The sequence below is a fragment of the Brassica rapa genome, chromosome A10 (genome assembly GCF_000309985.2).
Source record: "Brassica rapa cultivar Chiifu-401-42 chromosome A10, CAAS_Brap_v3.01, whole genome shotgun sequence".
NCBI classification, from domain to species: domain Eukaryota; kingdom Viridiplantae; phylum Streptophyta; class Magnoliopsida; order Brassicales; family Brassicaceae; genus Brassica; species Brassica rapa.
Genome location: NC_024804.2, coordinates 5,755,946 through 5,828,034, shown reverse-complemented (window position 1 = coordinate 5,828,034; position 72,089 = coordinate 5,755,946). Strand labels below are relative to the sequence as shown.

The following is a 72,089-nucleotide window of genomic DNA, read 5'->3' as shown; positions in this document are numbered from 1 at the left end:
GAGCCAAGCTCGGTCGCTACGTAGCGACCGAGCATCCGTCTCGCTCGGTCACTACGTAGCGACCGAGCTCGAGCCAAAGCTCGGTCGCTACATAGCGACCGAGCGATCGTCCCGCTCGGTCGCTACGTAGCGACCGAGCTCAGCCAAGCTCGGTCGCTACGTAGCGACCGAGCGATCATCCCGCTCGGTCGCTACGTAGCGACCGAGCTCGAGCCAAAGCTCGGTCGCTACGTAGCGACCGAGCGATCGTCCCGCTCGGTCGCTACGTAGCGACCGAGCTAGAGCCAAAGCTCGGTCGCTACGTAGCGACCGAGCGATCGTCCCGCTCGGTCGCTACGTAGCGACCGAGCTCGAGCCAAAGCTCGGTCGCTACGTAGCGACCGAGCGATCGTCCCGCTCGGTCGCTACGTAGCGACCGAGCTCAGCCAAGCTCGGTCGCTACGTAGTGACCGAGCGCTCGTCCCGCTCGGTCGCTACGAAGCGACCGGGCTCGAGCCAAAGTTCGGTCGCTGTGTAGCGATTGAACGTTTCCGAACGTCAATACGACACCAGTTCTTGCATTCTCGTCAAAACCTTCGAATGCTATCTCCCGAAGACCGTAGCAAGCTCAGTCCATGTTTCCCGCCATTCTAATTCATCGATCAAACTTCGCGGATTAGAAACCGCGGAAAACTCGTAGTAAACGTGTCGAGTCGGAAGACGGCCCAAAGGGACCTAAAACACGACTCGAGGCCCATCCTACGATTTTCCTAATCAAAAGCCCGTAAACCACAGCCTGGTTTACGCTTGGTCTACAAGGAAGGATAAATGTCAAGTTTCCGCGGATAAATACGGAAGTTTTGAAGATAATTGTGAAGATCGGGAAAAATGGAATATCTCCATTTTTATGCTATGACGGCTTAAGGGCAGAAGAGTAAAAGCGTAAACCGACCTTGGAGCTAGTATATAAGGAGTCCTAGGCGAGGAGCAAGAGGGAGAACTTTTTAGATTCGGAATTCTCTGCACTTAGAAACTTTAGGCTTATTCTCGACAAGTTCGGTTTCTATGACTGGCACTCAATTACTAGACGAACTCGCCCAGGCAGTTCGATCTCTTGTCCAGCTCTATCAATTGAACTACGTTCGGCTTGATCCTCGAAAGGGGTACGTAGGCAGCCTTTAACAAGGTTCAGTCCGAAATCAATCTAAGCCTTTTAGATATCTTTTTCGTCCTTTGTTATCGAGCTGCGACTCAACTAGGATTAGGGTTTTATGTTGCTAGAACTAGGTAACTCGCTGACGGCCCCTGCGGCCAAAGCCTTTGTATTCTCTTGTAATGATCGCAACGCTCTTACGCGGACTCGAAATAAGATCTACTGTTTTCTCTAAACTCGTTTGTTATCTTTTCATGATTTCCGCATATATTCGATCACTTGTCGTTGGCTCTCGCAGAGATCCGGGACCTCTGGGAAATTAGGGTTTTCCTAGTTTCCTTATTTAAACGGAAATCGACAGTGCGAATTTCGGTTCCCACAGTTTGGCGCTAGAAGGAGGGGGGGCTACGGATTACTCTTACTCATGGCCACAAAACGCTTGATCGAAACGATGTTTGGATATATGAAAGACAAACTCGCAGCACTGACTGCTCCTATGGCCAACGCTTACGCAAACGCCGTAGTTTTCAACAAAATCGAAAACTTAGTCGCGACCTTCCGCCACAGGAAGAGCACTAAAACAAGCTCGCGATTCCTCCCTGTACACAAGAAGGGAAACAATAAATCTTATCAAAACCCCGTAAACAAATCTCGATGCATAAGGGTTTTACCAAAACACGTTTTCCGAAAACATTTCGGAAGGATAAAACTTGTTCTCCCAAAAAAACAGCTGAAAAACCCCTACGTTAATCGCGGAAAAAGGAAACACAACAAAACGATTACACAGCTCGGTCGCTACGTAGCGACCGAGCACGCACACTGCTCGGTCGCTACGTAGCGACCGAGCACGCACACGGCTCGGTCGCTACGTAGCGACCGAGCACGCACGTTGCTCGGTCGCTACGTAGCGACCGAGCACACACGCTGCTCGGTCGCTACGTAGGGACCGAGCACACACGCTGCTCGGTCGCTACGTAGCGACCAGCACATACGCTGCTCGGTCGCTACGTAGCGACCGAGCACACACGCTGCTCGGTCGCTACGTAGCGACCGAGCACACACGCTGCTCGGTCGCTACGTAGCGACCGAGCACTCACACGGCTCGGTCGCTACGTAGCGACCGAGCACGCACGCTGCTCGGTCGCTACGTAGCGACCGAGCACACACGCTGCTCGGTCGCTACGTAGTGACCGAGCACGAACACGTTGCTCGGTCGCTACGTAGCGACCGAGCACGCACACTGCTCGGTCGCTACGTAGCGACCGAGCACGCACACTGCTCGGTCGCTACGTAGCGACCGAGCACGTACACGCTGCTCGGTCGCTACGTAGCGACCGAGCACACACACTGCTCGGTCGCTACGTAGTGACCGAGCTCAAGCCAACTCTCCACTCGCTACATAGCGACCTGTAAGGCCTCAGAAAGGTCCTCCTTTGGTTTCTCTTTTGAATCCTCGTCGAAACGCTTTTCGTTTCGTCTCAATCGGAGTTTCCGTTGAGATTTTACGACGAACACAAGTGGGATTCTTCTCGGCTTGCTTCCACTCGCTACGTAGCGACCTGTCAGACTGTCAGTCGCTACGTAGCGACCTGTAAGGCCTCAGAAAGGTCCTTCTTTGGGTTCTCTTTTGAATCCTCGTCGAAACGCTTTTCGTTTCGTCTCAATCGGAGTTTCCGTTGAGATTTTACGACGAAAACAAGTGGGACTCGTCTCGGCTTGCTTCCACTCGCTACGTAGCGACCTGTCAGACTGTCAGTCGCTACGTAGCGACCTGTAAGGCCTCAGAAAGGTCCTCTTTGGGTTCTCTTTTGAATCCTCGTCGAAACGCTTTTCGTTTCGTCTCAATCGGAGTTTCCGTTGAGATTTTACGACGAAAACAAGTAGGACTCTTCTCGGCTTGCTTCCACTCGCTACGTAGCGACCTGTCAGACTGTCAGTCGCTACGTAGCGACCTGTAAGGCCTCAAAGGTCTTCCTTTGGGTTCTCTTTGAATCCTCGTCGAAACGCTTTTCGTTTCGTCTCAATCGGAGTTTCCGTTGAGATTTTACGACGAAAACAAGTGGGACTCGTTTCGGCTTGCTTCCACTCGCTACGTAGCGACCTGTCAGACTGTCAGTCGCTACTTAGCGACCTGTAAGGCCTCAGAAAGGTCCTCCTTTGGGTTGTCTTTTGAATCCTCGTCGAAACGCTTTTCGTTTCGTCTCAATCGGAGTTTCCGTTGAGATTTTACGACGAAAACAAGTAGGACGCTTCTCGGCTTGCTTCCATTCGCTACTTAGCGACCTGTCAGACTGTCAGTCGCTACGTAGCGACCTGTAAGTCCTCAAAGGGTTCTTCCTTTGCGTTCTCCTTTGAATCCTCTTCAAAATGCTTTTCGTTTCGTTTCAATCGGAGTTTCCGTTGAGATTTTACGACGAAAACAAGTGGGACTCGTCTCGGCTCCCTTCCACTCGCTATAGCGACCGAGATGACATCCTCACTCGCTATAGCAACCTGTCAGGCCTCAAAGGGGTCCTCCTTTGCGTTCTCCTTTGAATTCTCATCGAAACGCTTTTGGTTTCGTCTCAATCGGAGTTTCCGTTAAGATTTTACGACAAAAACAAGTAAACCTCATCCTAAACTCCTTGGCTTGTTTCTGCTCACCCTACCTCCATCTTTGCGTTCACTTTCGAATCTCGATCGAAACGTCTCTTGTTTCGCCTCGATTGAAGTTACCATTGAGACTTTACGATATAAAAAAAAACCGCAAAGACCTATTTTCTCGCATGGATTCAGATTAATCGTATAAAACGGCAATGGTTAACTTAACACCTTAGCCGCCTTAACTATACGATTACGTTGGACCTTTTTACAAAAATCGACGTCTTATCTAAGGAGAAGATAACAGTCAAGTTCGGAAGATAAATGTCAAGTTTCAAAGGGTAAACACCAATATCGGAAATGGCGAACATACACGAGAATAGGAAACGGAAATGAGCACGCAAAACTGAGAAGGGACAAAACTGCATCTTCGAGAGAACTAAGGTATTTCCGACTTGAAATTTTTGAAATCAGACTTGGAATTTTCGTAGGAAATTACTTTGAGGCTGCCATAGAACTTTAGGGAACGTAAAACCTAGGCGGATAGTCTAGCGAACTAAGTTTTAAGCGATTTTTCCTGTCTCGATATATTGTCCCATAATTGTTCATCCAAATCTTGCAAACCGATCTAAACTCTCCGAAAGTCGAGAAATGATCGCCACGCATATCAAGCTCGCTTCCTAAAGAGAGAAAAAGTTAGAGACATGAACGTCGTCTTAAAACCGATTCGTTTCTGGCAATTTTCTCGGAACCGACATATCCCAAGTCGTCAACGTGGAAACAACCAAATCACAGTCCAAGCGTCGTCTATAAATCGTCCCGAATTATCGATCATTCCAAACATCAGGAGAGGAAACGTACACAACCCTTCAAAGTATCGGTTCAACCGTTTTTCTTTCGTAAAAAAAAAAAGGGGGAGTAGGTACGTATACTATACTCGTATACTCCCAAACTTCAAAAAACTTCTGCAAATCGTCAAGAATAGGCAAACGACAATCTTAATATTCGTCTAAACGCTAGCAACATATCCAGACGATCATGAACATAATCTCAAAAACTATACATCATTTCTTGTCGCAATCATGCGTACAGAAAACTTGTACCAATATCAAACTGAAACTCGACGATTAGCCAAAGTATTGAAGCCTTTTCCGGCTTCAGAAAGCCAGTTTCGTTTTAAACTTAGCGGCGAGAAATCTTCAATCACCAAAGCATTTCTTTCAGTTTCCGTTGTACCAAGTAAGTCACGGAAAAGTATCGAAAACATTTGCGACGAAGAAAACTCGAGAATATATGTAGCATCGTGCACATTAAAAGAAGCACTTTCCTCCCGATGGTTAGCTAGATCCACTTCTGGTTGACCAATTCTTTCAAGAAACAAATGTGTCATGAGAATCCTCTCGAAAAACCTATGAAAAACGTTCCGCGACTAGATCGTATTGAAATAAACTTCGGTAATACTCCATGGGTAACGCCAAGCAACCTTCACCTAAGATCAAAATCACAGCGGGAACGTTTCTCGTAGAACCCGCAGAAACAATGCTACTTTGACATATGTATACATATCACTGATTTACGACCTTCGTAAAATCGGTTATATGATATGATAAATTATCGTATAGCCCACAATCGGAAATCATATGATAAATTCTTCATAACGAAACTAAGTCCTAACAACCAAACGGTTAACGGAAAATCTAAACTTTTCGAAAATTGACCAAGTTCAATACGCTCCACAATTCACTTTAAGCCCGCAACGTTTTAACCACAATACGCGGCATGTAAGGAAAAATTCGTAACAAAGCTTCTAGAGCTATACGAAACATCCTAAAAAATGCACGAAATACATCTCGGAAGGCCAACTCTTCACAAAGCACCATGAAGGAAAACACTTGTTCCCATGGACAAATTTACACGACACCTCAGTCATAATTCCTCGATCGCAAACAAAACTATTAGCATCCGAACAGGAACAACAATTTTTGGCTGCGAACATTCTTAGTCAAACCAGAATGTTTCTCAAACACAGGGCTAATACTAAACCCTCGCAACATCGCGAAATATCTTCAAAGCCCGCGAACATTTCAAGCACGAAACGTGGCATACGAAAGAATAACAAATCTTCAGCATCGCGAGACGTCGCGGACGCCTGAAGATTAGTTCTTCGACGAAATTTCCTTCCTCGATAAAAACACCTTCATGGAAGACCAGACAGTCATACGCACTAACATCTTCTCAAAACATATTCTTCGCGAAGACTCAAAATAGTAATTTTTACCATTAAGTTTGTTGCTGATCACAACAAACTCTTAACGTCCTAAACAGACTTAGCCATCTCGTAGAAGATGACTCTCTTACATCCGACACAAGGATAATAGCGCTATAAAAGAAATCCGAAATTTTGGTCCAGCACTTCCGGTCTCCGGAGAGATGCTCGATTCCAACCATACAAGTCGTATAAGCCGAGAACCTATCGCGGACTTTAAATCGGTATGGAATCAGGATGAAACTGAAACGGGATACGTAAGTCGAATTAGTCATCGCACCCTCTAAAACCAGGAGTAAACCTAGGTCTTGCCCTAAACCCAGCGCACTGGTCTCTAACATCTCTAGGCATAGTATCAAACACCCTGATACGAGATCCCAAAATTTGTCTCTTTGCCAATATTCGAACGTCTTCAGAAAATCCCGCAAGTTTACACACTGCGGAAAACTCTCGAAACAGATTATGGATATGGCAATTCACACAGAGTTAGATTACGAGACGACAACTCGTAGTCTTCCCTCTACACCCATACAAAATGCCATCGGCAGCAACACGCCTTATAACCGCTACATAAAAACTAGACCATAAAGGTCCTACTGGAAAACTAGTCATAAGAACCTTAACTCCAAGATGAACTACGAAAGGCTTGATCCCTTCAACAAGGGTACGTAGGCAGCCGTCATAAGGCGCAGCCCCAATCTTATCGCGTTTTCTACTTTTAGGAGAGCGAGAAGATCACTTACCACAGACCTTTTCAACCATTAATTCCGCCTAACTCACCTACCTTGCCTAACTTGCCAAGCCACTCGCTAGAACCTCACGCTAGAAGCTCATGATTCTAACGAGCTGGGGGGCTAACTGTTGGGGTCAAAATCGGTCACGACGGAATCAATGTCTGAAAGTCCGTAAAAATCAGCATAACCGTTTTTACGAAAAGTAATCTTCGTAAAGATATCTTTACGAAGAGCCTTGCAGTAAAATATCGTCCAAATCTCAATCGAACCACTAAATACCGATTGTCCGAAGGCAACGGACATGTATCCAAATCGGCCGCGGACAAGCTCGAGTATGGAAATCAGACCGCGGACAAGCCAAGCTCGATCGATACGCGGCAACCAAGCATGCACACAGCTCGGTCGCTACGTAGCGACCGAGCTCGAGCCAAGCTCGGTCGCTACGTAGCGACCGAGCATCCGTCTCGCTCGGTCGCTACGTAGCGACCGAGCGATCGTCCCGCTCGGTCGCTACGTAGCGACCGAGCGATCATCCCGCTCGGTCGCTACGTAGCGACCGAGCTCGAGCCAAAGCTCGGTCGCTACGTAGCGACCGAGCGATCGTCCCGCTCGGTCGCTACGTAGCGACCGAGCTAGAGCCAAAGCTCGGTCGCTACGTAGCGACCGAGCGATCGTCCCGCTCGGTCGCTACGTAGCGACCGAGCTCGAGCCAAAGCTCGGTCGCTACGTAGCGACCGAGCGATCGTCCCGCTCGGTCGCTACGTAGCGACCGAGCTCAGCCAAGCTCGGTCGCTACGTAGTGACCGAGCGCTCGTCCCGCTCGGTCGCTACGAAGCGACCGGGCTCGAGCCAAAGTTCGGTCGCTGTGTAGCGATTGAACGTTTCCGAACGTCAATACGACACCAGTTCTTGCATTCTCGTCAAAACCTTCGAATGCTATCTCCCGAAGACCGTAGCAAGCTCAGTCCATGTTTTCCGCCATTCTAATTCATCGATCAAACTTCGCGGATTAGAAACCGCGGAAAACTCGTAGTAAACGTGTCGAGTCGGAAGACGGCCCAAAGGGACCTAAAACACGACTCGAGGCCCATCCTACGATTTTCCTAATCAAAAGCCCGTAAACCACATCCTGGTTTACGCTTGGTCTACAAGGAAGGATAAATGTCAAGTTTCCGCGGATAAATACGGAAGTTTTGAAGATAATTGTGAAGATCGGGAAAAATGGAATATCTCCATTTTTATGCTATGACGGCTTAAGGGCAGAAGAGTAAAAGCGTAAACCGACCTTGGAGCTAGTATATAAGGAGTCCTAGGCGAGGAACAAGAGGGAGAACTCTTTAGATTCGGAATTCTCTGCACTTAGAAACTTTAGGCTTATTCTCGACAAGTTCGGTTTCTATGACTGGCACTCAATTACTAGACGAACTCGCCCAGGCAGTTCGATCTCTTGTCCAGCTCTATCAATTGAACTACGTTCGGCTTGATCCTCGAAAGGGGTACGTAGGCAGCCTTTAACAAGGTTCAGTCCGAAATCAATCTAAGCCTTTTAGATATCTTTTTCGTCCTTTGTTATCGAGCTGCGACTCAACTAGGATTAGGGTTTTATGTTGCTAGAACTAGGTAACTCGCTGACGGCCCCTGCGGCCAAAGCCTTTGTATTCTCTTGTAATGATCACAACGCTCTTACGCGGACTCGAAATAAGATCTACTGTTTTCTCTAAACTCGTTTGTTATCTTTTCATGATTTCCGCATATATTCGATCACTTGTCGTTGGCTCTCGCAGAGATCCGGGACCTCTGGGAAATTAGGGTTTTCCTAGTTTCCTTATTTAAACGGAAATCGACAGTGCGAATTTCGGTTCCCACAGCAACATATGACAACCTTCGAAGATCTAACAATGATCGTAGAAAAATAATCTTGGATAACGAAAGAGATGGAGTGAAATCCGAGAATCAAAATTCGCCTATCCGCCTCTCTCCATGGTCTCACCATCCTTCCTCTCGCACCTTGATCTGTCGCCAAAACTTTATCACCTGGCGAGTTTTCCTGATCATCCTTGGCATCTCTTGATCGTCCCTGGCTAGTCCTAAACGCTAAAAAGTTTTCGACCAGATGCTTATTCATTTTCGTAAATCCAATGATATTAAGATTGAAACATGGATCAGAAAAACCGTAAGATTGGCAGAAACCTAAACGTGGCCAGGAAAGCAGAGAAGTCCAGGAAGAATCAATATTCTTGCTATTCGAAATGGGTAGACATACATGAAAATCGTAAGGGAAAATGAGCAAGCAAAACGAAGAAGAGGCTAGCCCGAATCTTCGAGAAAACTAAGGTATTTCCAACTTGAAATTTTTGAAATTAGACTTGGAATTTTCGTAGGAAATTACTAAGAAATAAAAATGCTTTTGAGACTGTCATAGAACTTTAGGGAACCTAAAACCTAAGTGGATAGTCTAGAGAACTAAGTCTTAGGCGATTTTTCCTGTCTCGATATATCGTTCCATAACTGTTCAACCAGATCTTGCAAACCGATCTAAACTCTCTGAAAATCGAGAAACGATCGCTACGCATATCCAGCTCGCTTCCTAAAGAGAGAAAACTATAGACATGAATATTGTCATAAAACTGATTCGTTTCTAGTGGTTTTCTCAAAACCGACATATTCCAAGTCGTCAACTTGGAAACAACCAAATCACAGTCCCAGCGTCGTTTTTAAATCGACCCGGATTGTCGATCATTCTAAACCTCTGAAGAAGAAACGTACACAACCCTTCAAAGTATCGGTTCAACTGTTTTCTTTCGTAAAAAAAGGGGAGTAGGTACGTATACTATACTCGTATACTCCCAAACTGCAAAAAATTTTGCAAATCATCAAGAAAACGCTTTCGTCAAAGCAAATCGTCCAAATAGGCAAACAACAATCGAAAATTTGTCTAAATGCTAGCAACATATCCAGATGATGACTATGGATTTCACCCATTTTTATCCATAGTTTATAGGTGTTTTTACTAATATTTATATTATTATAGAGTGTATTTATTATATTTATAAGATCAGGAATGTTTTGGAGATAAGTGATGATTTTGGATTTTGGAGATATTTGGAGCAAGCACCCGAGATGACCATCGAGATCGACAATCGTCGATATTGGAGAGATAGAATCGATCGATACACAAGTCATGGTGTTACTATTTTACAAGATTGCCCCTGACGTGTTATACCCTAATTATATAAGCTTTGCCGCCGTGTTAGAGGCAAAGTGTGCTTTCTTTGTGTTTCGTTGTTTTATTGATAGATAGGAGAGAAGATCCAAAGTTATAATTTGTGATTGGAACTCCATTGATATCTATTTCATCCATTCTATGATCTTTTTATACCTAACCATTGTTATGAATTGCTTAGACATGTCTGAGTAGTTCTCTTGTTAGATTGTAGGGTTTAAATAGGTTAGGAGGGATTAGCCCCAACTATAAATTTCTGAGTTGTGATAATCATCTTTAGAATTGTTCATTAATGCATGTGTCTAGATTAGCTACCTAGAACTTGCCCTAGGATTGATTGATAAAAGCCATAGCTAATTCTCATCCTGAAAACATTCTAATAGAGCTATGTTTCTTGCTATGAGCAAGGTGATAGCTGATCTAATAAGCTTAGTAAGCATTCATTCAACCCGCGCATAAAGCTTGACTAGAGCGTGTCGATCGATATCATACTTGAATAATCGATCGACAGTGCAAAAGGTGTATTGATCGATATGCTCATTGGAATATCGATCGACACTTTCTATAGGTCAATATAACGAGAGTTGAGATCATAGATCTAGTTAATAGTCAACAAGTCAATGCTCACAAAGGCCAAAAGACTTGTTGATAAAATAGTTGAGCTTTACATTATCATGCATGCAACGCATTAGGCATCTATAGGATTATAATTCCAACTTTCCTGAATAAAAACCCTAAGTCTAGCTATTTCCTTTTTAAGCACCAAAACCCCAAAAATTGCTATTGAACAAATACTTGTTCGCGGGTCGGTCTCTACGCAGCGACCGGCTTGTTTGCGGATCGGTCGTTACGTGGCAACCTTGTTTGCATCCTTTTCCAAAGTTTTATGAACGTTTTCTTTAGTTCCGATGAATGAACCAAGATTAATGCAATGTTTTACCGCAAGACTTTTCGTAAAAGTAATCTTCTACGAATAATACTTTTCGTAAAAACGTTCATGTTAATTTTTACGGATATTTGGATGTTAACTTCGTTGTGTCTGTTTTTGACCCCAACAGTTAGCCCCCAGACCGTTAGAATCATGGAATGCATCGAAATTCTAGCGTGCGGTTTGGCGAGTTTAGGCAAGATAGGCGTATTGGACGAAATTCACATCCAAGAAATCCGCAATCAGATAGTAACTTTAAATGTCTATAAGAAAGAAGGTAACTTTCCTCATAACTTTGAGAGAGAATTTTCCTTTCCCTTTCCTTTTCTTTTCTTTAAGTTTGAAAGATGTCTAGCGGAAAAAAGGCTTCGAAAAGAGGCGTTTCCCGCTGTTCGTCATCCGAAGAGGTTTGTGACAAAATCCTCATCCCAAAGGCTGAGTTTACGCCCTACTCTATAGATCCTGCTGATGGTGAGGCGTATTGGATAGCGAGATGTGGTGCGATTGCTCCCCCTAATGAGAAGTCGTTTCCTGTCATGAGTCATCGTTCGGTCTAAAGAGGCATGCAGAGCAGAAGTGTTGGGAAAAAATATTCCATGAAGAGATTACTCCAGCTTCCGTCTTCTAGGTCCCTGCCCCTAGGGTCCGGGTCCTGCCTCTGGGTCCCAGGTCCATGCCCCCAGGTCTGGGTCCTGCCTCCGGTCACGGGTCCATGTCCCCGAGTCTGGGATCTTCTTCCGTCTTCCAGGCCAAGTGATTTCTCCTACCTTATGATAAATGGAAATCTTCCATTTATAAGGTAACCAGCTTAGAGAAGAAGGAATCTTCCTAAATCCAAGAGAAAGAGGAAGTATTCCAATATGATAAGCCGCCCTTGAGAAGAATGAAAAGATTCTATTATCTAAGGATATATAGAATATTTTCGAACCCTAAGAGAAAGGCACGACCTCTATTATAAATATAGGTTTCTAAGCCTAAAGAGAGGAGGAGGACGTCCATCGAGGAGAGAAAACATTCAGCTCCAGAGTAAGGAATTCGACAAGCCGCCAAGGCTATATTCCACCCCGAGAAGATCTTCTCCTTCGAGAGGCCTATGACAGGCTGATCCCGGCGATTACTACCATGAAGATGACGTCTTATGCTCTCTGGAGCACGCCTACAACTCCACATACTGGCTCAGACCACGATCTTTAGCACACCGACAGGGACACTCCATGCTCATCAAAGCATATCGAAGCTCCATGCTCCCTGCAGCATATCGCCTACTCCACCACCTGTTTGGCCATGTGCCCCATAGAACAGATGACTCCTATCACCTACAAGGCCACGTGCCCATTCAGGATATGTGCCTCCATCAGAGCTATGTGCTCCTTAGGCCATATGCCCATTAGGCTACGCTCCCACTTAGGCTCCCCGCCTCCACCAATGCATGAACTACGAACGGCTTGATTCCTCATTGAAGGGTACGTAGGCAATCCCTCCTGAAGGATGCAGCTATAAATCCCAAACATCTTCCTCGGTTCCTCAAGGACCAACCTTGGTAACCGGAACCCTCAAATACAGATCAGGAGGCACCCAGGGACCGACCCTGGAATCGGGACCATCAATTGCATACCCAGAAGACCCTTTGGCCTTCACCATAGACAAGCAGTCCCTGCCTAACGACCAATCTCCTCCGCTATTACTAACGCACCGATGACATATACTGGCCCATATCTAGATGGCAGTCTCCTAAGAGCAACACCCCCCGGGTTCATCAACTATCAAGGCGGGAGAATACACTATGATGAGATGTCTCCTTCTCCCTATCATTCCATATAATTGAGCACGGATCGCTTGTATACAAAAATTCCCAACAGTTTGGTGTTAGAAGGAGGGGCAGTCATATACTACGTGATGATGTGATAGGAAGGAGGAACATTAAGTGTATCCTCTCAAAAATCTCTCAACCCCAATCACCTGGGGGCAAGAAATGACTTACTCTCATTAGATCTAAAGCTCGCGCGACTCCCGGTCCCAGCCTGGAATCACCCTTCAACAACATCTGGTTCCCCTCGGCTCCAGGGGCAGTCTCCACCAACATCAGGATCAGTGGATAGCAAGCCCTAGACACCACCGATGCGTCCAGGCTCATAATTCCGCCTCATAGGAGAAAGATGCAAGGTTCTCAAGCGGGACACAACATTTTCCGGCCAGGTTTACAACTTGGACGAATTTTAAAGACATGAGGAGTCATAAGAAGAGCTCCTGGAAATACTGCAGGTGTACCATGCAACCACTAAGAGGCAACCGGAGAACCACCTTTCTCTTTAGGCTTTAGAATCTAAATGGTAGTGGAATCCAAGATAAGACTGATAGCTGGGTGGATAGAACACCTTTTAGTACTCATCAAATTCGATCAGAGTTGTTCCGCGAAGGGATCCCTGCCAAGCGCCGGGAACACTGCTTCTCTGCCTCCTGCAAAGGAGCCGAAGAAAAACGCAAACTCTACATTAGGACGTGCTGGCCTTCTGATTCTTGGATTCAATTAGAGAAAAGGAGAGGAAAAGAAGCCGGAGAACACACGTTCCAGCTATTATTCACCTCTGGGTTTTGGGTTCCAGCTACTATTCATCTCTGGGTTCTGGGTTCCAACTTCCAGGTCCCAGATCCCAGGTCTTGGATCCCAGGTCCCGGATCCCAGGTCACACATCTCCGGCTACCCACCTTACATGGAGGTGAAATCCAATGGCTCCACGAAAATGCAAGCTCCGACCACCTTACTACCGCTTTTCCCGGCAACAAACCTTGATATACCTCTAAAGGAGATTAAGGTCTTTTACCCCCTACAAACAGCTGGGGAGACTAAGGATCTGTGCCTCTCCAAGTCTCCAAGGCTGCACCCCTCGACAAGTTGTAAGAAATGAATATTCCCAGTGAAGGAGTCAAGAATACACCAGTCTACAAGGAATTGGGTCCAAGGCAGGTACCTTCCTGAACTTCTACGAAAGAGATAACTGAGAGAAAAGAGGGGGCAAACGAGTTAACACTCAACCCAAGGGGCAAACATGCGTCAACAAATCTTGTTGGCTTTGCCACTAAAGGGAGGATTCAAGACAAAGCGACAGGTCATTTAGTGACATCCAAGAAACGCTGAGAGTGGCTCACCCAAGAGGGAGCAGAGAGCAGACATAAGAAGTTACTAAACGACATCGACAAAAAGAGAATATCTACAGATCCTCATGTGCCAGAGCACTAGTTCCAAGGAGCCTCCAGGTTCACAAGGATAAATCTACTAACGACTGAGCTCTTCCGAAACGTCGATACGACGCGAATCCATGCATTCTCATCTACCATTTAATGCTATCTCCCGAAAACCATAGCGAGCCCATTTCATGTTTCTCGTCATTTGAAGTCATCAATCGAACTTTACGATAAAAACCGCGGAAAAGTTCGTTTTTATCGAAAGAAGTCGTAATAAACATTTCGAGTCATAAAACGGCCTCAAGAGATCTAAGACATGACTCGAAGCCCACTTACGATTTCTTAACCAAAAGCCCGTAAACCGTATGACGGTTTATGCTTGGTTCGCAAGGAAAGATAAATGTCAAGTTTCCGCGGATAAATACGTTTTGGAAGATAATTACGAAGATCAAGAAAATGGAATATCTCCATTTTTAGGCTATGACGGCTTAAGGGCAGAAGGGGAAAAGCGTAAGCCGACCTAAGAGGGAGTATATACGGAGTCCTAGGCGAGAGGCATGGAGAGGGATTTTTCTCAGCACTTAGAGTAATTAGGCAACTTTTCGTTTTTGTTATTTCGAGCTGCGACTCAATTAGGTTTAACCGTCTTAAGGTTGTTAGAACTAGGAATCTCGCCGACAGCTCTCGAGCCCAGACTTATACCTTGTTGTGAATGCTCATACGCGAATTCGGAATAAAACTTCTCTTTGCTTTGCTCCCTTTTTACGATTTTTTAAACTTTATCGTCGTTATCTCGTGTTCGGATTGCTTAGAAGTGTTGGGAAAAAATATTCCATGAAGAGATTACTCCAGCTTTCATCTTCTAGGTCCCTGCCCCTAGGGTCCGGGTCCTGCCTCTGGGTCCCAGGTCCATGCCCCCAGGTCTGGGTCCTGCCTCCGGTCACGGGTCCATGTCCCCGAGTCTGGGATCTTCTTCCGTCTTCCAGGCCAAGTGATTTCTCCTACCTTATGATAAATGGAAATCTTCCATTTATAAGGTAACCAGCTTAGAGAAGAAGGAATCTTCCTAAATCCAAGAGAAAGAGGAAGTATTCCAATATGATAAGCCGCCCTTGAGAAGAATGGAAAGATTCTATTATCTAAGGATATATAGAATATTTTCGAACCCTAAGAGAAAGGCACGACCTCCATTATAAATATAGGTTTCTAAGCCTAAAGAGAGGAGGAGGACGTCCATCGAGGAGAGAAAACATTCAGCTCCAGAGTAAGGAATTCGACAAGCCGCCAAGGCTATATTCCACCCCGAGAAGATCTTCTCCTTCGAGAGGCCTATGACAGGCTGATCCCGGCGATTACTACCATGAAGATGACGTCTTATGCTCTCTGGAGTACGCCTACAACTCCACATACTGGCTCAGACCACGATCTCCAGCACACCGACAGGGACACTCCATGCTCATCAAAGCATATCGAAGCTCCATGCTCCCTGCAGCATATCGCCTACTCCACCACCTGTTTGGCCATGTGCCCCATAGAACATATGACTCCTATCACCTACAAGGCCACGTGCCCATCCAGGCTATGTGCCTCCATCAGAGCTATGTGCTCCTTAGGCCATATGCCCATTAGGCTACGCTCCCACTTAGGCTCCCCGCCTCCACCAATACATGAACTACGAACGGCTTGATTCCTCATTGAAGGGTACGTAGGCAATCCCTCCTGAAGGATGCAGCTATAAATCTCAAACATCTTCCTCGGTTCCTCAAGGACCAACCTTGGTAACCGGAACCCTCAACTACAGATCAGGAGGCACCCAGGGACCGACCCTGGAATCGGGACCATCAATTGCATACCCAGAAGACCCTTTGGCCTTCACCATAGACAAGCAGTCCCTGCCTAACGACCAATATCCTCCGCTATTACTAACGCACCGATGACATATACTGGCCCATATCTAGATGGCAGTCTCCTAAGAGCAACACCCCCTGGGTTCATCAACTATCAAGGCGGGAGAATACACTATGACGAGATGTCTCCTTCTCCCTATCATTCCGTATAATTGAGCACGGATCGCTTGTACACAAAAATTCCCAACAGTTTGGTGTTAGAAGGAGGGGCAGTCATATACTACGTGATGATGTGATAGGAAGGAGGAACATTAAGTGTATCCTCTCAAAAATCTCTCAACCCCAATCACCTGGGAGCAAGAAACGACTTACTCTCATTAGATCTAAAGCTCGCGCGACTTCCGGTCCCAGCCTGGAATCGCCCTTCAACAACATCTGGTTCCCCTCGGCTCCAGGGGCAGTCTCCACCAACATCAGGATCAGTGGATAGCAAGCCCTAGACACCACCGATGCGTCCAGGCTCATAATTCCGCCTCATAGGAGAAAGATGCAAAGTTCTCAAGCAGGACACAACATTTTCCGGCCAGGTTTACAACTTGGACGAATTTTAAAGACATGAGGAGTCATAAGAAGAGCTCTTGGAAATACTGCAGGTGTACCATGCAACCACTAAGAGGCAACCGGAGAACCACCTTTCTCTTTAGGCTTTAGAATCTAAGTGGTAGTGGAATCCAAGATAAGACTGATAGCTGGGTGGATAGAACACCTTTTAGTACTCATCAAATTCGATCAGAGTTGTTCCGCGAAGGGATCCCTGCCAAACGCCGGGAACACTGCTTCTCTGCCTCCTGCAAAGGAGCCGAAGAAAAACGCAAACTCTACATTAGGACGTGCTGGCCTTCTGATTCTTGGATTCAATTAGAGGAAAGGAGAGTAAAAGAAGCCGGAGAACACACGTTCCAGCTATTATTCACCTCTGGGTTTCGGGTTCCAGCTACTATTCATCTATGGGTTCTGGGTTCCAACTTCCAGGTCCCAGATCCCAGGTCTTGGATCCCAGGTCCCGGATCCCAGGTCACACATCTCCGGCTACCCACCTTACATGGAGGTGAAATCCAATGGCTCCACGAAAATGCAAGCTCCGACCACCTTACTACCGCTTTTCCCGGCAACAAACCTTGATATACCTCTAAAGGAGATTAAGGTATTTTACCCCCTACAAACACCTGGGGAAACTCAGGATATGTGCCTCTCCAAGTCTCCAAGGCTGCACCTCTCGACAAGTTGTAAGAAATGAATATTCCCAGTGAATGAGTCAAGAATACACCAGTCTACAAGGAAGTGGGTCCAAGGCAGGTACCTTCCTGAACTTCTACGAAAGAGATAACTGAGAGAAAGGAGGGGGCAAACGAGTTAACACTTAAGGCAAACGAGTTAACACTTAACCCAAGGGGCAAACATGCGTCAACAAATCTTGTTGGCTTTCCCACTAAAGGGAGGATTCAAGACAAAGTGACAGGTCATTTAGTGACATCCAAGAAACGCTGAGAGTGGCTCACCCAAGAGGGAGCAGAGAGCAGACATAAGAAGTTACTAAACGACATCGACAAAAAGAGAATATCTACAGATCCTCAAGGAGCCTCCAGGTTCACAAGGATAAATCTACTAACGACTGAGCTCTTCCGAAACGTCGATACGACGCGAATCCATGCATTCTCGTCTACCATTTAATGCTATCTCCCGAAAACCGTAGCGAGCCCATTTCATGTTTCTCGTCATTTGAAGTCATCAATCGAACTTTACGATAAAAACCAAGGAAAAGTTTGTTTTTATCGAAAGAAGTCGTAATAAACGTTTCGAGTCATAAAACGGCCTCAAGAAATCTAAGACATGACTCGAAGCCCACTTACGATTTCTTAACCAAAAGCCCATAAACCGTATGACGGTTTATGCTTGGTTCGCAAGGAAAGATAAATGTCAAGTTTCCGCGGATAAATACGTTTTGGAAGATAATTACGAAGATCAGGAAAATGGAATATCTCCATTTTTAGGCTATGACGGCTTAAGGGCAGAAAGGGAAAAGCGTAAGCCAACCTAAGAGGGAGTATATAAGGAGTCCTAGGCGAGAGGCATGGAGAGGGATTTTTCTCAGCACTTAGAGTAATTAGGCAACTTTTCGTTTTTGTTATTTCGAGCTGCGACTCAATTAGGTTTAGCCGTCTTAGGGTTGTTAGAACTAGGAATCTCGCCGACAGCTCTCGAGCCCAGGCTTATACCTTGTTGTAAATGCTCATACGCGAATTCGGAATAAAACTTCTCTTTGCTCCCTTTTTACGATTTTTTAAACGTTATCGTCGTTATCTCGTGTTCTGATTGCTTAGCGTGTGGTATTAGCAGATATCCGGGACCTCTAGGAAACTAGGGTTCTCCTACTTTCCTAATTCAAACGGAAATCGACAGTGCGAATTTCGGTTCCCACACTTGTTAAATTATGTACTTATGATTATTTCTCACCATAACTCCGACTAGATATACACTGGGACAGTGTAATTTAAGTTTGGGGGATGTTTACTGATATTAGTGTGTTCATGAGTCTTATTAAAATATTTTCAAAAGAGTTTTATTAAGTCAATAAGGGGATAATAAACTTATTAGATTTTTCCTTGTTATCTGACCACTCTTTAGCACCATTCTAGACTTATTGATTGCAGATAGTACTAAAGATACTAAAGATGATCAACTTGTCAACTATCCACACTTGCTGAGATTGTTTGAAGGAACCAAAGCTGACGTCCAACACTAAACCTGACACAACTGCTTGTCTTGGGGCTTGGTATACATGGGATCGGATTCTTCAAACAAGTCTGGAAGGTAAAGCCTTGTGTAGATTTATCACATTTTCTCTCTCTATTTCGACCGTAGATTTATAGGTAGAGATATTTATTTTCAAAAAAAAAAACAAAAAAGAAAGAAAAAGAAAAAATATATATATATAATTGGTGTTAGTTAGGTGGAATCCGAACAGGACTTCGTGGCTACAACCATTAAGGCTTGCTTCATAAGGATTCCAACAAAAAGAATTCGAACGGGACTTGGTGGCGGCAATCATCAAGGTTCGATTCAAATGAATTCTTGGATATAGGTCAAAAAGAATTGAACAGGACTTGGTGGCAACCACCATTAAGTTTTGATTCATGGAAGCCTGTCCAATCTTGATAAATGATCTTGCAATAAGAGCAGACTTTGACTAAAGAGAGAAATTAGTAGAGAGAAAAGATAGGAACTAACTTTTACCTGCAGATCCAGATACTTGTTTGAAATCCTTGCATCATGTGATCGATACTCTCAAGGTAAAGCCTGCACTTTTATTTATGTTAAGAAATGAGGTTGGTAGAGGGGAATGTCAGACATGATAATACGTCCCTAGATTGCTTCTCTGGATAGTATGGGATAGATTCTTGCTAGAACGAATCAAAGACTCAAGCTCTACAAGGTTGTGGATCGAATGGTGACACAAGAGGCTGCGGAAAGGCTTCCTGATACTCCTAAGTGACTAGATCGGATATGACACACCGAGATAGACACTCTTGGGCTGTTGGATATTACACACCAACAAGAACACTCAACAACTCGTAAACAAGCAGTAGAGAGAACAAGAGAAAGGTTTATGAGAAAGATAATTGATAATCATAAGGGTTTCAAAGCACACTTAAATAAGAGAAGTTGGAACAGGCTCCAAGCTTCTCGAAAACTATCAAGAGAGTAAAGGCACACGGCATCTCTTGGAAATAGAAACACAATGATAAGTTTTTGAAAACAAAAGCATAACATGAAATACATAATATAACATAAGGTTGATCCGGGATAAAGGTTGGATCGAGATCATCAACTAAGAGATTTGAGAAGCAAATCTATGGCCTCGTTAAAAACCTATCTTTGGAAAACTCAATGGGACAAAACCAAAGATAGGGAAAAAGAGCACACATAGATTGCTTGCTTAGTTGATGATCAGCTTGATGGTGAAGTAGCTTGAATGGTGATAAGTATGTCTTGGTTGATCAAGCTTCTACCAAGACATTCCTCTTGCTTCCATGACATCTTAACCAATCCTCCAATAGCTTGCGTGAGCTTCCTTGATCTTGATCGAGTTATAGGTCCTTTAGACAAGGCTAGGACATCTTCATCAGCCGGCTTATCTAGATCCTCATCATCTCCATTAGCTAGTTGGTCCATAATCACATCACATGATTTGCTAAGTTGTTAGCTAGGTGAATTTGGTTGCTAAGATAGGATATGGTATAATGTGCTTTTGTGATTAGGACTTCTTAGATGTGGATTGCAATATTGTAGAGGTGATGATTCTAAGTTTTAAATCATATCAGTCCCTGCAATTTTCAAACCTCTTTCAGAGTGACTACCCGTTTGATTTGCTTGAGGACAAGCAAAAGGGTAAGTCTAGGGGAATTGATAGACCATGGATTTTACTCACTTTTAACCATGGTCTATAAGTGTTTTAATATATATTTACTATTATATAGAGTCTATTTAGAGTATTTATAGGTTCAGGTACGTTCTGGAGAAATATGGTGATTTTGGAGTCTTTTGACGTGCAGAACTGCACAGACGTGTCAGATGTCTAACTTTAGATGGATACCTTCCGACCGTTAGATTGAGCTCATCTTTTGACACAAGATAGATCTGTGAGTTAGCTTTCCAATACCACCAGTTTGAGGTCAATCAGAAATTTATAGCAGAAGTTATTCTTGTTTTACTGACGAGTGGTCAGTCTGCCTCGCGAGAGAAAGCTGTCGAGAACATAAAGGAGTGTCGATCGATGCAGCATTGTGCATATCGATCGACAGGGATCCCAGAATGTGGGCCGAGCATATTTGAAAATCGACTGAAGCCCAGAAGTAACCCCAAATTACCAGAATACTCTTGGATCACCAAAAACCCTATTTATGTTATTTCTAAGCCATTGTTGACGGCTACGCATTATTTTATTGATTGTTCTTAATTAGGAGAGAAGAGAGGAACTCCTTGAGAGTCCTCTTGGAACTCCATTGGTTTTATCATTGATATCTATTATATTATTATTCAGACTATGATTTATATTATTGCTTCCATGTCTGAGTAATTCTCTTGTTAGGTTTAGGGATTTCATGAGCTTAATGTCAAACTGATAATCAATTAGGATTGCTAGGTTATCTATAAACCTCTACACCAGGGTGATTTGTAATACTAGGATCTGGAGTAGTTAGAAAAGTACGACAGTGTGACTAATTGCTTGAACCTAGAATCATAGGACAATTGAGAGGCACGAAAGTACCATCAATTAACGGAACCCGAGCTCTGCTGGATAAGATACCTAGGCGCATACGATATTTGGTCTAGGAATCTAGTTGAACATAATCGATTAGGTCGTTAATGCTTGTCTGAGGTAGTATCGATTGACGCTCAGGCCATAGCATCGATCGATGCTCACTCCTTGTTCGCGTGCGACAGCCGAGACAAAGACTTAAGCATCTGATTAGTAATTGCATGTGAAGGCTGAATTACTTGCTTATTAAAATCGAGTTCTATAATTGAATCTATAAACCTTTAGCATCCTTGAATTGTAGTTTTGAATCTCTTGATTGATAAATCCCTAGATCTAGCAACCATCCTTGCATCAAACAGCTTCCTGCCAAGCTGAACAATAGTCTTGTTCAACTTGTTTACTGTTTACTGCTTTGCAATCTATATTTACTTCTTTATAAACTATTAGCCTAGCTTAATCATAAACTATTACATCTAATTGGTTTCCTAGCTCCCTGTGAATTCGATCTCTAACTACTACAACTCGACCTCTTATTTAAAAGAGTATAAATCACTCCTTAGGATAATTTGAGTGATATCACGTGCATTGACTAAATCTAATCAAATTTGTATTTTCTATGCATTATTTTCCCACATTTTCTTTATTTGTCTTTTACTACAAAACATTATAAATTTGTAGTCCTTTTGATAAATAAAATCAGTTCATTTTGGTTGTTTATTTTCGATTCTTCTTTTCTCTAAGTGAGAGAGAGAGTTCTTAGCTAGTTCATCGGTTTGAACCGGCTTGTTGATTTTGTGGTCAGCCAATCATCTTTGTGTGTCGTTTGGTGGTTAGCCATCACACTACATTCGTTATTAGGTGGTTAGCCTTAGATCATGGGTATATCAAGAGCCATTATGCATCTCTTGACGATCCTTTCAATCCATCTCAGTTCCAAAAGTGCCATTTGCTTCTCAGATCATATCCAACACCCAGCTAAAGTGATCCTTCCCGATTTAGGGCGTATCAAGTGGTAACAGAGCCACTTTGGCTGGTTTGTTTTCATTCTTCTTTTCATCTTCTCATCTCTTCATCATTTTCTTTTCTTATTTATTTTTGGATCCGGGCTGTTCCCTTACTCGGAGTCCGATGAAGCTTACGTGCAACGTAGCTTACTCCCTTGTGATCGCCATTAAAAGAAAATTGATAAAAAAAAAAAGTTTGCTTTGGGTAAAAGTTTTGGCTTGAATCACTTCTGAAGAGAAATCCAGGGGGAGTGGTGGAAGAGAAACTCTGCTGGCTGAAGAGAAACACAGCCTTAGGACAGTTAAGGCGGATCCATATCAAAATTCTCTTCATCTTTCTTTCTCTTTTCTTTTTCCCACAAAAGTTTGTTTTGGGTTTTGATTGCTGAAGTTTGACTGCCTATCATCTTTTAAACCAGTGGAAAGAACTCTGAATGATCGCATAAAAATCGTGAGCTACAAACTTTGAGAGTGTGAGGATTTTTATTTGCTAACTCTTTTGTTAAGTGTTTTCAGGATGTTTGGACTTCTCAAGAAATTAAAACCAGAACAAGACGTTTACTTTCCTTTTAAAACCGTGTTAGAAAAAGAGCAAATAATTTAAAAAAAAAAGAAACAGTTTGCTTCTAATGGGTTTGACTTTGTGCAGAAACAAAGAAAGAGACAAAACAAGTTCGATGATGATGAGAAGTGGGTCAGAACTGGTGATCGTCCCTTCACCAAAGCCAAGAGAAGCAACCGTGATGTGCCTGATCAGAACGAGCTTCAGACTTATGCCAGCTTGGAAAAGAAGTTGCATAAGGCGATTCATGTTGTCTAGCAACTCAAAAAGAAGGGAAACACCAACACTTCTTATGCAACAAAACAACAAAGTAATTCTTCTTCTCTTTCAAATTCTGATTTGAAAACTAATGTGTTGTCTTCTGGTAAAAGGAAGGCTGTGAAAACCACAAGCAAGGCTCTTTCTACCAGGTGCTTCAAATGCCATAGGGTCGGTCATTATGCCAACAAGTGCCAAAAACACATATCGGTGGTGACTTTGGAGAAAGTTGAAACCGAGCCAGAAAAGGAAGACCTTTTCCCAATTTTCGATGACTATGCACATGAACCGAAGGAAGGGTCATGTGGAGAGCAAAATTGTGGTCATCAAGAAGGATCTTCTTCCATTCACAAACCGGACCGAACTCAAGGTGAGCAACATTCTAATTATGGTTCTTTTGCTTATAATCCTTTTCCTTTTATTGTTTCAGATTTGAGGACAAATCTTTTTGAAGAGGAAGGGAATGATGTGCCCCGGTTCGTGGATCAGTCCATTGGAGCCAACCAGCATGGAGATCAGGACGTTCTGAACAATTTGACCGAGGTTCATTCATCCGACAGTACCGGACACACTGACCGAGCCGTCCCGCGTGGGTCCGATTGGAGCTTCGGCTGGAACCACGTCCCGACGACCAAACCAACCAAACCACAGCCCGTCTTCCCCGACCAACTCGACATCTAAGACCCACAGTCGAGCCAGACTTAGCTTGGGTCGTGAAGAAACCAAAGACGGACATGCATTCTTATCCGGCGGACCATTCGGACAATCCCGCAAGCGTCCTTATCTTTACCCCGTGCATCCATCTGGTTCGGATGAACCTGGACATCTTGACTAGTCTTCTCCATTTTCTGTGCCTTGACCAGATCTAGTCTTCTCCATTTTTTGATCCTTGACCAGATCTAGTCTTCTCCATTTTCCGTGCCTTGACCAGATCTAGTCTTTTCGATTTTTCGTGCCTTGACCAGATCTAGTTAAATTTGTATTTTCTATGCATTATTTTTCCACATTTTCTTTAATTGTCTTTGACTACAAAACATTATAAATATGTAGTCCTTTTGATGAATAAAATCAGTTCATTTTGGTTGTTTATTTTCGATTCTTCTTTTCTCTGAGTGAGAGAGAGAGTTCTTAGCTAGTTCATCGGTTTGAACCATCAGCCAATCATCTTTGTGTGTCGTTTGGTGGTTAGCCAACACACTACATTCGTTCGGTGATGCTCCGGTCCAGCATTTAAAGCAACATCTATTCCAATAGGAATTGGAGCCCTATGTCTATAATTAATTTGGTTTGATGCATTGCAGACTCGACCTTTTTGATCTCCTAGAACTATTTTTCCATTATTGAAATAGGTAAGAACATACTTACCTGCTTCCGGCAGGATGGCGTCGATCGATATTGGTAGCGGAGTGTCGATCGACTTTTCTGTCGACCCGTCGCTCGATGTTGTTGTCTGAGCGTCGATCAATTTTTATGTCGATCCGTCGCTCGATGTTGTTTTCTGAGCGTCGATCAATTTTGGGCCAAAATTCATGTCTTCCATCCTAAGTACATGTGTCAGCAGGGAAAGAGGGAAAACTTTAGCAGATTCAGTAACAAAATCTAGACTATATTCTAAACTTAATCTAATGGTAATAAGAAAGAGTCTCCGGCAACAGCGCCAAATTTGATATCACTCAAATTACTCTAAGGAGCGAATTACTCTCTCAAATAAGAGGTTCAGATGTAGTACTTAGGGATCGAATCCACAGAGACTCTAGGATTACACAATAGATTTATTGTCTTTGAATTAAAGCTAGATTAATAGGTAAATAAGTTTTAAAGCAGTAAATGAATTGGTGAGAAAGGTGATTTGAGGTTGTTAACAGTTGGGAGATATGCTAGACTTAGGTATATTCTGAGGTATAATAAGTAAATAACTTAATTTGGGTTTCAGGAGTTTATTAATATTAATTGTTTTCGAATTCAAACTTAGATATAATCAATTAGATTATCTAATCTGAATCTCGGATTTCAACTCTCGTATGTTAATCGCGAAAAAATGTCGATCGATGATTCGTAAAGAATATCGATCGATAAACCTTTCAAAATATCGATCGACAGAACTATCGTTGCGTCCATCGATGCTTCTTCCAGAAAGCTTTACGGAAATGTTTGATTTATATTCTCTAACTTATTAGACCAACTCTCGTTTGTATCTAGTCAGTTAGATCATACTAGTTTATTTTTAGGTATTGATTTAAGCAATGGGTTGATCTTAATTAATCCTAAGATCTAAGATTCAGAGTTTATCAACCCTAAGCTTAGTAGTAAGAACAACTAGATGAAGAACTAATTAAATTACCCTAACAACAACTAAAGCTAGAAATACATACATCAGCCTTATGAGAATCCTAAATCTAACAGTGAGATTACTCAGACATATTCATAAGAAACATGGTTATGATGGTATGAATAATATTGCAATAGATAAATAAAAACAGTATAGAGTAAAGAAACAAAGGGAGTTCAAGATCTTTCCTCTCTCAAGGTGTACATATATATCTCTCCAATCCTAATCTCTCTCTCTCTCTCTAGAATAGTATGAAACATAGCCGTCAACAATGGCTTAGAAACAGTAAAATAGAGTTTCAGGTCGTCCAGGAGTATATTGGTAATATGTGGTGACTTCTGGGTCTAAATTGGTCACGAAACAGGCTTGGCCTGTTTTTTCTGGAATCACCGTCGATCGACATTATGGGTGCACTGTCGATCGACATTCCTTCATCTCCTCGACAGCCTCATCTCGCGAGGCAGACTGACCACTCTTCAGTAGAATGGGCGTAACCTCTGCTACAGGATTCTGATTGACCTCAAACTAGTGGCATTGGAAAGCTAATTCAAAGCTACATCGTGTTCAAAATATGGGCTCAATCTAAAGGTGGGAAGGTCTCCATCCATAGATAAACATCTGATGTAGCTGTGCAGCTCTGCTGTCAAAAGACTCCAAAATCACCATATTTCTCCAGAACGTACCTGAACCTGTAAACACTCAAAATAGACTCTATATAGTAGTAAATATATATTAAAACACTTATATACCATGGCTAAAAGTGGGTAAAATCCATGACCTATCAACTCCCCCAGACTTACCCTTTTGCTTGTCCTTAAGCAAAACACACATGGCAGTCTTATGAAAGATGTTTCAAAACAGCAGAGACTCACATGATTTAAAACTTAGAATCATCACCTCAGCAATATCGCAATCCACATCTAAGAAGTCATAATCACAAAAGCACATTATACCATATCCTAGCTTAGCAACCAAATTCACTTAGCTAACAACTTAGCAAATCCTGTCTGACATTCCCCTCTACCAACCTCATTTCTTAACATAAAAAAAGTGCAGGCTTTACCTTGGGAGTATTGATCACAGGATGCAAGGATTTTCAAACAAGTATCTGGATCTGCAGGTAAAAGTTAGTTTCTATCTTTTCTCTCTCCTAATTTCTCTCTTTAGTTAAAGTCTACTTCCATTACACGATCATTGACCAAGATTGGACAGGCTTCCATGAATCAAGCCTTAATGGTGGTTGCCACCAAGTCATGTTCACTTCTTTTTTACCTATATCCAAGATTGGACAGGCGAGTTAGCGGAAACTTCCAATTGAATTTTGCTTCAGGCGAGAGAACCACTCGAGTGCTGCTCCTCCGAGGTTTCGACGAAGAGGCGGCATTCGCCGGCATCTCTTTTGTTTTCTCTAAAATTGGCTCTCCCATCGCGATCTGGAAAGCGTGTAGGTGTGACTCTGGGTCGTTTGTACAGTCGTAAGGTGTTAGCTTGACCTTTCCAGGATTCGAAACCCTAGTTTCGGTGATGCGCGTAGTGAAGGGTGTTTTTCGAGACTCCTCGAGCAGTAGATCGATCTCGGGTGCGGTGTTGATAGTGTGATGGATATGAGATTTCACCGCTCTAACCTCTGCTACCGTTTTCATGAGACGATCCCGAAGATCTCGAATCTCGTATTTTTCGATAGCATATTTCCGACCTTGTCGGCGTTTGCCGCGAGTGTTCCGAGTTTGCTCCTCGGCCAGTTCTTCATGTTTGTCCTAGAAGATGGCTTCTTCTTCTTCGGTCATAGGGTTGTCGAACTGGGAGTCATCTTGAGACGTGCGGCTCCTAGTTCGACGCAGATGCACGTCTTCGTCTTCGTCTGTAGGCTCGGACTGACTGCTAGAATACACGTCGATTTGTTGGATTTCTCCTTCTTCTTTATCTTCCGCGACAGGGGGAAGATCTTCCGGGTTTTTTTGTGTTAGCGCGAGAGTGATTTCGTTGGGATTTTGCCTAGACGGTTTTCCTTGCGAGCTGCCTAACCGGTCCAAAGGAGTCGCAAAATCAAGTCTTCTTCCACGGATTTGGGTTGTTCTGCGCGGAAGAACGGCCCTGGTTCTTGTTGTTATGTACTCGACCTGTTCAGCGAGAGAACTCATGACATTCTTATGTTCTGTTGACTTATTTTCGAAAGTCGATAACATCTTATGGACTTCCTTGAACACTGCGGTGTTAGCGTTAACCACAGTAACGAGTATTTTCAACATCGTCGTCGGCAGCGGTGCCGTTACAGGTTTGGACTTAAGGTGAAACCCGGCTCCAACATTGTGGTTTAATCAATGACAAATGGTTTACATTACAACTACTATGGAAAAAATAGTATAATACACAATACGATATATTGTGTATACTGTGTTTTCTAGCACTAACTGTAACCGTATATGAAAATGAGCTAGCGCAACACCCAAAATTATCCAAACATCGCACTCGTCATAATAACCATCTTATCTATATACTCTGTAGTGACTACTCACCGTCCCTTACTTGTGGTTAAAATGAGACGTGCCAGTCTCTCCCAAGTACCGTTACTCTCACATGGAAATTGCCTTCTTCCCCTTTACTCTTTTGTTTTTTTTTTTTTGTGTTTTTTTTTAAATTGTGTACTAGGATTGATGTTGGAGGGAATCTTTCATTAATGCGAGTGATGTAACCTTGAATGGTTCACAAAATTTCTTCCTTTCTGTCATCTAATTATCTCCTGAATTTCTTCTCATAACCTCTCCTTTAAATCTGATGATGCGTTTGAGCAACCTCTCATCACTACACTGAGAAACCAAAGTAAAAGATTCACAAGAGTGAGCTACACAGAGATAGTAACGATGGATGATCATGAAAGCCCTCTTTTGTCCAAGGAGCCATCATCGTCATCATCATCATCCGTGGTGGCTTCCTCGTTTAAATGGATTCTGAAAGTTTTAATGTCCGTGATTTTCGTTGCATGGATTGTTTTCCTTTTTGTGTACCCTGGGAAACTCGGCGATGGAATTCTTACAAATTGGAGAGCTGTTTCTTCCAACACTCTCTTCGGCACCACAGGTTTTTACATTTCTTCTAATTTTCCGACAAAAAAAAGTTTTAAAATTGTAACTAATATTCATTTGCAAAAAAATATTTGCAGGAAGCATGTTCTTGATTTTCAGTGGTCCGATTCTTGTTATCTCCGTTTTAGCTTCTCTCTATCTGATCATCTCCGGAGAAGAGAAGGTGTTCGCTAAGTACGTGTGGTCCACATTCATTAGTTTAGTGTGATCCCTAGTTGATTTTGAGACAACGCCCATCATATATGATTGCTATAAACTCTGAAGAACTTAAAAGGAAAATGTTTTCAGCATACACAAACATTTTTTTTTTGAACTAATTTTTAGTATACACAAACATTTCAGAGTGATAATATATATTTATATATTATTTGAAATTGATATTGTATATTTGCATAAGAGCTTAAATTGCTTTGAAACAATGTAAGAAAAGAACAGTTCAAAAAAAAAACAATGTAAGAAAAGAGTTTATTCATATATAACAATAACAACGTAAGAAAGAGTTAAAAAGTGTAACCAAGTGGTCTTGGGTAGTTGTAAATGACACATAGCTGTGATTAGTTTTTGGGTTCGATTTTTCTTGGCCACCGAAATGCCTTAAGTGGTAAGGAAACATAGATCCTGCGGATTTCGTAGTGGTTAGTCTTTGGGTCTAGAAAATCTTTGGGATCACACTACAGTTATCAAAAAAAAAAAAAGAGTTCGAAAGTGAAGTTAACACTTATAAATAAATATACAGTAAGTCATTTTGGATACTGATCAATTTTATTAATTCCATATTTATTTCGGTGTTTATTGAAGGAAGAAGATATCGAAATTCCCAAGGTTCAGGCTGTGGACATTTCCTGTTCTTGTGGATGGGCCATTTGGAGTTGTTTCTGCAGCTGAGTTTCTTGTAATTATGATCTTCTCTGTGTTTTTCCTCTGGGCTATCTATGCATATACCATGAGGGATCTTGACCTTCTTGATCTCTTCCATGTGCTTCCCGAGGATAGAAGGTTCTTAAAGCTCATTTTCTTTGTTTCTTCCGTTCTTTATATACATATATTTTTTTTGCTTCTCATTCCAATTATGGTGTGACTTCAGTATGCTTCTGTTGGAGATAACGGGTCTGCGTTTCGGGATGATTGGACTCTTGTGTATGGTGTTTTTGTTTCTTCCAATCTCGAGAGGCTCCATTCTCCTCCGTCTTGTCGATATCCCTTTCGAGCATGCTACAAAGTATCACGTTTGGCTTGGTCATATCACCATGGCTTTCTTCTCCTTTCATGGCCTTTGTTATGTTGTTGCGTGGACCGTTCAAGGTCGACTTTTAGAGCTTGTAAGTCTCTTCCTTATTTAGTTTTTTTTTCTTTTTACTTATCTCTGTTGTGAATCTCACATATAATCCTATTATCAAGCTTCATTAGTATTTACTCTATCCCTGTCTCTCAGTTATTTGAGTGGAAAGCTATTGGAATCGCAGTGTTACCTGGAGTTATCAGTCTTGTAGCGGGTTTACTTATGTGGGTTACATCGTTACAGTACGTGAGGAAGCATTACTTTGAGCTTTTCTTCTACACCCATCAACTCTATATTGTCTTCGTTGTCTTCTTGGCGCTTCACGTGGGTGACTACTTATTCAGCATAGTTGCTGGAGGAATTTTCCTTTTCATTCTCGACCGTTTCTTGAGGTTCTGCCAATCCAGAAGGACTGTAGATGTAATCTCTGCAAAGAGTTTTCCCTGCGGGACTCTGGAGCTCGTCCTTTCGAAACCACCGAGTAACAATTCTGTTTCCCCTACCTCTAATCTAAAGCATTTACTGACTTTTTTTTTTTTAAATGTCCAACTCTAGATATGCGATACAATGCACTGAGTTTTGTCTTTCTCCAAGTAAGGGAACTATCATGGCTACAATGGCATCCCTTCAGTGTTTCATCAAGCCCTCTAGATGGGAAGCATCATGTTGCCGTTCTCATAAAGGTTCTTGGTGGATGGACTGCAAAGCTTAGGGACCAGTTGTCAAAGCTATATGAGGCAGAGAACCAAGATCAGCTCCTTTCTCCTCTGTCATATCCCAAAATCACAACTTGCGTGGAGGGCCCTTATGGCCATGAATCTCCATACCACCTGGCGTAATGAGTTATAAATTTGCTTTGTATATTTGAAATTTGTTTCAATACAAATAAAGCTCGTATTTTGGATTGCAGGTACGAGAATCTGGTCTTAGTAGCAGGAGGAATTGGGATTTCGCCATTTTTCGCCATCTTAAGTGATATCCTACAAAGAAAAAGAGATGGGAAAGCTTGTCTACCAAAGAAGGTTTTAGTTATCTGGGCAATCAAAAACTCAGACGAGCTCTCTCTCCTCTCATCGATCGACATTCCTTCCCTTTGCCCTTCTTTCTCTCAGAAAATAAACCTTGAGATTAACATCTATGTCACAAGACAATCCGAGCCTCTCTTGGTAAGTTTTCCATAAAACATTTTGTGCTTAAAGCCTTAATTTGTTGAATATTGTATTGTTTCACTGTCATACAGGAAGATGGAATGGTTCACAAGATGGTGAATCCTTCTGTGAAGCCAAGGAGCAACGGGTGTCCCATGTCGGTATTAGTTGGTACAGGGGATAATATATGGGCTGGACTCTATCTGGTATCATCCACCATCGGGTTTGTTTTAATGATCACATTGTTGGACATCTTTTACATAAACAAATTCAACATAACGGCGTGGTGGTACAAGGGACTTCTTTTCGTGGTTTGTATGGTTGCAAGTGTGTTGATTTTTGGAGGTCTTGTTGTTGTTTTCTGGAATCTTTGGGGTGAAAAAGCCGGTGATGTAGAACCAAATGGCCACGACAAGGTGACTACGAATGGAGAAGAACTACATAATCCATCTGCGGAACTTAAAGGCCTTAACACAGAAGACGATATTCAGAGTTTCATCACTACTCGTTATGGCACGAGACCTGATTTTAAAGGTACGATTATAACTAGAGTTGACCGATCCGTTTTCATTACCCAGTACTCTCCGGATGGGTTCAATTCGATTCAGCTATACCGGCCTGTTCTAGTGCAAAACAAAATTATAAATGTTTTTCTGTTGTTTTGTCTTTGAAAACACATTTTAATTTGCAGAGATATTTGAGTCATTGAATGAGAAATGGGGAAGTGTTGATGTTGGAGTTATTGTATGCGGACCGGCCAGTCTTCAGTCTACCGTTGCCAAAGAGATACGTTCACATAGCATCTGGCGATCCACGAATCATCCACTTTTCCACTTCAACAGCCACAGCTTCGACTTGTAACTTTGCTAAAAGGCTGAAGAGAATTATGTAATCAATCTGTGGAATGTAAAAGAAAAAAGTATGCATATGTATGTAATAGCAGTCTGTATGTATGAAGGATACAGCTAGGGGAATATGTGACTTTCTATTTTCATGTATAATTATGCAAATATATGAGCTTCTTATATTGTACTATATGTGGGAAGTAAATCATGCAATCAATAATTTTATAGAACAAGGTGTTAGCTTTAGGATAACAGTGGCAATTTATATGAGTACATCTTTAAGATAGTTTGCCCAAGTTGGGTATTTTGCTTCTTGGACCCGGGGGCCAGAGAGTCACGTGTCAAATCTGGGGGATTTATAGATTGTATCTTTTAAAATCCATAAGTCTAAAGATTCAGTTTCCAGTTCCAGAAGAGTTGTAGTTTTTGTCTTTGAGAACCCGAAAGTTCCCAGGTGTTTAAGGCGTGGTCTCGGAGGACAACTTATAGATGTTTTTCTTAAGAAACATTTACGCCAGAGGTCACTTTGGTTTAAGGTTTATAGTTGATGTTTTAGAGTTTAGGATTAACTTTTTTAGGATTAAGGGTTTAGAGTTTACTTTTTATGGTTTAGGATTTAGTGTTGATAGTTTAGGGTTTAGGATTTAGAGTTGAAGTTTAGGATTTAGAGTGAATCAATTGCTCCAATACTTCTCTTTTTCAAAACAAAATCTCACATACTCCTTATCTATAATTCATTTCATTTTCCTTTATTTTTAATTCGAAATCTGATAAAAAATCTAATATACCCAATATAAATCTACTTATTTATACAACATGCCACTAAACCTAATTTTATCTCTTATCTCTACAGATCTAGATTTCATTTACATTCTTCATATTCTTTCTCTCTTCTCTTTTTCTCTCTTATCTTTCATTCTTCGATCCAAACTTTTTTGTCTTTAATTTTTTTCTTCTTCAGGTGTTCTACTTTTCCTTTTGTTCTTCTTCGAATCTCTTCTTCTTCGAATCCATTCGTCTTCGAATCTTATATGTTTCTCCTCTTTTTTTATTTGTTGTTCTTTGTTTGCAATTTTAGGATTCTCTTCGAATCTCATATGTTTTCCTCTTTCTTCTCTCTCTGTTTCTCTCTTTCTCTCTCTCGCACTACAAATCTGGCTTGCTGCAAGAATATATGAGAAATGTGAAAGTAAAACTTCAACCCAGAAACAAAGTTTTACCAAGTTATACAATCGTTAAAGTACAACTTTGTAAAACTTGGTTAAACTAGGTTCAAAGTATTACAAAGTTGTACTTCGACAATGGTACAACTTAGTAAAACTTTGTACTAGTTTTATCAACTCGTGTAATCGTTGGTAAAACTGTATAACTAGGTTATAATTTTACCAAGTTGTAACTTGACAAATGTATAACTTGGTAAAACTAAAACCTAGTTATACCATCTTCGAGGTATAACTTGGTAAAACTATGACATAGTTATACCAAGTTTGTACTTCGGCAGTGGGTAACTTGGTTCAACTTGGTTTTTAGTTTTACTAAAATTCAAAATTCAAATTTTGAATCTGATACCCAAAATTCAAAATTTAAATTTTCAATTGAGGAGGGAAAACGTATGGGCAAAATTAGAAACATTTTATTTCACTAAGAGTAGAGAGTATGCATGATTTCGTAAAAGTATGTTAGATCACTTTTTGCCTCATTAAGAGCATCTGAGCATCTCTCTCGTTTAGAGTTGATGATTTAGGGTTTAGAGTTGAAGGTTTAGGGTTTAGGGTTTAGAGTTGATGTTTCAGGGTTTAAGGTTTAGAGTTCATGTTTCAGGGTTTAGGGTTCGTATTTCAAAAGAAAATAGGGTTTAGGATTGATGATTTAGGGTTATGGTTCGTATTTCAAAAAAGAAATAAGGTTTAGGATTAATGGTTTAGGGTTTAGAGTTGAGTTTTAGGGTTTAGGGTTTGAATTTCGAAATAGTATAATTCGAACAAAAATAAAAAAAAAATATTTTTTTTATCTTTTTAGATTTTTATTTATTTAAATATTTATTTATTATATATATAAAGAACAAGAGTATAAGAGTCTTTTGCCACTTAATGAATAAAGTATTTTTGAAAATATCTCTTTAGTGATGGTAAAAATGAAAAGTGGTAGCATGAAAGTGGTAAACATATAATATTTCTCTGATTTTATAAACTAATAAAAAGAACTATATCTATGTGTTTGGCTAAATTAAGTGAAATATAAAGAATTTTTTATTTAGTAAATTAATTATATGGAGTGAAAAATTATGTGACAACAAATTTAATAATTTTTTATTATTTTGCATTAAATTATTATTTTTTTCACAAAAACATGTCTTTAAATTATGTTTTTGGCTACGTAATTTTCCATCGATTGAAATTGAAATAAAAAAAAGTTTTAGTAAAAATAACTAAACCAAACGTTTAACCATATGAAAAACCCAACAATTTTTTTATTTTTGATTTTAGAATTGGCACAAATTTAATGTTAATTAACTAATAAATAAAAATCTACACTATAATTATTATGGTAATATAATTAATGATATGATGTATTGTTAAGTTAATATAATTAATGAAATTGTTAAACTGGTGAAATATAAAAAGATAATTAATGTAATTATATTAATGAAATTACTAAAATAAGCCTATATTTCTTTATTTATACTGCTATATATGTTTATAAAAAAAATTCATTTATACTGCTATCTATATTTTCAAACAATAGCAAAATATACTTCAGTTTTAATAATATAGATAGATGGGTTCAAAGTTAGTTCTAGGCCTGGGCATTTCGGGTATCGGTTCGGTTCGGATATTTTGGGTTTCGGGTAGTTCGGATAGGGGCTAAAGTATCCATTTAGTACTTGACCTATTTTCGGTTCGGTTTGGTTCGGATAGTTTCGAGTTCGGTTCGGTTCGAATAGTAAATGTAGGAACCGGAAAATATCCAGAAAAAGTTTGGTTCTCATTTGGATCCGGTTCGGGTTCGGATAGTTCGGATAATTTGGATAAAATATTGGTTATTTAGGGTAAAATATCAAATAATTAGGATGATTTAGATAAAAATTTAGGATATTTCAGATTACTTTGGATATTTCGGATAAAACTATCCGGATAGTTTCGGATACTTTTGGGTAGTTTGGATACTTTATAATAATTTAGTTATCTTCAACTATTTTCAGATACTTTTAATAGAATTTTAAATTAAAAATATATATTTAGTTATGTTATATGTATATATAATTAATATTTTTATATATTCGGGTATCCGTTCGGTTCTCGGTTCGGTTCCGGTTTGGTTATTTCGGATATAAAAATATAGGAACCGTTCGGATATTTGAGGGTATCGGTCCGGGTCCGGTTCCGGTTTCGGATACTTCGGTTCGGTTTCGGTTTGGTTCTTCGGTTCCGGTTATTTTGCCCAGGCCTAGTTAGTTTACATGGTTTTATAAAACTAATGAGAAATGAGTACTCGGGATATTATTGATAAAGATATGGTTAGTAAATAGTGAAATCGTAATTAGTGATGAATACTTAATTTGACATATATTTTTTAAATACAACAATTACTATAAATATACTTCTTACGAAACATGTCCATATATTATACAATACAATAATTTATGTCATATAATTGAAGATAAGTTATTTCAATCAAATATGTCCACATTGAGAACCGATACCGATTGTGAGTTGTTTTGCTCCTTGTCATTAACCTAAAGATTTGATAGAAATCTCATCTTCCGTCAAGCTTCACATGGCTTTTCGAGTTGTCTCTTCTCCGCCTCTGCCATTCCAGTCGACGACTAGTGAACTTTATTGTTCTGTCTCCTGGTGTATGAAGCTTTGGTATCTATATTGCATGTATTATTCTCTGTAGGAGGAGACACACGCCGGAGGTATCTTCCAAGTTTGAAGTCATCACCTCGTTCAAAGGAGCTCTGTTGTGGTCAACATGCATTGTTTAGTTTCTTGGTTTCTTTTGATCTGGTCCTTGCTCTTTCTAGTCTAGATTGATAAAGTTAAAGATTGTGTTATCTCTGTTGATCTTTGTCTCCAATATGTGGGCTGTTGTTTCCGGGGACCTTTCGTTTGGTTCGTCGGACTGTTCTTACTAGGATTAGTGGTAATCACCGGTCTATGTATCTTGTTTTTGTTAATCTTAATGAAAACAGTGTTTAAAAAAAAGAGAACCGATACCAGTAGTAGTTAATTGTAAATGTGATTCGACAAAACAAAGAAGAAATAATACTTTTTCCATTCTAAAAAATAACTTCACTTTTATGAACGTAAAACCATATAAAATCAATATATGGTAAATAAAACTATGAAAAGTTGAAATATTTTGACAATTCTTCAGGTAATAATTAAATCGAGGACAATTCTCTAGTAATAGTGATTAAAAGATGCCATATACTATTGAATTCATATAACTATAGAATCCATAGAAAAAAATCCTAATATATTATGTCATATAAGTATATTTAGTTGTTCGCTGACCCTATATTATGTTATATACCTATTTTTATTATGTCACATACGTATTTTTATAATGTGGCTATCAGTTTCGCATATATACTCTTAGTCATTCAATTTTTTTTGCCATTAAAAACACTAGGAAACAACCCCACGCGTAAACGCGCAGAAAGAGAAGACGTTTATTTTTTTTTTTTTTGTATTTTAATGTTTTAGCTTAAGTAATTTGGATAATTGGTCAATCATTCCCCAAAAAATATAACTATTAAATTCGTAAGGATTTTAAAAATGGTCTAATATACTTATATAAAAAAGAGTAGTAAACTATAAATGTGTATGTAAATGAGCAAATATTATGTTATGTGCTTACTGATACCACTTAAATTACCCTAAGGAGTGTTACTCTCATCAAAAGAGGTTCAGATGTAGTATTTAGGGATTGAATCCACAAGGAGATAGGAAACAATTAAATCTAGTGTTTATTAATTCTAAAGGTTGTAATGTTTTAAATAAAATAGCAATAGTAACTAGTGAGTAAATGATAAATGTAACTTATATTGGAAATGATATTAGATGCAGGGCCACTATTCAGGTGTTGGAGATTATAATTCCTATAGATACCTAACTGTTGCATGCATGATATATTAGAGCTCATTCGCTTAACTCAGTGATCAGCTGTCGTATGTACCACTGGTTAACATACTAGATCTTGTGTCTCACCGGTTAGATGCAGACACAAGAGAGTGTCGATCGATAGTCTATTAAGACGTCGACCGATACACTTTTGCCAACATCGATCGATTGTCAGTTGAGGACATCGATCGACGGGTTCTAGCCAGGCCTATGCGCGAGTATGAAAATGCTCTACTAAGATTCTAAATTGGCGGTTAGCCCTCTCTAGCAATCCTAATATGATAGATATATTTCAGGATGGGATAACAAGGATGCTTGAATATGCAATCCTATGATCAAGTTCTAGTTAGCTAGGCTAAAACAAGCAATGAATACAAATCTATCATGAATATCACAACAAGGCAGATCTATAGTTTGTGGCTAATCCCACAAACCTATTTGAACCCTGGATCTAACAGTTGAACTACTCAGACATAGCAAAGCAATTCATATCAATAGATAAATAAAAACTCATAGAATAGATGATAAGAAAATGAAAACAAGGAGTTCCAATCACAAGTGATCTTCTCTCCAAATGAAACTTGTAACAAAACTAGGTCTAGAAAAGAAAAACTCACTCTGCCGTCAAACACTTAGGCAGTGTATATTCTACTAGGTTAAAAACTCGTCAGGGCATTTTGGTAATTTGGCTTGGCCTTGGTCTTTAAGTCTGCTGAATCCAAAATGTCGCGTCTGATGTCTTGACATCGATCGATGGTACTTGTGTACATCGATCGATATTAATCTTCATCTGTCGAGGCATTTCCTGATATCGATCGTCAGCACTGATGCGCATCGATCAATTATTCTTCCTCTCGTCGACCTCTAAGTAGTCAGCTCGGGTGAAATATCCTTTATGCTCCAAAATGCTCCAAAGTCATAGCTTTACTCCGAAATGCACCTGAACCTGAAAACATACCTAGAAGAGTAGAAAACATAGATATATATATTGTAAAATAATAATATACCATGGATAAAAATGGGTCAAATCCAAGGTATATCAACTCCCCCAGACTTACCCTTTTGCTTGTCCTCAAGCAAAACATACAGGCAGTCTCTCTGAAAGAGGTTTGAAAATATTTGGGAACTTAAGATTTTAAAAACATAGAAATCTTTCCTCAACAATTTTGCAACCACATTTAAAAAGTCCTAATCACAAAAGCACACTATGCAATATCCTAGCTTAGCAACCATTTCTAACATAACACAACTCATCAATTCACGTCCGACATCCCCTCTACTGATTTCATTTCTTAGCATAAATATAAAGTGAATGCTTTACCTTGGGAGTATCGATCACCGGATGCAAGGATTTCAGACAGGTATCTGGAGCTGCAGGTAAAAGTTAGTTCCTAGTTTCGCTCTCTCTAAATTTCTCTCTTGAGTCAAAGTCTGCTTCCATTGCAGGATCAGTGACCAAGATTGGACAGGCTTCCATGAATCAAAACTTAATGGTGGTTGCCACCAAGTTCTGTTCACTTCTTTTTGACCTATATCCAAGAGTTCTTTGCGAAAGCGAGCCTTGAAGATTGCCGCCTCCAAGTCCCGTTTCGAACTCTTTTATTTGAGTCTTTATGAATCAAGCCTTAATGGTTTTAGCCACCAAGTCATGTTCAGACTCATCCTAATTAAACAATAGATCGTACTTATTATTATTTTTTTTTCATATAGATATACTCTATAACTAATCTAGGATCGAAATCTAGAGAGAGAAAATGTGATAAATAATCTAAACCAGGCGTTACCTTCCAGACCTATCTGAAGAATCCGATCCCATGTATACCAAGCCCCAAGACAAGCGGTTATGTCAGGTTTAGTGTTGGAAATCAGCTTTGGTTACTTCATACGGTTCAAGGCAAGTGTGTAGTTGATAGGTTGATCTGCTTTAGCATCTTTAGTGTTATCTGCAATCAGTAAATCTAAAATGGTGCTAAAGATTGGTTAGATATTCATGTTTAAACCAATATAAGATTATCGTCCCTGTTTTCGATAGCTAAGCATAATTTATTTGAAATTCCTTTTTACGTAAGAATAAAATAAATTATATCAGTAAATCTCCCCCCAGACTTAAATTACACTATCCCAGTGTAACTCAGCCGGAGTTATGATGAAAAGTGTATGATGTACGAACTGTAACAAGTAGGTAAGATACATCTGACCGGATTAAATATCGATCGATGGGTAAGTGTTACATCGATCGTCGTGTGGTTGCCTATGTCGAACGATGTCGACGTCTCGTCGTCGGTCGATATTCAAGTCCTCCTACTCGGTTCTCCTAAATCTGAAAGAGATAAAACGAAAGAAACTAAATGCTAGCTAATAAAACCAAAGTAAAATACCTAATAGTGGGTTGCCTCCCACTCAGCGCTTGGTTATAGTCATTTAGCTTGACTGTGGTAGTGATTGGCTATTGGGTGGAGAAGCAGCTGCTTGTTGGAAAGCAAGCATCCACGTCATCTCTGCGCATTCTGGACCAAGATGCAATGAAACTTCTTGTGGCCTCATCATTTCTTGTCCATTTGTCATCCATCTTCCCAAGTACATTGGAGATGTTCTGTAGCCTTTCTTGAATGTTGTCAATGCTGACCTGGTGCCAGCCTATGTTGTCATAGGCGTATGCTGAAAGATCTGTCAGTTCCTTTTGCATTGACTCCACTGTCTTGTGTATCAGCTGCTCGCCGATTGGTATAGACTCGGCGTCGATCGATGCGATTATGTGTTCGTTGGTCGATCTCGGTGAGTTGCCGTCGATCGATTTTGTTGTCCTGTCGATCGATGCTGATATCTGATGTTGAGCTGCGAGTTGCCTCTGAATGGCTTTGACTTCTTTCTGTAGCCATTCTGCGTGGTTGTCTAGTCCACTAATTTTGTTGTCGAATGGAAAGTAGATGTCATCGCAGCGTTTGTCAAGTCGTTCCTCCATGGTGTCTAGAGTAGTGTAGATCTTGGATGTGATCTTGTCAACCTATGCTGTTGTGTAAGGAACTAACTCCACAGGTTTCTTGCCATCGATCCAGGGTCCTCTTAGCCTATCGATCGATGCTGATTTTTCCTGCAAAAAACTTTGATTACTAATGTTCTCAATATCCGTTTGGGCATCAAGTAATTGACTAGACAATTTGTTTAAATCTATCATGACTGGTGATATAAAACGGTCATGCATATCCTCGTAAGTCCTCAGCCTCTCATTCATTGCTGAGACTTTGGCGTCGAGCAATGTGAAGGTGCACATGTCGATCGCTATGGCTGGATGTTGGTCCTTCTTGCGAATGGTGTCCAGATCTTGCTGTAGTAGCTCGATTTTAGTGCTTAGCCAGTCCACGTTGTTGTTGAGAGGACAGTAAACGTCGTTTATCCTCGTGTCGATGTATGAGACTTCCCATTCATCCCTGTGTTGTGTTGAACATCGCGGTTCTGCAAGGATCTTAGCTGTAGGAAGACTGACATCGATCGATGTTGCATGTGGTGCGTCGATCGATGCTGAGGTCGTAGCTTCCTTCTCAAGTTGCTGACGTAAGCTTTCAATTTCTGTCCTCATTTCTGCCATACATCTGAAAACCTCATTGTAGCCTCTATCCAAAGGCTAATGTGTATCTTCTACCAATGATTTGAGCTCCTCTTCCAGTTTCTCTTGAGCTCCACAAATACCAAACACCATCTCATCGATTTCATCCTTGGTGTAGAGTTCTGGTGCCAGTCTTGTGAGTGTGAAGGAAGTGGCATGTTCTGGAAGACAGATATGGCTCTCTTCAAAAAGAGATGCTCTTTCCAGTATTTTCCGGATGTTGTCCTTTGTGACATGTAGCATCTCACCAGCTGTGCTTCGTGCGTGTCCACGCTCATCTCTGAAGACTCCATATTTGTCCCTTTGTTCCCAAGTGAACTTTCTGGCTCCATACATGTCAAAAGCACGGCTCCCACATTCATAGCGTCTGTCGATCGACGTTTGATCATATATATCGATCGACGTTGGTGTTACCCTGGCGATCGATGTCTCCGTTATACAGTCGATCGATGCTTGCCCTTTTGGTTGGCGTGATAGATCTGTGTTGATCTCTGTTGTGGTGACTCCTGCGTGGTTGTTAGGATCTGTTAGAATGACGTCTGGAGTGTCACGTTGCTGTGAGAACAGGTTGTCAGGTCCATTGGCTACTTGAAGGATGTCTGCTATGTCCTCTCTGGACAATTGTAAAATCCTTCCATCCATTGCACGTGCGTTGCCATCTGTGTCCCTGAAAATACCAAATTCATCAGGTGTTAGAAAACCGTAATCAATGTTTGCTCAATTATTCTTTTTAGAAATAGAGAGATTAGGGTTTAGAGTAGTATCGATCGATGTAGATACAGTTACATCGATCGATGGCAGAGTAGTTTATGCAGAATTTGTGTTCTTGAGATGATTGCTCTTCATGGATTTTTCTGTTGATGTAGAAGGAAGAGTGTTCATCTTATTTGCTTGTGTGTTTGCTCTGATGTGTGTAAGTGGTTTCGGAGGTGCAAAACGAATTATATAGGTATCCGGAAACCTAGTTAGGGAGGGAATATTCTCATGCTCCTGAATTTTCGCTGCGGCGCGGATATCGATCGATGTTACTTTTGGTGTGTCGATCGATGTGAGCGGTTGTTTTGCTGGACGAGGGTGGGTATCGACCGATGTGGAGTGCACAGCGTCGAACGATGTTGGAAACGTGTTGGTGAACTTATGTGTTTCAAGTCTTTCATCCTGCAAAGACATTTCTATTGCACGTTCTTTCCAGTAATCCTCATTGTATTCCTCGGTATGTTCCTCATGAGGTGAAGTAATTACAGTGTCTACTGCAAAACTTTCATGGACACCACTGTCTGCCCAACTGCCTATGGAATAATCATCATGTCCTCTCCTGGTTGGAGGTTGGAAGGCAAAATATTGGTGACAATGATTAGGTGAAGCGAAATGGTCAAGTGGGTGCATTACGTCGAGTGACATGTTGTTGTGGTCATCGGTCACCATTGACACATTGGAATCGATCGATGGAAAGGTCGGGGTGTCGATCGATTCCGAGTACTCTGTTTTGTACTCCGATTCATACTCTGCTCCACAATGGCATGCGCCAATGAAGCCAAGTTCTTTCCCATAATCCACAAAATTAATTACTTTTCTCTTAGGTCGGATGGGATCGTAGTGGATGTTTGGGTCTATGAGCGTTAGACACAATTTGTTTTTGTTCTTGTCACATACAGCTCCTACTGTAGCTAGGAAAGATCTTCCAAGCAGAAGTGAAGAGTTCCAGTTAAGCTCGATGTTTAGGACATGAAAATCTACAGGGACAAGGGTATTACCAATCAGTACCTCCAGATCTCTTATGATGCCTCCGGATCGTTTCTTTGGAAGATCCAAGAAGGTGAAGGATTCTGTTAAGGCTTCGATGGTCAAACCAAGCTGGTCTGCCATGATCCTAGGGAGGATACTAACCGATGCTCCTGTGTCACACATTAAATGGGGAAATTCAACACCCTTGACTATGCATGGTATTGCAAACTTCCCATGATCACTCTTCTTCGTCAATGTGATCCTGTGTTTCATCTTTCCTCTGACTTGATGAAACATTCTCCTAATGTCCTCCTCAGTTACCTTTGTTTCTCTGAAGAACATCCACAACCGGTGTGTGAAGTAAGCTTCATCAAAAGGTTTTTCGATTGGGATTCTGAGGACTCGTTTAGTGAAACCATCCATCTCCTTATCGTTAGCTTCCCTCTTAAGGTTTTTAGGAATCTTCTCCTTTCTTTTCCTTAACCTTCTCCCTTCAGATTCTTGTTCTTCTTGAACAGGTTCTGTTGAACTATTTAAAGGGCTGGGTTTTGGTTCGGGTGGGTTTGCTAATGGTTTAGGTGGTGGTCTGAGTGCATTGATGTAATCATTATCGATTGAGGGTAACCGCACTCGGTATGTCAGAGGTGCCTGTCGATCGATGGGAGGTGTGTTGTGACGATCGACGTCGGACTCACTCTGTCGATCGATGGTTGAGTTAACCGATCGATCGATTTTTTCGTAGAAAGGGGAGGGTGGGTGAGGATGCTTAGCTGCGAATTCTTCATGAGTTAGAATTCGAACCGCATTGCATTCAGTCGAATTGGCAGACGACGTCGATCGATGACTGGAGTAATCCGTCCATCGATCTTCATCATGGTCTGTTGATCGATGCGAGTTCATCGACATCGGTCGACACCATTGGGATCCGCCGAGACTCATGGAGCTTTCGATTTTGAAATCTCCTTCCTCAAGGTTTTCATTTCTCACCACTTGCCAGAAATCATCATCTATGATGGCATTTACGTGGTGTTTCCCTTTGTCGGCAACTGCCTCTCTAGCAAAAGCTTCTTGCCTCTTAATAGTCTCGCCCGTCTGAATTACTTGAGTTTCAAGTTTTCTCACCTGAGTCCCTAAGGTCTTGATTTTGGTGTTCAGATTGTTGTAGGCAGAGTCTATCTTACCGTTGAAATCCACGGTGATTTGTTGTTGTCCCAACAGTACACGATCAAGCATTTCTTCGATCTTGCTTTCCTGAGTCTGGGGTGGTGGATTTTGATAGTAAGAGTTCGAGTAGCTCTTGCTGTTGTTGAAGGGTTTTTGAAATTGTGAACTTTGGTTACTTCTTTGGCCATTTCCAAAGAAGTTTCTGTTTCCGCCCTGGTTTCCAAATTTTTGGAATCCAGTACCTCCGATGTAGTTCACATCTTCTTCTCCTTCTGTATCTGCTACTTCTCCTTCAGCTGAACAGACTTGCTTCCTAAGAAGTTCGTGCACCACATCTAACTTAGCTCTTACTTCGTCCATCTGTTCCTTCCCGATAGAGGCTACAGACTTCTTCCGTTCAGAGTCAGTGTTTTTGGTGCTGCTGCTGTTAGCAAGGTTTTCGATAAGTCTCACAGCTTCCAACGGATTCCGAGTAGTGAAGTTTCCTTCACTCGCCGTATCAAGAGCCATTTGATACTGTAAGGCGAGACCTCGGAAGAAAGTGCTTAGCAGCTGCACTTCATTAAATCCGTGGTGTGGACAGTCTCGCTGGAAAAACCTAAATCTAATCCACGCATCTTTGAAGGACTCTCCAGCCTTCTGCGAGAATGTGGAAATTTTGTTCCGAAGTTCTTCAGCGCGCGCCTCATCGAAGAAGTTTCGTAAGAAAGCATTCTTGATGTCGCTCCAGGATGTTAAAGATCCTGTGGGTTGCTGCCTAAGCCAGTGCATCGCTTCTCCATTCAGCGTGTATCTGAAGAGCTTGCACAGCAGGTAATCTTCGGGGACTCCTTCCATCCGAATGGCAGCGATTAGATCCTCGAACCGTTCCAAATGGTCCATAGGATGCTCGTGCGGTAACTCAGAGTAAGGTATCTGCGACACGAGAGTGTAGTATTGAGGCTTCAGCTCGAAATTCTGCTTCTGGATCTCTGGAAGTCGAATCGCTGATCTGTTGGAATAGTATTCATCTGGGCGATTGTAGTCGGCCAATGGTTTCGATCGAGCGTCCTCATCTACAGGTTGAGCAGCTCCTGTAGCATCAGCATCAGGGATTACAGTTCCCTGAGCATCTATTTTCTGACCTTTTGCATTACATAGATGACCGGCCTGGTCATACAGGTTTCCGTTCTCATCCTGAGTTAGAATAATAATGTTTACCATTTTTGACGATACGGTATCGATCGACGTACACGGTGTAGAATCGATCGTTGTCGAACGATTGGGATCGATCGACGATGACGGTCTGGTGTCGGTCGACGGTTGGTTGTGCGACGACGAAGTGGTTGCGTCGAGCGATGTGGAACGTTGACCTCTACGGATGGTGCGTTCCAAATGAGCAGGATCGTCTGTGAACAGCAAGTCTTTCTCCTTGTTGCTTCTGGTACCGCTGGGCATGCACCTGAAAAGACAAGAAAAAGAAAGATTATTAGAAAAAGGGCGTAAAGAAAATAATAAGAATTAATAAAACTAAATCTAATGGCGATCAAAGCTCTCCGGCAACGGCGCCAAATTTGATACCACTCAAATTACCCTAAGGAGTGTTACTCTCATCAAAAGAGGTTCAGATGTAGTAATTAGGGATCGAATCCACAAGGAGCTAGGGAACAATTAAATCTAGTGTTTATTAATTCTAAAGGTTGTAATGTTTTAAATAAAATAGCAATAGTAACTAGCGAGTAAATGATAAATGTAACTTAGGTTGGAAATGATATTAGATGCAGGGCCACTATTCAGGTGTTGGAGATTATAATTCCTATAGATGCCTAACTGTTGCATGCATGATATATTAGAGCTCATTCGCTTAACTCAGTGATCAGCTGTCGCATGTACCACTGGTTAACAGACTAGATCTTGTGTCTCACCGGTTAGATGCAGACACAAGAGAGTGTCGATCGATAGTCTATTACGACGTCGACCGATACACTTTTGCCAACATCGATCGATTGTCAGTTGAGGACATCGATCGACGGGTTTTAGCCAGGCCTATGCGCGAGTATGAAAATGCTCTACTAAGATTCTAAATTGGCGGTTAGCCCTCTCTAGCAATCCTAATATGATAGATATATTTCAGGATGGGATAACAAGGGTGCTTGAATATGCAATCCTATGATCAAGTTCTAGTTAGCTAGGCTAAAACAAGCAATGAATACAAATCTATCATGAATATCACAACAAGGCAGATCTATAGTTTGGGGCTAATCCCACAAACCTATCTGAACCCTGGATCTAACAGTTGAACTACTCAGACATAGCAAAGCAATTCATATCAATAGATAAATAGAAACTCATAGAATAGATGATAAGAAAATGAAAACAAGGAGTTCCAATCACAAGTGATCTTCTCTCCAAATGAAACTTGTAACAAAACTAGGTGTAGAAAAGAAAAACTCACTCTGCCGTCAAACACTAAGGCAGTATATATTCTACTAGGTTAAAAACTCGTCAGGGCATTTTGGTAATTTGGCTTGGCCTTGGTCTTAAGTCTCCTGAATCCAAAAAGTCGCGTCTGGTGTCTCGACATCGATCGACGGTACTTGTGTACATCGATCGATATTAATCTTCATCTGTCGAGGCATTTCCTGATATCGATCGTCAGCACTGATGCGCATCGATCAATTATTCTTCTTCTCGTCGACCTCTAAGTGGTCAGCTCGGGTGAAATGTCCTTTATGCTCCAAAATGCTCCAAAGTCATAGCTTTACTCCGAAATGCACCTGAACCTGAAAACATACCTAGAAGAGTAGAAAACATAGATATATATATAGTAAAATAATAATATACCATGGATAAAAATGGGTCAAATCCAAGTTATATCACTTACAAAATTAATAGTTATTGGATAGCATTGCAATATTAAGTAACGTAGTCATCTTAGATTATTTTCTTCCTTTTTCTTTGTGGCTGTTTTACTTCTTGGGTTGCTACTTTCATTACATTTAGATTGTCATCTTTGCTTTCTTCTAAATCTTTTGTCGTCTTTGATGTTCTCTTTTTTCTTGATTTATATTCTTTGGAATCATTTTTTCTTATTTCCTTTTAGCTTCGTTTATAGTTTATTTATTATTGTAGGCTGTAAATTAAAATGTTAGTTTTAAACTTTTTTATTAATACCATAAATTGATGGGCTAATTTGCCAAATAACCAAAAAAAAATAAAAAATTAGATTTTAGGAGAGAGAGTAGAGAGAGATAGGAAGAGAAAGTAGGAGAGAGGGGAAATTTTGGTTAGTTGGTGTATTTAAATTTTTTCATGTATATAGGATGCAATTTCCCTAAATTGATTAAGACAACTTTTATTTAAACCCTTAATCTAATTTGTATAAGTTGTACCGCTTCAATATTAATTGGTGTTCCTGTCATTCATGTAACTGTTAATCCAGCCGAACTTGAATTATAATTAAAAGATGTGACTTTAACATTGAATTTGAAAATCTTCCCAATACGTTTTTCAGATAAATCATAAAAAAGAAATAATTGCGTTATCACTTTGAATAATTGTATGATTGTTCATGCATATAGCAAAATTTAAATATCATTTTTTATTTATACACTATAGCTCAATACTAATTACAAGTATTACACTTACGTGGAATTTTATCAAGTTTGGTTGCTTATTTACCCATAATTCTGGTCATGTCCTTGATGAATGTGGTTAATAATACTGTATCTGAGTTAACTTCGACAATAATTTCAAATTTATATCTGTTTCAAAATATTTGGTATTAATAATCTGTTACTTATTTGAATTAAATAAATTTATTTTTCTTAGATACCGTAAAATTCCAACAATATCCGGTTTTGTGCATTTTTTTCAAATGAGTTTCCCATATATTATTTGAAGTATTTTAGCACAATGATTAGAAGATATGTAATTCCATCCATTCCTTGAACTAATTTCAATAATAGTCCCTTCGATGGTAAACTCTTTGTCTTGATAATATATGTTGCACCAAAGATTATAATTTTTTATATAATTATGTATTTTGGACTTTTATAAGTCAAATATTAGTAATAGGAAATTAATAATTTACCTACCTCAAACAAATCTTTGGCAATGAAATCTATGATTTCTATTATTTTGACAATGTTATCATTTGTTTTCCTAAAACTGCATTTGCCCTTCTCTTGTATTGTAGGTGTTCTATATTGACCACAAATTTCTATATTTTATGAATTATATATATATATATATTTTTTATATATATATATATATTTAATTACCTTGTTTTAAATGATTGAATTATATTTAAAGGATCATCTTGATATATTTTGGAAGCAGACACTGTTTTTAAGTAAAGATATCCTAATATTCATGTTTACAGTAATTTTGTTTTATTGTTAAGACTTAGTTATTTATTAATCTGAATTTTGATTTTTTTCTTACAATACATGAATGTGTTTTGGGATTAACACTTATTATAATCAGAGTTACACCATATGCTTCTTTATTTTTCATCTGACTTTGCTACATATTTACCATATTGTCTCATTAATTTGCACTTTTCTTCCCTTGTTATTCAGTTATGGGAGAATAAACATAATGTAAAAGAGGTTTAATTAATTCTAAAATTATAAAAGAAGGCCAATTTGAATATGAAACATTATACAATATTTAAATTTATATAAAGTGATTTTTTTATTACTCATTGTTGAAATGTTTAACTAACCCTTCTAATTGTAGGTCTAGGTTTATTCTTCTTTGTCCAACATTAATAACATCTGTATTTATCTTTTCTTCAATACGGGTTTGGTGAGTCTACTTGATTCTGTTTATTTTTCTGACAAAAAAAATAAAAAAATAACGCCAATAATATCTGCAATTAACATTTTTTCTATCAATATGCAGTTTATACATTAAAAGTTTTGTGTGTGTGGATTTCTAATTACCATCATAAGATAAATTCTTGTCAGCAATTTTCATAAGTTGATCATAATCACCAAACCTAAATTTCTCCTTGTTTATTAGTACGCTCTCTTCTGATGCTGGAGTTATAGTGGAATTTTCATTCAGCCCTGAAATTTTATAACGTTCACTACCCCTCCATACTTCAAAATCATTGAAGATATAGATATTTCCCTCCAACATCTCCATAGAAAATTGATGAATCTGACGAGTATAAATTGATCCCATAATAGTTGATTCTATGTTAGAAATTATTTTTAGTTTTTAAATATATTAAATTACCATTTTTAATTAAGACTTATAATTTAATTACCATTTTTACGATTTCTTACTTCCCATAGTCGAATTATTCTTTCGATAATTTTCTGATTGCCATGTTTCATGTTGATGTTTTCAAAAAACTTGTATATGAAGGGAGTTTTATTCTATCCATATCTATTTTTTTTTGAGTAAATTAGTGGTCTTCCTTTTTTATTCATAGAGGCAAAACTTTATGAACCATTGTATCTGTTAGTTATGGAAAGTTGTGTTGTTTTTTTCAGTCGTGACCCTTCATTTTTGGAATATATTTATTGTTATAGTTTTATGGAAATTGTTGTGAATATTTCACTGGCAAAAGTAGTTTGAAGTAAAAGGACATGTTTTTGGCCTTAATATTGTGAATTTTTGTTATTTTAAATGCAATGGTTTGACAAAATTTGAATTTTTTTAAAATTGTGCCTCATCATTCTAAATAGGTGTCATTACATCTGAACATTAATATAGTTTATCTTAAGATATTTATCACAAATAATAATAATAAATAATTTTTACAGTGGTAAATTGGTAATAATTTTAAATAGGTGTCTTTCATGTTTTGTTGAACAAGTTATAATAACTTAAAATAAGCCACTGAGATATGTAACTTCGTAATTTATGCAATTCATGTATGCGAATATACAAAAATGATGGAGACGAATAGACACAAAGTTTTTAAAACACCATTTTCAGTTTTTGTTTGGTTTATTGTAATATATATAATCTAATTGTGTGACCTTATTTTTATTTATATATATTTAATCAAAACACCAGACACTATTATTCAATCATCAAAGGGCGTAAGTTCCAACTGTTATCTTAATGAGTTTATCCCTATCCCCTTCTCTCCCTTCATCTAATGTGACCAAAACCAGTACCGTAGAAACCAGCGCAGAGCCATGACAAAGCAATTGATGGATCCAATAGATGGAGACGTGGAATAACGCCACTAGGGTCGCAATATTTCTCACCGAGCAAAACATAACTTAATTAACAGTTGCAATTGTTTGTGATCAACACTAACTCCTTCACATTATTCAACTTCGCTTTCATGCCATTGAGGGAAGCACCATCATTGTTGTCATCAGTCACCACAACCAAGAGAATAAGCCGAATAAAGACTCTATAATGGACCGAAAGATTGAGAAGCCGTGACGTCGTCAATATGTTGGGAGGGCTCTTGCTTTCCGGTATGTCATCCATAGGAGAGCTTTGTATCTGTTATTCCATGACAAAAAAGATGGTGAGGATCTTACGCTGTCGAAACCGTTGAATCTTAGAGAAGGAGGGAAAATAGTGGTTCAGTGGTTTGAGTGTTATATTGTGTGACAACAACCGGAGGTGCCATATTTTTTTACCGGGTAAGGGTTCTAGAAATCGCTTCTTCACACTTTCTCTACTTCTCACAGACATCAAAAACCAGTAAAAAGTCCCACCCTATTGATTAAAATACAAAACAGAAGAATGGAAAGGGAGGCTACGTTCTGACTATTAGGGTTTGGGTGTTAAAATTGTTAGAAATTAATTAAAATGCAAAACAGAACAATGGAAAGGGAGGCTATGTTCTATGTTCTGACTATTAGGGTTTGGGTGTTAACTTTGTTAGAAAGAAATCGTTTCAAACTATTGCTTCTAGAATAGTTTATGCAAATTTATGCTAACGTTTTTAAATTGAATTTAGAATACCACAATCATACCTTATTGGAAACTAAAAATATAGAATTGAGTTAGACAATGAATGCTTAAGAACCAAGTAAATTTTCTTTAAAATTTGTTGCTGTAAAAAGTTCAATATATAACATTCTGAAAAGGTACATCCTTGGCTTTTTTAAAACGTAGGTGTTGTTTGAGAAGGAGTCTTTCCAGAGAAGAGTTTCAACAAAACATAAGTTATTTAAACAAAAGAAAATTTTAGGACCATTAGATAAAAAAAAACAATTATGACCGTCAGATTGTAACTCTTCCATTTTTTCAAAAAATACATGAATTATGAAAAGGTATGTCTCTTACTATTAAAGAGATGTGTCATTTCAAATAAATAACTGTTTAGAGCAAGAGTATTTTAATAATGAAAAAAATATGATTGTGGCTCTTAAAAAAGTTGCGTTGTTTAAAATAGATGACTATTAAAAGAAGAGTTGCCAAAAACATTGATGACATCATTATTCATATCAAGAGTGTTTTATGTCCATTAGATCATAAAATAAAGTGAATTCTGACCATTGGATCAGATTTTTTTTTCTTATAAAAAAAGATGAAGTTATAGGAGAACAAAAACAGGTTTGCTATTATATATAGATATATTAAAAAACATAAGGAACTTATATGATTACAATTAATAAAAAGAACCAATAAAAAATTTTGTAGTGTGGTGAACAACAAATAAACTTAAAAAATTACACATAATAAAACCATATGTATAATATGTGCAAAATAAAATTTGGAAATATAACGTTTTATAACCCGTATAAGATAAATTCATTTTATGTGTCGATTAATCCAATAAATTATATGTGTTTGTTTTATCTTATACAATCTATAATAATACATATAAGATAAATTTTATTATTATAAACATATCATTATTATTATAGCTGTGAGGTCAAATGAATCTTGGTGAAACGAAAGTGTACTATCTAAATGCAACACCTAGAAAGCATTTCTTATGCAAATGTTATTCAAACCACTTTTATGTAAAATTATTTACTTTCTCTAGAGAATTAACTGTTAGTCTAAAGTTTATCCACATTCATTAGAAAACTATTAAGTAAGCAATGACATGATGTTAGGTGCTGACACGTAATTAAGTCTATATTGTAAATAATACAAAATTGAGCTTACAACTTTTTAAAAGATCCTCAAATAATATATAGGGAATTGTGTAATCTTAGAATCTATCTAGAAAGCATGGAATCGTCAGTGGTTGTGCACTTCTCACTCTGGAAGCGGAGTCAAAAGCGAAAGCACTCGGAATCGCATAAAATCAACTTGGAATCGTGATTCCAAGATTAATGTGGTTGGAAGGGTGACAGAAGCTCACGAATCTAAAGTGGAAGCGTTGATGGCTTAGATCGGAAGCGTTATGGTGGTCGTATCATAAACACAATGGATAATTAGAGAAGATGGTGCTTGAAAAATATGATATTATAAACATCAGATGCGTTAGGGTGGTCCCTCCACTTTATAAACATAACATTTTTTTTCTATAAACATAACAAGTAAAACTTAAATTCATAAAAAAATAAGAAAAAGTAGATGAGAACAAAAGTCTTAATATTTAACTTGAAAGCAAAGGTAATTTCATCATGTTCTGTTTTCTGAATATTAATCCAATTATTTGTTTGACGTTGTTTGTATTGATTAACTGAGGTGTTCTATTCTGTTTTTAATTCTTAATATATATATATATATATATGTACATATAGCGTAAATAGATAGTGCTATACTTTTTATATTTAATACATATTTTTTGAATTGTGTACTTGATTTTTACTATTAAAATATCTATTTTAATATACTAATATATTTAATATACAATAATATGTGTGTATACGCTTCCAACACGTACCCGCTTTCTAGATATTTTTAAAAAATCGCTTACACGCTTCCAAACGCTTCTGCTTCCGCGAATCCGCTTTCTATTGCCTGTAATATATGAATCTATGTGGATTCGATCCCTAAGTACTACAACTGAACCTCTTATTTGTGAGATTAAGTTTTTCAAGGATTAGTTTGAGCATATAAAATTTGGCGCCATTGTCGGAACTCTTTCTTATTACCATTAGATTTAGTTTAGAATAGAGTCTAGATTTTTATTTTTTGTTTACTAATATTTTTTTCTTCTTTTCCTGCTAACACATGTACTTTTGAAGAAGAATAGGACAACGAGTGTCGATTGACGCTATGACAGCGGAGTCGAGTGATACTATGCCGTATGAATCGAGCGATATTATGCTTATGGATGCGCTCGACACCAATCGGCCGGAAGCAGGTAAGTATACACTTATGAATTTAAATACTGCGAAATTAATCCTAGGAGACCCATAAGGTTGAACATGAACGCAACAAACTAACTCATTAATAAAAAAATGACTGCAATCCTTGATCAAATTAACACAATTTTAAATAATGAGAAGGAACACAAATTTCCATTGCAAGACTACCTAAGTCCTGATACAACCTATTCCAATAGGTCTGCGATCAGAATACTAGAGAACAACACAAGAAGTTCTGAGCATAATCTCGATTTCCTTGTTCTGGTACGTTAGAATCCTTTCCATGGATTTCCTGCAGAACACCCACATGATCTTATAGAGAAGCTAGAACACATGGTGTGTGACGATTACAATCTCTGCAAGCTCTTCTCATTCTGTCTCAAAGGAGACGCCAGAAGGTGGCTGAATCAGTTACCAACTGAATCCTTGACTTGCTAGAGAGATATTAGAAGCGCTTTCATTAACAACGTTTTCGATGAAGCAAGATAGTGGGAGGCGAGAAACAAAATTCTACATTTTCTCAAGGTCTTTAAAAATGCTTGGGAGAGGTTTAAAAATTACCAGCTTGAATTCCATCACCATGGTCACTCTGAACTTTAACTAATCAACATATTCAACAGAGGTCTTAACCTAAATAATCAGACCACACTTGACACAACCAGCGAAGGGAACTTCAATACCAAGAAGGATTATGTTACACAAGTGAAGCAATTCATTTATTATCAACACATTTATTAGAGAAGATAGTGACGGAATTGTTAATTTACATATACATAAAATTTTAATATTGATAATTTAATTATTTTTAACATATTTATGTATTTACATATCAGTAATAGCATATATACATAACTTTATTCGAATATTTGATCGAAATATATTTATAAAGTGAAAAGAAGGATTATGTATTTATATATGATTTATTATTTAAAACGTAATGATAAGTAAATACAGTTCGGATGGCCCCAAAAGTTGAACTTCAAGTTTAATGTGTTTAGACCTTTTAGGAAGACATTGTCTTGGGTTTGAGGATTGTTTGGAGAACAAAAAAATCCTCAAAATTTGGGTTTGAGGGTCTGTTGGATATGCACTTACAATTGATGATGAGAAATCATAGAAATGTAACAATCAAACATTGACTCACTCATATTAATTCCCAACACATCCCCTATATATTAATCCTGACGCATTATAACATGTTTTTGTAGCCACGTGTCATCACTACTAGAATGATTCTTAGAATCCTTAGAAAAATAAATTGATCCAAATAAATATATATTATACTTTTTATTAAACTAAATATCAAAATAATTAGTAATGTACAAAAATTATTATTTATTTCCTTAAATAAAAACTACAGAATTACCTAATATGATTAACATATATATGACAATTAATGATAATGAATAATACATATTTGATAACAATTTTTGTATCATTTTTTGTTTAATTTTATATTATGAAAAGAAATTAAACAATCACATTAAGCATATAATAAAAATTATATATTTTCTTATATACTATATTTTGAATTTTTTAAAACGACTATAAATTACGAAAAACGGTAAAAGTTCCACATAGAAAATTTTGTGATCAATGATTTAATTTTTTTTTGTTCAAGCAAGATACAAATGATCATAAAGTGTATGAATATGAAGTCTCATTAATAGATATTCATATTATATATACATATATATTAATATCATTTAAATTAAAATATATAATAAATAAAATATATTAATATATTAGTTTCAAAATTTGTATTGAAAAATCTCACATTAAAAGTTTCGTGATTAACGGTTTAAATTTTGTTACATCAAATATACAAATGTTAATAAACTCATATGAGTAGGAAGTGTCAATGATAAATATTTATATTAAAACATACTATATATATATATCTATGTAAATATCACTAAATTTTAATTATATACCATATAAAGTAAATAAAATGATTTTTTGATTTATTATGAAAAACATGATTGTAAATTAAGAAAAGGTATTGGTTTTGATTTATGTGTTTATTCTAATGTATATACTTTTATTTATACAAATTAGTTTTTAAATATGTGGTTTCTAATATGTTATTTGATACTGAAAATCTCAGAAATACACTTCTTCAAATCGAAGTGATTTTTAATATTGGAAGTACCATATATATTATTTCATCCAGAATAAATAATCTAGTCTTGATATTTCTTCATAAAAATACTTTAATGAAATATAGAAGTGATTTTTAATATTGTAAGCACTATATATATATATTATTTCATTCAGATTAAATAATTTAGTCTTGATATTTCTTCATAATTTTTTTTAATGAAATATCATAACAAGATTCTAATCACCTTCTTTTGAGTTTGTTCGAAGAATGAGAGATTTGATCATCTGTCTAATATTTTTTTCTACATAATACTTTATTTAGCTATTATAATTGTATGAATGAGAGATTTGAACTACTTATTATAAGTTTTTTTTAATTTATATAATATAAAATAAATGATAATAGTCATTGAGTGATTTCTTACTTGAAAATAAAATAATAAATATTTTAACTTTGTGAAAATAATTTTAAAATATAATTAATATAATATATTTATGTTTAATTACAAATTTGAACTAGTTAATCATAATAGCTGAACTATATTATTAAATGAAAAATAATAAAATTTATTTATTAAATATTTGATGTGATAAATAATATCACATTAAATTTGGTGTAACACTATTCACGTTACACTATTTGGTAGGAGAATATCATTTTTGGTATTTTTCTAAATAAAATTATAACAGATTTAATGTTTTAGCGTTCGATTAGAGTTGCTATAGTGTGGTGGGGTGTTACGTTGTATTGCAAGGAAAATTAAATATGAAATAAAAAAAAACGGCCACCAAAATGATGACTTGGTAAACACCACAATTCTCTGAGATAAAATAAATACTACTATTAAATATGCTGATACATCCCACCGACAGTGTATAGAGTTAGGGGATATGTCTTTGTCGTTCACCCAACATTTAGCCAATTGCTTTGTTAGTAAACAAAGTATATTACACTTAAATATATTTCTTAAAACGGTGAATAAAATATGTATATTCATTTTTGTTCAATGGCGGAACAAATAGTATTAACTACATAATATTTGCCAAATGTGATTACTGCACTCAGTGACATATTTAAAACAGGGAATCATAAAAGAACAACAACATATTGTGGATTATTATTTGAAAGCCTTTGAGTTTTGATGATTTCACCATCTCGTATTTAACTTATATATGTATATGTAATTAATTAAACGGAAACTATAGTTGAGAATCATAAATGAGAAATGTAGTTTTCTGATAAATTACATAGAATATGCTTTGGTTGTCATTAACACTCAAATTTTGCTTTTTCCTGTCATCAAGTTATCTTTCACAAATTTAATTTAATTACCAAATTATACGAGTTGGCAAGAAAGCTCAATCATGGTTCAGTGCAGCTGTAACGTAACATGATGAAGATATAAACCGACAGCCAAAATAATAATAATAAAATAATAATGGAAGTGAGAAAAAGAATCGAAACCACAAAGCAAATTAGTCCATTATTATTGACTAGCTTAGCTCACATTTCCTCCTCCTCTCAAAGTACAAAAACAAACCTCATTCACACTCTTAGATCTGATCTTCTTCTTCTCTTCTAAACCATGTACGGCCGAGATCCCTGGGGAGGTCCACTGGAGATCAACGCCACGGATTCCGCCACCGACGACGATCGTAGCCGGAATCTGAATGATGTCGACCGCGCGGCTCTGTCTCGGCCACTCGACGAAACGCAGCAGAGCTGGCTTCTTGGTCCGACTGAGCAGAAGAAGAAGAAGTACGTCGATCTCGGATGTATAATCGTCAGCCGCAAGATCTTCGTCTGGACCGTCGGTATAGTTGTCGCCGCCGCTTTACTCGCCGGATTCATCACATTGATCGTCAAAACTGTGCCGCGTCACCACAACAAGAATCCAGCGCCGGATAATTACACAATCGCTCTTCACAAAGCCCTCAAGTTTTTCAATGCTCAGAAGTGTAAGTCCTAGTAGTAGCTCTGATATGTAAAAATCTTAAGGAAATGATTAATTATTTTTTTTTCAATCTGCAGCTGGAAAGTTGCCGAGGCACAATAACGTGTCATGGAGAGGTAGTTCTGGTCTTCAAGATGGGAAAGGTGATTCAGGAAGCTTCTATAAAGATTTGGTTGGAGGCTATTACGATGCTGGAGATACTATCAAGTTCAATTTCCCCATGGCTTATGCTATGACCATGTTGAGCTGGAGTGTGATTGAATACAGTGCTAAATACGAAGCTGCAGGAGAGCTTGCCCATGTTAGGGAGCTCATTAAATGGGGAACTGATTACTTTCTCAAGACCTTTAACAGTACTGCTGATTCCATCGATGATCTTGTTTCACAGGTAAAACTTGCTTTCCTTTCCTTTCCTAGGCTAGGGATAATTAATATCTTTAGCTTTCTTTTGAGTTGTTTTGTTTTGTTTTGTTTCCTCATTTAAACTCTTAAGGTCGGAGCTGGAAACACTGACGACGGAAGTACGGATCCTAATGACCATTACTGCTGGATGCGACCTGAAGACATGGACTACAAAAGGCCTGTGACTACCTGTAATGGTGGATGTTCGGATCTCGCTGCAGAGATGGCAGCTGCTCTCGCTTCAGCATCCATTGTGTTCAAAGACAACAGAGAGTATTCTAAGAAGCTCGTACATGGTGCTAAGACTGTGTATCAGTTTGGAAGAACTCGGAGAGGCAGATACAGTGCAGGCACTGCGGAGTCGGCCAAGTTTTACAATTCAAGCATGTATTGGGATGAGTTTATTTGGGGTGGTGCTTGGTTATACTATGCCACAGGAAACGTAACTTATCTCGATCTAATCACAAAGCCAACTATGGCTAAGCATGCGGGTGCCTTCTGGGGTGGGCCTTACTATGGTGTATTTAGCTGGGACAACAAGCTTGCTGGTGCTCAGGTCAGCCCACAAATCAACTTCTTGTGTTTATGTTTCCGTTATGTTGTTGATCTCCTCTTTAACGCTTGTAAACCCCCTGTGCTTTTCAGTTGCTGCTGAGCCGGTTAAGGTTGTTTTTGAGTCCTGGATACCCATATGAAGAAATTCTAAGGACATTCCATAATCAGACAAGCATAGTCATGTGCTCATACTTGCCGTATTTCAACAAATTTAACAGAACCAGGGGTGAGTTATATATATATATATATGCTAGTCTTTGGCTTTAAGGCAGCTTTGAATGTTGAGCCAGTTCTTGATCTGGATATTAAACAAATGTAAATTTCTGGTTATATGTGCAGGAGGTTTGATAGAGTTGAATCATGGAGATCCACAGCCCCTCCAGTATGCTGCAAATGCAGCTTTCTTAGCTACGTTGTACAGCGATTATCTGGATGCTGCCGATACTCCTGGATGGTACTGTGGACCTAATTTCTATTCAACCAGTGTCCTACGAGATTTTTCGAGATCTCAGGTATTGCGTCTCTCTCTCTTTATACACTAGTAATGGGAAATATCATGTTTGTCACTTGAAAAACTATTATCAACACTGCTTTTGTCGAGTTGTTGACACATTGGTTTACATAATTACTTTCGAGTACTAAAATTTTAGATTTGATCGTAAAGGAAATCGTAGACACATAGTTGATGTGTAGTCATTAATGCAGATCTTAGATTTGATGATTTATTTTTCGTGGTAAAAATCAGATTTGAGCTTAACTCAGCCTACCTGTGTTACTGCAGATTGACTACATACTCGGTAAAAACCCTCGCAAAATGAGCTATCTCGTGGGGTTTGGCCCAAAATACCCGAAACACGTGCATCACAGAGGAGCTTCGATTCCCAAAAACAAAGTGAAATACAACTGCAAAGGAGGATGGAAATGGAGAGACAGCAAGAAACCGAACCCAAACACGATTGAAGGAGCCATGGTTGCTGGTCCTGACAAGCGCGATGGTTTCCGCGATGTACGGACTAACTACAACTACACTGAACCGACTCTTGCAGGAAATGCTGGTCTGGTCGCAGCTCTCGTAGCATTGTCGGGTGAAGAGGAGGCATCTGGTACTATAGACAAAAACACTATATTCTCAGCGGTTCCTCCATTGTTCCCTACTCCCCCGCCTCCACCAGCACCATGGAGACCTTGAGAAACCTAAAACCTGTGTGATATGTTACTAGACCTGAAGATTAATGTGGTGCCCGCTAAACACACAATTCAACCATAATCAACTACTAAGGATTTCATTTGCCTTTTGCTGGATATAAAGTTTCTGTGGTTAGCTTACCAAGAGTTTTTTTTTGGGTTGTGCTTTTGTTATTGTGAGATATGACATATATCTACGTTTTACTCTGTATATGTATGATACCACCTTGTATTATTTGAAAAACAATCGAACGAACGTCTTAAACAGTGTTATTATTGGGAGTGTGCGTTAAGCGTTCTCCTTGTAATTTTTGAGGGTTGGTATGCCTGAAGTTTGTAACGAGAAATATAGGGGATAAACTACCAAGAGTGACATGGGAAGAGAACAATTGTCACTCAGAAAAGTATTTCATTTCCTAATGATGCATTAGGTTCCAATAAAGAAAAAAGACGTTGTGAATGAATAACATCGAGTCAGTTCGATGTAACTTAACATATGGTATAAAAGCTAAGATCTACTAAAGGTTTATCAAAACTGATTTCCTTTTCTGTTGATAGTTTAAAAAGTCGTTTTCACTAATTGAACAAAGATAAATCGAGGATGGAACTAATCGGAAGGACAAATATATTTGGATTTTTTAACTGGGTAAGGAATTAATTGTCAATAAGAGACCGAAAGCTTGATAGGATAGATCCAAAACCAGAAATTCTACTATGGATTCGAAAAATGGGTAAACAAAGACCTAGAAGATGATTATAAAATAGAAGGATCACTTCGAAAGTCTGAGTTCGTAAGCGTCATTCTTTCCTAGGTTATTGACAGATCAGTAAGATTGAGGTAAATAGGTTTATTGATTGAGAATAAAGCTTGTTGTAAGGCTACAATATATAGTAAAATCAAAGGGAATATTAAGTATAGAAATCTGGAAATACGGAAACTTGGCAATGAAATCTTGAAAAAAGTTCGATGTTGCTTGCTGAGGGTACCATCTTCTTTTCATGAATCAGCTCAGGTACTTTGCTAGTTACCAAGTTATCAAGTCAATGAAGCAGCATTGGAGTTGAGTGTGGCAGGTTTGGGTTCAACTTCTGTTTCTTCAGTGTTTGGTCGATAGCTGGTGAAGAATTTTTGCAGGAAAGTAGGGTATGTGAACCAGTGGTGGTTATTGAGGTATGGTTATTGAGGTATGATGGTATTGTCAATCTCATGTGAGTGAAGCAGTATAATTTACAGTTCTTGAAAGAGTTGCTTATTTAAAATACTTCCGGCGATGTTTTTGGAGCTGTTCGGAGTTCTTCCCCTGAAGACATGTTTCAGACTCTGAAATTTGAACTACATTCGCAGTACACCCAGTACTAGATCACTACATCCCAATGGTAGTGTTCTTATTTCGGTTTTGAACTCATAAACATGCATCTTTCATGTGAAATTACTGCATATATACTGGGTTATCAAGACACCACTTTCTGCAACAACTGACACTGGTTTGATTGACGTTAGATAGCAACCCAATCTTTTAGCGATTTGAAGATCGAGAAAGTTTATATGTGTTGCAAGGGTAGATTAATATGTGCAGTTTCCGCTTTCCGTTAACCCATTAGACGAACGGGAAACCATTTAACGTGTATATAGAGATAGTAGGGACCTTGACATCTTGATCGCTGATGGTTGTTTCTCGTATTTGTTCTTATAGTGTGACTTCTTCATCAAATTCTGTCTGATCAGCTTCCATAAACAAGAACTCAGAACGCCGGTGCTTAAGCTAATGACAAGGCGTGAATGGTTCTTCGCAAAACTTACATAAACCCTTACGTTTTCGTTCCTGCATCTCTTTGGATGTGAGGCATTTTTTATTTGTACTTGGGAGGAGGAGTTTTGTGTTAGGTGTTGCTGGTGTGTTTGTAGCGTGTTGAGTTTTGTATGGAGGCGATGAATTTTGCTCCTAGTAGGGGTTGAAAGAAGAGCAATGGCTTTGTTGAAATATGATGAAGAGAGAGCTTGTGAAGTTTAGCAATTCGTGCTGCTGTAGGGACAGTAGTCACGTTGAATTGTCGAACATGGAGGGTGAGGTGTTGGTTCATGTTGGTTAAGAAGTTGCTTAGCGCGTGTTCCAGAGGAAGTGTAATCCTTGTGATAGCGCGATCGAACTTTTGTATATAGATGTCAATGGAATCGTTAGCTTGTTTCAGACTAATTAAATCCGAGAGAGGTTTGTCACAAAGCTCGCTGAAGCATTCAGATATGGCGGTGACATATTCTTGCCATAGCGGAAATATGTTGTAGCGATTTTCAATGTAGGCGTGATGCCATTGAAGAGCTTTTCCTATCATATGAAGAGAGGCGAGACGAACCTTCAATTATGGTGGACTACTATCAATAGAGAAGAACTGTTCGCAACGGTAAATCCATTCTCGAAGTACTTAGCCATCAAACATCGGAAATCCTATCTTTGTTAGCCATGAAAAAGTGTTATGGAGAGGTAGCTAGGGTTCGATCGAGATTTATTTGACTTATTTTTCCGTACTCTGCTTCTGAGGGTGCGATCTAGTGGGTCTAGTTCATTAGATGTTTCTGCAGATGGTAGACCGGAAGATCCTTCATGTTGCATGGCAGGTGGTGGTGTATTAGTAAAATATTTTTCCATCATCGCTTTAAGCTCATCGATTTCTCCTCCTAATTCTTTTCGAATTCCTTCGGTTTGCTGTGTTTGTGATGGATATAGATCCTCGATTTGTTTGTTCATCTCGTTTATCATGGTGGTTTTTCTGGTGTCCATAGCTCGGTCCTAAAAGATTGATATGCTCTTATACCACTGAGACACGAAACTTGAAAAGAAATATCCCAAACTAGAAATCCTACTGATATACCATGGATTTTAACACTTTTATGCCATGGGTATATGATTGTTTTATAGTCTATTATTTGAGTTTGGGTATGTTTTATATTGTTTTCAAGTTTAGTTACTTTTTAGAGAACTTTGATGATTCTAGGGCCTCTTGAGGTGCAGAACTGCACATATATGTCAGAAGTTTAGATATGTATGGAGAGCTTCCCACAGTGAGATTTAGCCCATATTTTGATAGAAAATAGATCTTTGAGTTAGCTTTTCAAAGCCACGAGATTAAGGTCAATCAGTATCCTATAGCAGATGTTATTCTCGTTTTACTGAAGAGTTGTTTGTCTGCCTTGCGAGAGCAAGCTGTCGAAGATATGAAGGAATGTCGATCGACGACACAGCCTTCGTGTCGATCGACGGTGATGCCAGAAGACAGTCCGAGCCTATTTCATGATCGACTTAAGCCCAGAAGTGATCAAAATTACTAGAAAGCCTTTGAATGACCTAAAATCCTATTTATGTGTTTTCTTAGCCATTGTTGACGGTTACGCTTTATTTTATTCATATTAGTTAGGTTAGGAGAGAAAGGAAGAAATTCTTACGAGTCCTCCTGGAACTCCTTTAGTTTTGGCTTTGATTTTTATATTGATTTCTAGTTTTATATCTATTCACCTAAGATCCATATGTTAGATCTAGGTTTTCTAGGGTTTTGATGTTCTTCTTAGATAGAGAATTTCTAGGGTGATAATTGAATCCTTCAATGAATTGAACTTATTACATGTGTTCTAGAGTAGCTAACTAGAACTCTGATCTTAGGATTATAGACAACTATGACAGTATGTTCCTTACCTGATAATAATTCTGTTGAGCTAGGTTACTGATTGAGATATTGATGAAGAGATCACTATGGAAGATTTCTTAGAGCTAGAGGATTTCTTGAAGCTAGAGGATGAAGCATAAACAGAGGATTTGAATTAGGACTCGTAGATAAAGCTTGATGTGCAATCATCACTCTTCGGGAAAATATTTGGAAACTTCCCCAAAGGCTTGCATCGATCGACACGACCCACCTGATATTGTTCGACACCACCCACCTGACACCGATCGCCACCATAGATCTGATATCGATCGACAACTATTGTTGGATGAACCGCCAGGATACACAGTTGAGCTGAAACCAGTTGAGGAGAGAATGCACAAGTCTGAGGCCTCACATCTTGCTGTCCGGGAACATCTTAGACCACCTGTCTGCGCAGAGGAAGCTACTGGGTTTCACAAAAGATTGAAGATGATACATGACCCTATGAAGCTTGTGGTTCCCTGCACTATTTTTGAAGTTGAATCGCCTAGTCCAGCTGACATAAGTATGCATCTAGATCTTGACACTGGGATAGTAGACGATCGATCCTGTACATGCAGATGTTTCTCAGGAAAAATAAGTTCTAGAAGATGATGATGAGAAAGGTATTTGCGGTACCAGTATCGATCAACACTACCACTTCATTGTCGACCGACACCCGTCGGTTTTCTCAGCAAACAGAGACAAAAACAGACAAGTCTGGGGAAAAGAAGAGAAAGAATTGGAAGAAGAAAAAAATGACCAGAAGCGGTCTTCAGTTATCATTGATTCCTCACTTCTCTGATTGTGTCATCTATTCAAACATGTTGGAAGCACAAGAATTAATGCCTTGGCTCTACAAAAAGACCTATCAAGCATGTCAAGAAGGGATCTTCTAGCAGAACAGTATATGAGGATGAAGTAATGATCATTGGGAGTTTAGCAGGGGTCAACCACATAACCGTTGTGAAGATGGAACTACCTTATGTCATTAAAGGGAAGAAGTCGAAGGCTACATGAATTACCACCAGGTTTGCAAAGCAATCCCTTGATAGTTCATGTCCTCATGCTAGTTTTTCGAAGGTTTTAACAAACCTACACGTCAAATTGTTTGCTCAAGACAAAGTCCCTTTCTTGGGATCTTTCCAATGGGGTCCAAAGCGTCCATTGTGTTCTTTTCAGGGTAATTGTAAAACATCACCATTCTTTTAGTAGTTCGAATGTTCTGTCTAAGCCTTTGTCTTCTTGTTGTAGGTCATGCATCAGCTCTATTACTTTAGAGAGGGGATGAGTGTTGAGTTCCAGGCTGCCGGCCATGAAGAAATGGATGTGTTGAACTATTAGTTGTTGGAAAAGAAAGACAAGTGTCTTGCCAAAGTGAAGGAGATTCGTGATCTCAAGCAGATGATCAAAACTCATTATAACACTGAAATCATGGCGGTTATGGAGGCGCCATGTTAAGGCGGGAGAAGGAAGATTTGGAAGAGGAGATTGCCGGTCTAAAATCGGTAGCTGAAACGTTTTTCAATAAGATGGTTATGGCGGTTAATGGTGTCAACGATATTATAGAACTTTTAAAATTTTGATTAAGTGTTTTAGTAGGCACTGAGTAGGGCTGGGCATCATTACTCGATACTCGCCTTATACTCGTGACTTGACCCGTATTCGCCTTGAAAAACCGAGTACTTGCCGTTAGCAAGAGAAGTAATAAGTCAAAAAAATTTACTACTTGCAAGGACAAGGCAAGTATCAAATATCGTTTTATTTTTTGGTACTTGCCTCGTTACTCGTTACTTATTACTCGTTCTATAAAATACTTGTTACTTGCAAAAAAATTTTGGAACATTGAAATAAAATGGAGGAACAAAATAGAAGAACATTGAGTTTGATATGGTCTTTCAATATTTTGAACGCTTATTTTCATTTTTGTCTATTTATTTGAAAATTTGTGTAACTTTTGGAAATTAAAAATTTAGAATATGTATTTTTTTTTGTATGTAATCAAGAGACAATTACTTGGTTTAGCAAGTAACAAGGCAAGGCAAATTACTTGCAAGTATCAATTTTTTTCCAAGTACTTGTTAAAACAAATACTTGTTTCAAGCAAGTCAAATATCAAGTCGTAAAAAAAATTACTCGGACAAGACAAGTCAAATAGCAAGTAACCAAGAATTGGCAAGTACTTACCTTGCCTTGTGCCCACCCCTAGCACTGAGTCCCTTTTGTTTACAATTTACTAATTTAATGTTTTTTAACACTGACTATATTATAGCAATCGCTCATGGAAGGCTGTGAGCGATGTCTATCCGAGAAGAAAAAAACTCAAGCAAAAAAAAATATGTCGAGACAAGAGCGAGGTTCTTGGACAGGTGATCGTGCACTCTTTAGTATCAGATTCAGTGATATTTCAACTCTTCTTTTGTGATAAAAACAAGAAATTAAAGTAAAGCTTCGGAGGTATAAAGTTGGCTACATACACCTCTACATTATTCTCCATAATAAGTTAGTGGGTATAATCATAAAGCTTCTTTATCTAAAGGAAACATATCTATTCTCCCTTTCTTCAATTATATTTATTTAAAAATCTATCTTTTTCGTAAAATCCATCTATCTGATTCTGATCGTATACAGAAAAACTTGAACCCGTCTTTCGTTTTTATAAGGTCGCATTAATTTCAGTCCTTCAACTCGTAAGCTCTTTTTATTTCCCCTCATTTATCCTCCCAGACCCAAAAGTTCTCTCTTTCTTGCGTCCTAAGTTTGCTCCTGCTGCTTACTTTAGAGCTTTTCCTGAAATGCTTTTCAGACTTTTCCCAGTTTTTGTTCTTCTCATATTTTGCTTCAACAGCAACCAATCATGGGGCTTGATGACTTCCAACCAACAATCACAATTCTTCAAGCTTATGAAAAACTCTCTTTCCAGCGATGCTTTGTCCTCTTGGAATCTTTCTGACGCCGTGACTTCTTACTACTGTAACTTCACGGGCGTAAGGTGCGACGGTCAAGGACTTGTCACCGATCTTGATCTTTCCGGTTTGTCACTCTCCGGGATTTTTCCTGATGGGATTTGCTCTTTCCTCCCAAACCTTCGTGTTCTTCGTCTCTCTCGCAACCATCTGAATAGAAGCAGCAGCTTCCTCAACGACATCCCTGACTGTTCTCTTCTTCAGGAGCTGAACATGAGCTCTCTCTATCTCACAGCCACACTCCCTGATTTCTCACCGATGAAATCTCTGAGAGTCATCGACATGTCTTGGAACCACTTCACCGGTAGCTTCCCACTCTCGATATTCAATCTCACCGATTTACAGTATCTCAATTTCAACGAGAACCCTGAGTTCGATCTCTGGACTCTACCGTATTATGTGTCCAAACTCACGAAGCTCACACACATGCTCCTGATGACGTGTATGCTCCACGGTAACATCCCAAGATCCATTGGGGATATGACTTCCCTTGTTGATCTCGAACTAAGTGGAAATTTCCTCTCCGGCGAGATTCCAAAAGAAATCGGGAATCTTTCCAACCTGAGGCAGCTTGAGTTGTACTATAACTATCACTTAACCGGCAGTATACCTGACGAAATCGGTAATCTCAAAAATCTCACGGACTTGGATATTTCCGTCAGCAAGTTAACCGGAAGAATACCGGAATCAATATGCAGTCTTCCAAAACTCCGAGTGCTTCAGCTTTACAACAACAGCTTAACCGGTGAGATTCCCAAGTCGCTTGGTAACTCAAGAACCTTAAAGATCTTGTCTCTCTACGACAACTACTTGACCGGTGAGCTCCCGCCAAATCTCGGGTCTTCCTCGCCTATGATCGCTCTTGATGTTTCGGAAAATCGCCTCTCTGGTCCACTTCCGAGCCAAGTTTGCAAATCCGGTAAGCTTTTGTACTTTCTTGTACTACAAAACCGGTTCTCTGGCTCGATCCCTGCGACTTATGGGAGGTGCAAGACTCTTATCCGGTTCCGTGTTGCGAGCAACCGCCTCGTGGGAACTATACCCCAAGAAGTCACGTCTCTACCTCATGTCTCCATCATCGACTTGGCTTACAACTTCTTATCGGGTCCAATACCTAATTCCATCGGAAACGCTTGGAATTTGTCAGAGCTGTTTATGCAGGGTAATAAAATCTCCGGTGTTATACCTTCCGAAATATCCCATGCCACAAATCTTGTGAAGCTTGATCTCAGCAACAATCAACTGACTGGTCCAATACCTTCAGAGATTGGAAGACTCCGACGACTAAACTTGCTTGTTCTGCAAGGAAACCACCTTGATTCATCAATCCCTGAGTCGTTCTCGAATCTGAAATCACTCAACGTCCTTGATCTCTCAAGTAATCATCTCACCGGAAGAATCCCTGAAGACCTTTCCGAGTTGCTCCCAACCTCAATCAATTTTTCGAGCAACCAACTATCTGGTCCCATCCCTGCCTCGCTGATAAGAGGAGGTCTTGTGGAAAGCTTTTCAGATAACCCTAATCTCTGTGTTCCACCTAACTCCGGTTCCTCGGATTTGAATTTTAAAATGTGTCAAGTGGCTCCAAGTAAGAAGAAGTTGAGCTCGGTCTGGGCAGTTCTTGTCTCAGTCTTCATTCTCCTCCTCGGAGGCATCATGGTTTACTTGAGACAACGGATGAGTAAAAATAGACCAGTGATAGAACAAGACGAGACCTTAGCATCTTCTTTCTTCTCCTACGACGTCAAGAGTTTCCACCGCATAAATTTCGACCAAAGAGAGATTCTCGAAGCTCTTGTGGACAAGAACATCGTGGGTCACGGTGGTTCGGGTACTGTCTATAGGGTACAGCTTAAATCCGGAGAAGTAGTTGCGGTGAAGAAACTATGGAGCCAAAGCAGCAAAGACTCAGCTTCAGAAGACACATTGCATTTGAACAAGGAGTTGAAAACCGAAGTTGAGACGCTCGGGAGCATTCGCCATAAGAACATCGTCAAGCTCTTCAGCTATTTCTCAAGTTTGGATTGTAGTCTTTTGGTGTATGAGTACATGCCAAATGGTAACTTATGGGACGCTCTTCACAAAGGCTTTGTTCATCTAGAATGGTCTACTCGTCATAAGATCGCAGTTGGTGTCGCTCAGGGATTGGCTTATCTTCACCATGACCTCTCGCCGCCAATCATTCATCGCGACATCAAATCCACAAACATCTTATTAGATGTAAACTATCAGCCTAAAGTCGCAGACTTTGGCATTGCAAAGGTGTTGCAGGCTAGAGGAAAAGATTCAACCACAACCGTTATCGCTGGCACTTACGGTTACTTGGCCCCAGGTGATAGCTAATACCTCTAGAAACCTTATTTCTTGACACTTTGTAATCCTTTTGAAAATAACGGAAACATAAAAATTAGATCACGGCATATTATCGTAACTTGGAGAAAAAACTATTCACAAGAAGTTTTTGATTCATGATAATTAAAAAAAAAACTACTAGAAAATATTCTCTTGTTTATAACTAATATAAACGATGTTTGATACTTGAAATACATTTTTGGTGATGTTAGTGGTGTGAAAAATGTGTTTGAAGAAAGCTATTTTCAGTTGCATCTCTTCTCAACAGTTCCTTAAAATTCAAGTGATCGTGTTTTTTTTTAGTACAAGTTTTTCTTCAGCTTTTTGACGATATGCATTTGCTAATGGCAGAATATGCGTACTCCTCCAAAGCAACGACCAAATGCGACGTGTACAGTTTCGGGGTGATGCTAATGGAGCTTATAACGGGGAAGAAACCTGTAGACTCGTGTTTCGGAGAGAACAAGAACATAGTGAATTGGGTGTCAACAAAGATTGACACAAAAGAAGGATTGATTGAGACACTAGACAAGAGATTATCGGAATCATCAAAAGCCGACATGATCAATGCCTTGCGTGTGGCTATCCGTTGTACGAGCAGAACTCCCACAATCCGCCCCTCCATGAACGAAGTTGTCCAGCTTCTGATTGATGCAGCGCCTCAAGAGGGACTTGACATGGCCTCTAAATCCAGAACCAAGATTAAGGATGCAATATTATCTGATAATCCTACTCAAACGAGACTTTAGTCATGCTTTCTTGATGAAGAGGTGTAGCAACAATTCCTATAACTTCTAAACATACCCAGTATTTATCATAGATAAAATTGCCTATATTATCCTTCTATGTATTTAACAAATATCCTTAAAAGACTTTGGGTTATTTCCTCTTTTGCTTCTCCGATCTGAAATCATTTTAGGCAAGAACACAATGGAATTTCGTCAGAAAAAAAGTTATGGAAGAGCATCAAACAATAACTTAAGAGCTGCTTCAACATAACGCATAGCATCTATATATTTGCATGTAGACCCACCAAAGAATCACAATAATTCACAAGCTCCTTTTGTACTTACTGTGGACTTTAAATTCGTCATTCCTTTATTCATAAGTGAGTGGAACTTCTTTTTCCATTGCATGGCATTTAAGTAGATGCTTGAATTTTATTTCATTTTAACTTTTAAAGGAATTCTTATAATATGTAGGCTATATATTCGTTAGTATGATCCATATATGTACGTATATAATCGACACTTATAATATTTGACTCGATAAGTAACAACCTTATGTTAAACCGATATTAAATTGTGTTTTCACTGTTTAGGATTTTATGCATCTCCCACATCTCTCAATATATAGATTGTATGCATCTACCACATCTCTCTTATTAAATAAGTAACATTCCATTCGACCAACCTATTTTGTAAGCTTTTAAATTAAATTTACCGGTCTATTATAAATTAGGCCAGCTTAATAACCAAAAATACATTACAAAAAAACATTTATTTTCCGACTACCCAATTAGTAGGCAATCAGTCGCAACATTAATGTTTACTACTGAATGTTGGGGTCAAAAACGGTCGTAACGGAATTAACACCCGAAAACCCTCGGAAATCGTATTTCCGAAAAAACGGTAAAATAAAAATATGATTTTCGTAAAAAATAACCAATACGAAGTTTTTACGAAGAAATATCCTTGAAAGTTCAAAATGGACAACTCAAGCTCGATCATTGCGAAACTACTGCACATGCACGCTATCCGGTCGCTACGTAGCGACCGAGCGTCTGTCCCGCTCGGTCTCTACGTAGCGACCGAACTCGGCCAAGCTTGGTTGCTACGTAGCGACCGAGCGTCCGTTCCGCTCGATCGCTACAGAGCGACCGAGCTTGAGCCAAAGCTCGGTCGCTATGTCCCGCTCGGTCGCTATGTAGCGACCGAGCGTCTGTCCCGCTCGGTCGCTACGTAGCGACCGAGCTCGGCCAAGCTCGGTCGCTACGTAGCGACCGAGTGTTCGTCCCGCTCGGTCGCTATGTAGCGACCGGGCTCGAGCCAAAGTTCGGTCGCTGCGTAGCAACCGAGCTCTTCCGAAACGTCGAGACGACACCAGTCCATGCATTCTCGTCTATCTTACAATGCTATCTCCCAAAGACCGTAGCAAAGTCAGTTCATGCTGTCCGACCATTCTGAGACATCAACCAAACTTCGCGGTAAAAACCGCTGAAAGTTCGTTCTTTATCAAAAGAAATCGTAATAAACGTGTCGAGTCGGAAGACGGCCCATAGGGACCTAAGACACGACTCGAGGCCCAAATTGCGATTTCTTAACCAAAACCCGTAAACCGTAGGACGGTTAACGCTTGGACCACAAGGAAAGATAAATGTCAAGTTTCCGCAGATAAATACGGAAGTTTGAAGATAATTGCGAAGATCGGAGAAAAATAGAATATCTTCATTTTATGTTATGATGGCTTAAGGGCAGAAGAGTAAAAGCGTAAACCGACCATGGAGCTAGTATATAAGGAATCCTAGGCGAGGAGCGTGAAAGAGACGATTTTTCAGAGAAAACTTAGCACTTAGAGCATTTAGACAATTTTCCGTTTTTGTTATTTCGAGCTGCGACTCAATTAGGTTTAGCCGTCTTAGGGTTGCTAGAACTAGGAATCTCGCCGACAGCTCTCCAGTCCAGGCTTATACCTTGTTGTAAACGCTCATACGCAGATTCAGAATAAGATCTACTTTGCTCTCTTTTCGATTTCTTATTTTTATCGTTGTTATTCTCGTGTTCTGATTGCTTGACGTGTGGTATTAGTAGATATCCGGATCCTCTGGGAAATTAGGGTTTTCCTAGTTTTCTTATTTAAACGGAAATCGACAATGCGAATTTCGGTTCCCACAGTTTGGCGCTAGAAGGAGGAGGGATACGGATCAATCTAACCCGCAAAAGCCACATCACGCTCAATCAGACATGTCAACTAACGAGGTGAATAAATTGCAGACTCCTCTTAACAGAGGCAGCGGCACCGATCTCCACACTCCAGCAGCAGACGTATCCGCGGCCAACACACCAGCCAACGCCGCGGCACTCGAGGAGTTTAAAAAGATGTTTGCCACCTATGAGAAAAGGTCGGAAGAACAGGATAAGCTCGTGAGTACCTTGACCAAACAGGTTGAAACCTTAACGGCAAGGACTCGAGCAATCTGTCCCCGCGGAACCACCAAAATCCACGAGAAGAGACTCGACTTCGCTACCCCACTCGACAGAGTTGCGCGGGAACGACCTTTGGGTCAAAACCCAAGCGAGAAATCTCCCATCAAAAAGGGGAACCCTGAAAGTCCTCCGCCTCCCGCAAAGGATTCGGAGGATAACGAAGCCGAACGCATTGACCTGGATCCTAGCGATGTCTCCAACGACACCGATGAGGACGTCGACAGACATCCAAGAAGGACTAGAAGTGGATCTGCTCGGGAAATCTCTCCGTTCGACAAACCAAGGACGGAAGAGGAGGAAATTCTCTACTGGAACGAACAGGAAGAGCTAGCTGAAAAGCAAACCGAGCTCACTCACAGCAAACGCCGACAAGCTCGGAAAGCCGCTGGCGAGACGTCGGATATCCGTGATCTTCGCGACTACATCACCAAGACTGCGGCGGAAGTAAGAGCTGTAAAGTCTCAAATCCATCACGCTACTAGCGCTGCGCCCGAGATCGACAGGCTACTGGAAGGGGCTCGTAAGACCCCCTTCACCACTCGCATCTCAGATATGAGTGTTTCGGATCCGGGAAAGATCAAAGTACCGAAGTACGATGGTACGACCGATCTGAAGGCGCACCTTCAGGCTTTCCACATTGCGATGGGAAGAGCGAGACTAAAGGACGGCGAAAAATATACCGGCTACTGCCGCCTGATCGTCGAAAATCTGGAAGGAGCGGCGCTCGAATGGTTCGCACGCCTTCATCGCAACACTATCGGGAGTTTCCTACAGCTCGCATTGGAATTTCTCAAACAATACTCTATGTTCATAGACAGAGAAACTTCCGATGTCGATCTATGGAGTCTCTCCCAGAGGGAAGACGAACACTTCAGCGAGTTTATCAGCCCTTCAAGCTGATAATGTCCAGGGTCAGCGGGATAAGCGATAAAGTGGCCATTGACGCGCTGAGAAAGACGCTCTGGTACAAGTCGAAATTCAGAAAGTGGATAACCCTCGACAAACCGCGAACGATCCAGAACGCCCTCCACAAAGCAACAGATTACATCATAGTCGAGGAAGAAACTAAAGTCTTATCGCAAAAACAAAAGGCGGCAAGACCATCCTCGAA

The 72,089-nt window shown here is 39.5% G+C and overlaps 3 protein-coding genes, 1 long non-coding RNA gene and 1 other non-coding gene across 6 annotated transcripts; 4 read left to right on the top strand and 1 right to left on the bottom strand.

The window, feature by feature from the left end:
- Positions 1 to 28,006: 28,006 nt before the first annotated feature.
- Positions 28,007 to 31,921, top strand: LOC103843890 (ferric reduction oxidase 7, chloroplastic). The gene is made up of 9 exons (XM_009120664.3): positions 28,007 to 28,444; positions 28,527 to 28,623; positions 29,248 to 29,445; positions 29,534 to 29,768; positions 29,882 to 30,209; positions 30,284 to 30,563; positions 30,639 to 30,894; positions 30,969 to 31,410; positions 31,568 to 31,921. Exons 1-9 carry the CDS (start codon positions 28,228 to 28,230, stop codon positions 31,735 to 31,737), a joined length of 2,223 nt encoding a protein of 740 aa, XP_009118912.1. The 5' UTR covers positions 28,007 to 28,227; the 3' UTR covers positions 31,738 to 31,921.
- A 2,109-nt stretch (positions 31,922 to 34,030) lies between these two features.
- LOC117128961 lies at positions 34,031 to 46,565 on the bottom strand. The gene is made up of 2 exons (XR_004452485.1): positions 46,203 to 46,565; positions 34,031 to 36,582 (listed from the first exon to the last, which is right to left on the bottom strand). It is a non-coding gene; the product is annotated as an uncharacterized LOC117128961 (long non-coding RNA).
- LOC117129413 lies at positions 43,909 to 44,014 on the top strand. Its single transcript, XR_004453062.1, has one exon. It is a non-coding gene; the product is annotated as a small nucleolar RNA R71 (small nucleolar RNA).
- A 9,563-nt stretch (positions 46,566 to 56,128) lies between the features above and the next one.
- LOC103848388 (endoglucanase 25) lies at positions 56,129 to 61,939 on the top strand. 2 transcript variants are annotated; one of them, XM_033282053.1, is made up of 6 exons: positions 56,129 to 56,641; positions 56,715 to 57,025; positions 57,131 to 57,595; positions 57,685 to 57,820; positions 57,934 to 58,135; positions 61,929 to 61,939. In XM_033282053.1, coding segments are annotated over exons 1-6 (1,488 nt in total). In that variant the 5' UTR covers positions 56,129 to 56,268; the 3' UTR covers positions 61,930 to 61,939. The 2 variants fall into 2 exon arrangements, with proteins under 2 accessions (XP_033137944.1, XP_009123553.1); XM_009125305.2 differs by lacking the exon at positions 61,929 to 61,939 and adding an exon at positions 58,376 to 59,087 and having other exon boundaries at positions 56,269 to 56,641; positions 57,934 to 58,106.
- Positions 61,940 to 63,656: 1,717 nt separating this feature from the next.
- LOC103848387 (receptor protein-tyrosine kinase CEPR1) lies at positions 63,657 to 68,670 on the top strand. Its single transcript, XM_009125304.3, has 2 exons — positions 63,657 to 67,752; positions 68,124 to 68,670. Exons 1-2 carry the CDS (start codon positions 65,250 to 65,252, stop codon positions 68,519 to 68,521), a joined length of 2,901 nt encoding a protein of 966 aa, XP_009123552.1. The 5' UTR covers positions 63,657 to 65,249; the 3' UTR covers positions 68,522 to 68,670.
- The last annotated feature ends 3,419 nt before the right edge of the window (positions 68,671 to 72,089 follow it).

Coding starts and splice junctions, on each gene's coding strand:
- LOC103848388 (XM_009125305.2), top strand. CDS start 56,269: ATGTACGGCCGAGATCCCTGGGGAGGTCCACTGGAGATCAACGCCACG. Junction 57,596..57,684: donor ACAAGCTTGCTGGTGCTCAG/GTCAGCCCACAA, acceptor TGTGCTTTTCAG/TTGCTGCTGAGCCGGTTAAG. Junction 58,107..58,375: donor GAGATTTTTCGAGATCTCAG/GTATTGCGTCTC, acceptor GTGTTACTGCAG/ATTGACTACATACTCGGTAA.
- LOC103843890 (XM_009120664.3), top strand. CDS start 28,228: ATGGATGATCATGAAAGCCCTCTTTTGTCCAAGGAGCCATCATCGTCA. Junction 28,624..29,247: donor GAAGAGAAGGTGTTCGCTAA/GTACGTGTGGTC, acceptor TGTTTATTGAAG/GAAGAAGATATCGAAATTCC. Junction 30,895..30,968: donor GACAATCCGAGCCTCTCTTG/GTAAGTTTTCCA, acceptor ACTGTCATACAG/GAAGATGGAATGGTTCACAA.
- LOC103848387 (XM_009125304.3), top strand. CDS start 65,250: ATGCTTTTCAGACTTTTCCCAGTTTTTGTTCTTCTCATATTTTGCTTC. Junction 67,753..68,123: donor TTACGGTTACTTGGCCCCAG/GTGATAGCTAAT, acceptor TGCTAATGGCAG/AATATGCGTACTCCTCCAAA.